At 43.9% G+C, this 72089-nt stretch overlaps 1 protein-coding gene across 1 annotated transcript; it reads right to left on the bottom strand.

The window, feature by feature from the left end:
- Positions 1–18115: 18115 nt before the first annotated feature.
- Positions 18116–65656, bottom strand: LOC138637934 (cytochrome P450 2K1-like). The gene is made up of 5 exons (XM_069726853.1): positions 65621–65656; positions 65038–65179; positions 61770–61954; positions 53405–53546; positions 18116–18824 (listed from the first exon to the last, which is right to left on the bottom strand). The coding sequence occupies exons 1-5, from the start codon at positions 65654–65656 to the stop codon at positions 18646–18648; spliced, it is 684 nt and encodes a 227-aa protein (XP_069582954.1). The 3' UTR covers positions 18116–18645.
- Positions 65657–72089: the final 6433 nt, after the last annotated feature.

Here is a 72089-nt window from a genome sequence, read left to right as displayed (position 1 = left end):
ACAAAATCAAAACGGGAGAAAAAGAGTGACCATCGAGCCTGTCTAGGATTCAACCGTTTGGCAGACTCGAGATAAGTCAAATTCTTGTGATCCGTCAAGACCACCACGCGATGTTTAGCTCCTTCAAGCCAATGTCGCCACTCCTCGAATGCCCACTTCATGGCCAACAACTCCCGATTGCCCACATCACAATTGCGCTCAGCAGGCGAGAATTTTCTAGAAAAGAAGGCACAGGGTTTCATCACCGAGCCATCAGAACTTCTTTGCGACAAAACAGCCCCTGCTCCAATTTCAGAAGCATCAACCTCCACCTGAAAAGGGAGCGAAACATCTGGCTGGCACAACACAGGGGCAGAAGCAAAACGACGCTTCAACTCCTGAAAAGCCTCTACAACCGCAGTGGACCAATTGACCACATCAGCACCTTTCTTGGTCAAATCAGTCAACGGTTTAGCAGTACTGGAAAAGTTAGCGATGAAGCGACGATAAAAATTAGCAAAGCCCAGGAACTTCTGCAAGCTCTTCACAGATGTCGGCTGAGTCCAATCGTAAATGGCCTGAACTTTAACAGGGTCCATCTCGATAGAAGAAGGGGAAAAAATGAAACCCAAAAATGAAACCTTCTGAACTCCAAAGAGACACTTTAACCCCTTCACAAACAAGGAATTCGCACGAAGGACCTGGAACACCATTCTGACCTGCTTCACATGAGACTCCCAATCATCCGAAAAGACCAAAATGTCATCCAAATATACAATCATAAATCTATCCAGGTACTCTCGGAAGATGTCATGCATAAAGGACTGAAACACAGATGGAGCATTAGAAAGCCTGAATGGCATAACCAGGTACTCAAAATGGCCCTCGGGCGTATTAAATGCTGTTTTCCATTCATCACCCTGTTTAATTCGCACAAGATTATACGCCCCTCGAAGATCTATCTTGGTGAACCAACTAGCCCCCTTAATCCGAGCAAACAAATCAGACAGCAGCGGCAAAGGATACTGAAATTTGACTGTGATCTTAAGAAAGCGATAATCAATACAAGGTCTCAAAGAACCATCCTTCTTGGCCACAAAAAAGAACCCTGCTCCCAATGGTGATGACGATGGACGAATATGACCCTTCTCCAAGGATTCCTTTATATAACTCCGCATAGCAGCGTGCTATGGCACAGATAAATTAAACAGACGGCCCTTAGGAAACTTACTACCAGGAATCAAATTAATAGCACAGTCGCAATCCCCATGAGGAGGTAGGGCACCAGATTTGGGCTCTTCAAATACATCCCGGTAATCTGATAAAAACTCAGGGACTTCAGAAGGAGTGGAAGGTGAAATTGAGAGCAATGGAACATCACCATGTACCCCCTGACAACCCCAGCTGGACACAGACATAGATTTCCAATTCAACACTGGATTATGGACCTGTAGCCATGGCAACCCCAACACGACCACATCATGCAGATTATGCAACACCAAAAAGCGAATATCCTCCTGATGTGCAGGAGCCATGCACATGGTCAATTGAGTCCAGTACTGAGGCTTATTCTTGGCCAAAGGCATAGCATCAATTCCTCTCAATGGAATAGGATACTGCAAGGGCTCCAAGAAAAAACCACAGCGCCTGGCAAACTCCACGTCCATCAAATTCAGGGCAGCGCCTGAATCCACATATGCCATTACAGAATAGGACGACAGAGAGCAAATCAGAGTAACGGACAAAAGAAATTTAGACTGTACCGTACCAATGGTGGCAGACCTAGCGAACCGCTTAGTGCGCTTAGGACAATCGGAGATAGCATGAGTGGATTCACCACAGTAAAAACACAGCCCATTCCGACGTCTGTGTTCTTGCCGTTCAGCTCTAGTCAAAGTCCTGTCACATTGCATAGGCTCAGGCCTATGCTCAGAGAATACCGCCAGATGGTGCACAGCTTTGCGCTCACGCATGCGCCGATCGATCTGAATGGCCAAGGACATAGACTCATTCAGACCAGCAGGCATGGGAAATCCCACCATGACATCCTTAAGGGCTTCAGAAAGACCCTTTCTGAAAATTGCTGCCAGGGCACATTCATTCCACTGAGTAAGCACAGACCACTTTCTAAACTTCTGACAGTACACCTCCGCATCATCCTGACCCTGACACAAACCCAGCAAGATTTTCTCTGCCTGATCCACTGAATTTGGTTCATCATAAAGCAATCCAAGCGCCAGAAAAAACGCATCTACATCTCGCAATGCAGGATCTCCTGGCGCAAGGGAAAATGCCCAGTCTTGAGGGTCACCACGCAACAAAGAAATTATGATTTTTACTTGTTGAACGGGGTCACCAGAGGAGCGGGGTTTCAAAGCTAGAAACAGTTTACAATTATTTTTGAAATTCAAGAATCTAGATCTATCCCCAGAAAATAAATCAGGAATAGGAATTCTAGGCTCTAACATAGGATTCTGAACCACAAAATCTTGAATGTTTTGTACCCTTGCTGTGAGATGATCCACACAAGAGGATAGACCCTGAATGTCCATCTCTACACCTGTGTCCTGAACCACCCAAAGGTCTAGGGGAAAAGAAAGACAAAACACAGTGCAAAGAAAAAAAAATGGTCTCAGAAGTCCTCTTATCCCTCTATTGAGATGCATTAATACTTTGGGCCAGCTGTACTGTTGTGACCTGGTGGTTAGGAACACCCGACCTGATAGTTAAACTCATACAGGACGAGCTCTGGGATGTGGGAGCTCTGCTGACCGCAAGCCCTAATCCTATCGCACACACTAAAAATAGCCGTGGAGCGCTCCTGACGCTCCCTAGGCGCCTCGTCACAGCCTCAGAGCTAGCTAGCCCTAGAGATAGAAAATAAAGCCTACCTTGCCTCAGAGAAATTCCCCAAAGGAATAGGCAGCCCCCCACATATAATGACTGTGAGAAAAGATGAAAGTCACAAACGCAGAAATGAAATAGGTTTCAGCAAAGGGAGGCCAGACTTACTAAATAGACAGAGGATAGGAAAGGAATCTTTGCGGTCAGCACAAAAACCTACAAAAGACCACGCAGAGTGTGCAAAAGGGTCCTCCGCACCGACTCACGGTGCGGGGTGCCACTCTGCATCCCAGAGCTTCCAGCTAGCAAGACAAAATCAGGATAACCAGCTGGACAAAGAAACAATGAGCAAAAATAACAATAAGGAACTTAGCTTCTGCAGGAGAAGACAGGTCACCAGGCAGATCCAGGAGCGAACTGAACCAATGCTAAAACATTGACAGCTGGCATGGAGTAACGATCTGAGTGGAGTTAAATAGAGAAGCAAACAGCTTTTTTGACGGATCCTGCAAAATCGGATTAAACGTGTGGCCATCAGGCGCAATCAGGCGCTAATACAACTCTATGAGAAAAAACAGATCTGGCAGAAAAAATAACATCCGGTGGAAAAAAATGGATCTGGCGGAAAAAAACGATCCGGTGCAAAAAAACGGATCCTGCAAATGTTCTCGCAGGTTGCGTTTTACCCATAGACTTGTATTAGCGATGGATCGTGACGGATGGCCAGACATCGCCTCCGTCGTGCAACGGATCCGTCGTGTTTTGGTGGACCGTCGGCACGAAAAAACGTTCAAGTGAAAGTTTTTTTGGTCGTCGCGCCCGCCATTTTCTCCTGCGCATGCGCGGCAGAAACTCCGCCCCCTCCTCCCCGCACTTCAGAATGGGCAGCGGATGTGTTGAAAAACTGCATCCAATGCCCATGTCGTGTACAAATTTCACAACGTGCGTCGGTATGTCGGCCCGACGCATAGTGACGGACCCGTACCGACGCAAGAGTGAAAGAGGCCTTAATGAGCGTTGAATTTAAAAAAAATAAAAATATCTGAAAAAAAACGGCGTGGGCTCCCGCGCAATTTTCTGCGCCAGAGGGGGAAAGCCGACGGCCGGGGCCAATATCTGTAGCCTGCTATGAATACCAGCCCACAGCTGTCTGCGTAGCCTTTACTGGCTATTAAAATAGGGGGACCCCCCCAAAAAAAAAATGACGTGGGGTCCCCCTATATTTTATAGCCAGAAAGGCTACGCAGACAGCTGCAGGCTGATATTCATAGCCTAGAGAGGGGTCATGGATATTGCCTCCCCCCCCCCGGCTACAAATACCAGTCCGCAGCCACCCCAGAAATGGCGCAAGATGCGCCAATTCCGGCACTTAGCCCCTCTCTTCCCACTCCCGAGTAACGGTGGGATATGGGGTAATAAGGGGTTAATGTCACCTTGCTATTGTAAGGTGACATTAAGCCGGGTTAATAACGGAGAGGCATCAATAAGATGCCTATCCATTAGTAATCCAATAGTAAGAAAGGGTTAATAAAACACACATTTGAAAAAAAGTATTTTAATATTCTTCATTTAACCATACTTACCATACTTCAGCGCCTGCAAAAAAAAGTAAAATAATAAACCGTATACTACCTTTCCGCCGTAGTCCAATTAATAACGAGTGTCCCAAGACGATCTTCCCTATAGAACAGTGACATTGGGTGATGTCACTGCTCTATAGTACCCTCAGTGACACACTGATAGGAGACAATGGCTCCTGCAGTGCATCACTGAGGTTACTCTAGTTCACTGGTCTCACTTTATGGCAATTGCTGCGTGGGAAAATGTCTCAGCCAGCAATGCCAATAGTAAGACTAGGGACTATTTTCTCACAGGGGCATAGGAATACCTTGTGAGGAATACATGATGGAAGGATACCTTCCGTCATTGTGTTCCTGGAGCCCCTGTAGAGCGGTCGCATCAGCTGATGCTCCTGCTCTCCACGGGAGAGCGTCGTGGGACACTCGTTTTAATTGGATTTCTGCGGACAGGGAGTATATTGTTTGTTTATTTTAATATTTTTTACAGGTGACAATGGCTTCGGGGAACAAAGTGAAAAGTGATGGTGAGTATGTACTCTATGTTATATGTACTGTATGTCTGTAGTATGTATGTATGTACTGTATGTTGCATGTCATCGCATGGTGCATGTCGCATGGTGCATGTCGTCGCATGGTGCATGTCGTCGCATGGTGCATGTCGTCGCATGGTGCATGTCGTCGCATGGTGCATGTCGTCGCATGGTGCATGTCGTCGCATGGTGCATGTCGCATGGTGCATGTCGCATGTCGTCACATGGCGCATGGTGCATGTCGTCACATGGTGCATGTCATTGCATGGTGCATGTCGCATGTCGTTGTATGGTGCATGTCGCATGTCGTCGCATGGTGCATGTCATTGCATGGTGCATGTCGCCACATGGTGCATGTCAAATCTTGTCGCATGGCGAAATTTGACTGTGATCTTATTAAGAAAGCGATAATCAATACAAGGTCTCAAAGAACCATCCTTCTTGGCCACAAAAAAGAACCCTGCTCCCATTGGTGATGACGACGGACGAATATGAACCTTCTCCAAGGATTCCTTTATATAACTCCACATAGTGGCGTGCTATGGCACAGATAAATTAAACAGACGGCCCTTAGGAAACTTACTACCAGGAATCAAATTAATAGCACAGTCGCAATCCCCATGAGGAGGTAGGGCACCAGATTTGGGCTCTTCAAATACATCCCGGTAATCTGATAAAAACTCAGGGACTTCAGAAGGAGTGGAAGGTGAAATTGAGAGCAATGGAACATCACCATGTACCCCCTGACAACCCCAGCTGGACACAGACATAGATTTCCAATCCAACACTGGATTATGGACCTGTAGCCATGGCAACCCCAAAACGACCACATCATGCAGATTATGCAACACCAAAAAGCGAATATCCTCCTGATGTGCAGGAGCCATGCACATGGTCAATTGAGTCCAGTACTGAGGCTTATTCTTGGCCAAAGGCATAGCATCAATTCCTCTCAATGGAATAGGATACTGCAAGGGCTCCAAGAAAAAACCACAGCGCCTGGCAAACTCCAAGTCCATCAAATTCAGGGCAGCGCCTGAATCCACAAATGCCATTACAGAATAGGACGACAGAGAGCAAATCAGAGTAACGGACAAAAGAAATTTAGACTGTACCGTACCAATGGTGGCAGACCTAGCGAACCGCTTAGTGCGCTTAGGACAATCGGAGATAGCATGAGTGGATTCACCACAGTTAAAACACAGCCCATTCCGACGTCTGTGTTCTTGCCGTTCAGCTCTAGTCAAAGTCCTGTCACATTGCATAGGCTCAGGCCTATGCTCAGAGAATACCGCCAGATGGTGCACAGCTTTGCGCTCACGCATGCGCCGATCGATCTGAATGGCCAAGGACATAGACTCATTCAGACCAGCAGGCGTGGGAAATCCCACCATGACATCCTTAAGGGCTTCAGAAAGACCCTTTCTGAAAATTGCTGCCAGGGCACATTCATTCCACTGAGTAAGCACAGACCACTTTCTAAACTTCTGACAGTACACCTCCGCATCATCCTGACCCTGACACAAACCCAGCAAGATTTTCTCTGCCTGATCCACTGAATTTGGTTCATCATAAAGCAATCCAAGTGCCAGAAAAAACGCATCTACATCTCGCAATGCAGGATCTCCTGGCGCAAGGGAAAATGCCCAGTCTTGAGGGTCACCACGCAACAAAGAAATTATGATTTTTACTTGTTGAACGGGGTCACCAGAGGAGCGGGGTTTCAAAGCTAGAAACAGTTTACAATTATTTTTGAAATTCAAGAATCTAGATCTATCCCCAGAAAATAAATCAGGAATAGGAATTCTAGGCTCTAACATAGGATTCTGAACCACAAAATCTTGAATGTTTTGTTCCCTTGCAGTGAGATGATCCACACAAGAGGATAGACCCTGAATGTCCATCTCTATACCTGTGTCCTGAACCACCCAAAGGTCTAGGGGAAAAGAAAGACAAAACACAGTGCAAAGAAAAAAAATAGTCTCAGAAGTCCTCTTATCCCTCTATTGAGATGCATTAATACTTTGGGCCAGCTGTACTGTTGTGACCTGGTGGTTAGGAACACCCGACCTGATAGTTAAACTCATACAGGACGAGCTCTGGGATGTGGGAGCTCTGCTGACCGCAAGCCCTAATCCTATCGCACACACTAAAAATAGCCGTGGAGCGCTCCTGACGCTCCCTAGGCACCTCGTCACAGCCTCAGAGCTAGCTAGCCCTAGAGATAGAAAATAAAGCCTACCTTGCCTCAGAGAAATTCCCCAAAGGAATAGGCAGCCCCCCACATATAATGACTGTGAGAAAAGATGAAAGTCACAAACGCAGAAATGAAATAGGTTTCAGCAAAGGGAGGCCAGACTTACTAAATAGACAGAGGATAGGAAAGGAATCTTTGCGGTCAGCACAAAAACCTACAAAAGACCACGCAGAGTGTGCAAAAGGGTCCTCCGCACCGACTCACGGTGCAGGGTGCCACTCTGCATCCCAGAGCTTCCAGCTAGCAAGACAAAATCAGGATAACCAGCTGGACAAAGAAACAATGAGCAAAAATAACAATAAGGAACTTAGCTTCTGCAGGAGAAGACAGGTCACCAGGCAGATCCAGGAGCGAACTGAACCAATGCTAAAACATTGACAGCTGGCATGGAGTAACGATCTGAGTGGAGTTAAATAGAGAAGCAAACAGCTTTTTTGACGGATCCTGCAAAATCGGATTAAACGTGTGGCCATCAGGCGCAATCAGGCGCTAATACAACTCTATGAGAAAAAACAGATCTGGCAGAAAAAAAAACATCCGGTGGAAAAAAACGGATCTGGCGGAAAAAAACGATCCGATGCAAAATAACGGATCCTGCAAATGTTCTCGCAGGTTGCGTTTTACCCATAGACTTGTATTAGCGATGGATTGTGACGGATGGCCAGACATCGCCTCCGTCGTGCAACGGATCCATCGTGTTTTGGTGGACCATCGGCACGAAAAAACGTTCAAGTGAAAGTTTTTTTGGTCGTCGCGCCCGCCATTTTCTCCTGCGCATGCGTGGCAGAAACTCCGCCCCCTCCTCCCCGCACTTCAGAATGGGCAGCGGATGTGTTGAAAAACTGCATCCAATGCCCATGTCGTGTACATATTTCACAACGTGCGTCGGTATGTCGGCCCGACGCATAGTGACGGACCCGTACCGACGCAAGAGTGAAAGAGGCCTTAATGAGCGTTGAATTTAAAAAAAATAAAAATATCTGAAAAAAAACGGCGTGGGCTCCCACGCAATTTTCTGCACCAGAGGGGGAAAGCCGACGGCCGGGGCCAATATCTGTAGCCTGCTATGAATACCAGCCCACAGCTGTCTGCGTAGCCTTTACTGGCTATTAAAATAGGGGGACCCCCCCAAAAAAAAAATGACGTGGGGTCCCCCTATATTTTATAGCCAGAAAGGCTACGCAGACAGCTGCAGGCTGATATTCATAGCCTAGAGAGGGGTCATGGATATTGCCTCCCCCCCCGGCTACAAATACCAGTCCGCAGCTGCCCCAGAAATGGCGCAAGATGCGCCAATTCCGGCCCTTAGCCCCTCTCTTCCCACTCCCGAGTAACGGTGGGATATGGGGTAATAAGGGGTTAATGTCACCTTGCTATTGTAAGGTGACATTAAGCCGGGTTAATAACGGAGAGGCATCAATAAGATGCCTATCCATTAGTAATCCAATAGTAAGAAAGGGTTAATAAAACACACATTTGGAAAAAAGTATTTTAATATTCTTCATTTAACCATACTTACCATACTTCAGCGCCTGCAAAAAAAAGTAAAATAATAAACCGTATACTACCTTTCCGCCGTAGTCCAATTAATAACGAGTGTCCCACGACGATCTTCCCTATAGAACAGTGACATTGGGTGATGTCACTGCTCTATAGTACCCTCAGTGACACACTGATAGGAGACAATGGCTCCTGCAGTGCATCACTGAGGTTACTCTAGTTCACTGGTCTCACTTTATGGCAATTGCTGCGTGGGAAAATGTCTCAGCCAGCAATGCCAATAGTGAGACTAGGGACTATTTTCTCACAGGGGCATAGGAATACCTTGTGAGGAATACATGATGGAAGGATACCTTCCGTCATTGTGTTCCTGGAGCCCCTGTAGAGCGGTCGCATCAGCTGATGCTCCTGCTCTCCACGGGAGATCGTCGTGGGACACTCATTTTAATTGGATTTCTGCGGACAGGGAGTATATTGTTTGTTTATTTTTATATTTTTTACAGGTGAAAATGGCTTCGGGGAACAAAGTGAAAAGTGATGGTGAGTATGTACTCTATGTTATATGTACTGTATGTCTGTGGTATGTATGTATGTACTGTATGTTGCATGTCATCGCATGGTGCATGTCGCATGGTGCATGTCGTCGCATGGTGCATGTAGTCGCATGGTGCATGTCGTCGCATGGTGCATGTCATCGCATGGTGCATGTCATTGCATGGAGCATGTCATCGCATGGCGCATGTCGCATGGTGCATGTCGCATGTCGTCACATGGCGCATGGTGCATGTCGTCACATGGTGCATGTCATTGCATGGTGCATGTCGCATGTCGTTGTATGGTGCATGTCGCATGTCGTCGCATGGTGCATGTCGTCGCATGGTGCATGTCGCCACATGGTGCATGTCACATCTTGTCGCATGGCGCATATCGCATGTCGCCGCATGGTGCATGTAGCATGTCGCCGCATGGTGCATGTAGCATGTCGCATGGTGCATGTCGCATGTTGTCGCATGGTGCATGTCGCAAGTCGTCGCATGGTGCATGTCATCGCATGGTGCATGTTGCATATCGTAGCATGTCGCATGTCGTCGCATGGTGCACATCGTCGCATGGTGCATGTCGCATGGTGCATGTCGTCGCATGGTGCATGCCGCATGTCGTCACATGGTGCATGTCGGCGCATGGTGCATGTCGTCGCATGGTGCATGTAGCATGGCGCATGGTGCATGTCGGTGCATGTCGCATGTCGTCACATGGTACATGTTGTTGCATGGTGCATGTCACATGCCTCGCATGGTGCATGTTGCATGCCGTCGCATGGTGCATGTTGCATGGTGCATGTCGCCGCATGGTGCATGTCGTCGCATGGTGCGTGTCGCATGTCGTCGCATGGTGCATGTCATCGCATGGAGGATTTTGGCGCATGTTGCATGGTGCATGTAGTCGCATGGTGCATATGTTGCATGATGTCACATGGTGTGTGTATGTATGTATGTACGTACTGTGTATGTTTTTTTTTTTTTTTACATTCAACACATTAGCCGGATGATGGGACTACTACTGTCCCATCATTGGCTAATGTGTCACTCACTGTCAGTGTAGCAGGCAGAGCCCGATGGGACTTGTAGTCCCATTGGACGATGCCTGCACACACACACACCCCGCAGCGGACCCCAGCGCCGGCACGCACATACCGGCGCCGGCAGGCAGACACCGGCGCTGGTCCACAAACACTGGCGCTGGCCCGCAGATACCGGTGACCGCAGCACAGTCCCGCCCGCCCGCCCGCAGATCCCAACACTGAGCACACACAGCCCCACCCCCCCCACAGCACAGCCCTGCCCGCCCGCAGCACAGCCCTGCAGGCAGCCCCCAGCACCGCCCACAGCCCAGTCACTCTTGATGAGTGACTGCTAACTGTGGGGGCTAGTCACGCCTGCTGCTGACGTCACGTCAATTTCTAGAGTCTGCAAATTGACGTGACATCGACGGAGATGAGCAGCGGCTGCAGCCTGGGGGTCACGTGTTCCAGACTCAACAGCCAGAATAGCGGCGCTCACAGGCGAAAACGGCAACGGAAGGTAATTCATTAGGGGCCCCGGGGGGGTTCATTGGGGGGTTAATTGAAAGTAGTGGACAACCCCTTTAAAGTAGCACAGTGCACTGCCAAAAGCCGTCTTCTAGGCAGCAGGAAGCCGGGCGGCCCGCATCTGCTGCTGAGGAGACAGGCCCGGGGGGCACTTGCCCTTCTGCCACCCGGCCCAGCCCGCCTCTGACTGCATTGTACCACTCCTCCTGTCCTGTATATATACACTGCACAGTAACACTCCTCCTGTCCTGTATATATACACTGCACAGTACCACTCCTTCTGTACTGTATGTACGGTATACACTGCACAGTACCACTCCTCCTGTCTTGTATATATACACTGCATTGTACCACTCCTCCTGTCCTGTATATATACCCTGCACATTACCACTCCTTCTGCCCTGTATGTATACACTGCACAGTACCACTCCTTCTGCCCTGTATATATACACTGCACTGTACCACTCCTCCTGTCCTGTATATATACACTGCACAGTACCACTCCTCCTGTCCTGTATATATACACTGCACAGTACCACTCCTCCTGTCCTGTATATATACACTGCACAGTACCACTCAATCTGTCCTGTATATATACACTGCACAGTACCACTCCTTCTGTACTGTATGTATACACTGCACTGTACCACTCCTCCAGTCCTGTATATATACACGGCACAGTACAACGTCTCCTGTCCTGTATGTATACACTGTACAGTACCACTCCTTCTGTACTCTATATATACACTGCACAGTACCACGTCTCCTGTCCTGTATATAAACACTGCACAGTACCGCGTCTCCTGTCCTGTATATATACACTGCACAGTACCACTCCTCCTGTCTTCTATATATATGCTGCGCAGTACCAGTCTTTCTGTCCTGTATATATACACTGCACAGTAACATATAGTAACATAGTAACATAGTTAGTAAGGCCGAAAAAAGACATTTGTCCATCCAGTTCAGCCTATATTCCATCATAATAAATAAATACCCAGATCTACGTCCTTCTACAGAACCTAATAATTGTATGATACAATATTGTTCTGCTCCAGGAAGACATCCAGTACCACTCCTTCTGTACTGAATATATACACTGCACAGTACCACTCCTCCTGTCCTGTATATATACACTGCACAGTACCACTCCTCCTGTCCTGTATATATACACAGCACAGTACCACTTCTCCTGTATATATATACTGCACAGTACCACTCCTCCTGTCCTGTGTATATACATTGCACAATACCACTCCTTCTGTACTGTATATATACACTGCACAGTATCAAGTCTACTGTCCTGTGTATATACACTGCACCGTACCACTCCTCCTGTCCTGTATATATACACTGCACAGTGCCACTCCTCCTGTCCTGTATATATATGCTGCGCAGTACCACTCCTCCTGTTCTGTATATATAGACTGCACAGTACCACTCCTCCTGTTCTGTATATATACACTGCACAGTACCACTCCTCCTGTTCTGTATATATGCACTGCACAGTACTACTCCTTCTGTACTGTATATATACACTGCACAGTACCACTCCCCCTGTCCTGTATGTATACACTGCACAATACCACTCCGTCTGTCCTGTATATATACACTGCACAGTACCACTCCTTCTGTACTGTATGTATACATTGCAGAGTACCGCTCCTCCTGTCCTGTATATATACATTGCACAGTACCACTCCTTCTGTCCTGTATATACACTGCACAGTACCACTCCGTCTGTACTGTACGTATACATTGCAGAGTACCATTCCTCCTGTTCTGTATATACACTGCACAAAAAAGTAAAGGAACACTAAAATCCCACATCCTAGATATCACTGAATTAATTGTTCCAGTTGCAAATCTTTATTCATTACACAGTGGAATGCATTGAAAAGAATAAAACATAAAAATAGTAACATACATAGTAACATAGTTAGTAAGGCCGAAAAAAGACATTTGTCCATCCAGTTCAGCCTATATTCCATCATAATAAATACCCAGATCTACGCCCTTCTACAGAACCTAATAATTGTATGATACAATATTGTTCTGCTCCAGGAAGACATCCAGGCCTCTCTTGAACCCCTCGACTGAGTTCGCCATCACCACCTCCTCAGGCAAGCAATTCCAGATTCTCACTGCCCTAACAGTAAAGAATCCTCTTCTATGTTGGTGGAAAAACCTTCTCTCCTCCAGACGCAAAGAATGCCCCCTTGTGCCCGTCACCTTCCTTGGTATAAACAGATCCTCAGCGAGATATTTGTATTGTCCCCTTATATACTTATACATGGTTATTAGATCGCCCCTCAGTCGTCTTTTTTCTAGACTAAATAATCCTAATTTCGCTAATCTATCTGGGTATTGTAGTTCTCCCATCCCCTTTATTAATTTTGTTGCCCTCCTTTGTACTCTCTCTAGTTCCATTATATCCTTCCTGAGCACCGGTGCCCAAAACTGGACACAGTACTCCATGTGCGGTCTAACTAGGGATTTGTACAGAGGCAGTATAATGCTCTCATCATGTGTATCCAGACCTCTTTTAATGCACCCCATGATCCTGTTTGCCTTGGCAGCTGCTGCCTGGCACTGGCTGCTCCAGGTAAGTTTATCATTAACTAGGATCCCCAAGTCCTTCTCCCTGTCAGATTTACCCAGTAGTTTCCCGTTCAGTGTGTAATGGTGATATTGATTCCCTCTTCCCATGTGTATAACCTTACATTTATCATTGTTAAACCTCATCTGCCACCTTTCAGCCCAAGTTTCCAACTTATCCAGATCCATCTGTAGCAGAATACTATCTTCTCTTGTATTAACTGCTTTACATAGTTTTGTATCATCTGCAAATATCGATATTTTACTGTGTAAACCTTCTACCAGATCATTAATGAATATGTTGAAGAGAACAGGTCCCAATACTGACCCCTGCGGTACCCCACTGGTCACAGCGACCCAGTTAGAGACTATACCATTTATAATCACCCTCTGCTTTCTATCACTAAGCCAGTTACTAACCCATTTACACACATTTTCCCCCAGACCAAGCATTCTCATTTTGTGTACCAACCTCTTGTGCGGCACGGTATCAAACGCTTTGGAAAAATCGAGATATACCACGTCCAATGACTCACCGTGGTCCAGTCTATAGCTTACCTCTTCATAAAAACTGATTAGATTGGTTTGACAGGAGCGATTTCTCATAAACCCATGCTGATATGGAGTTAAACAGTTATTCTCATTGAGATAATCCAGAATAACATCCCTCAGAAACCCTTCAAATATTTTACCAACAATAGAGGTTAGACTTACTGGCCTATAATTTCCAGGTTCACTTTTAGAGCCCTTTTTGAATATTGGCACCACATTTGCTATGCGCCAATCCTGCGGAACAGACCCTGTCTCTATAGAGTCCCTAAAAATAAGAAATAATGGTTTATCTATTACATTACTTAGTTCTCTTAGTACTCGTGGGTGTATGCCATCCGGACCCGGAGATTTATCTATTTTAATCTTATTTAGCCGGTTTCGCACCTCTTCTTGGGTTAGATTGGTGACACTTAATATAGGGTTTTCATTGTTTCTTGGGATTTCACCTAGCATTTCATTTTCCACCGTGAATACCGTGGAGAAGAAGGTGTTTAATATGTTAGCTTTTTCCTCGTCATCTACAACCATTCTTTCCTCACTATTTTTTAAGGGGCCTACATTTTCAGTTTTTATTCTTTTACTATTGATATAGTTGAAGAACAGTTTGGGATTAGTTTTACTCTCCTTAGCAATGTGCTTCTCTGTTTCCTTTTTGGCAGCTTTAATTAGTTTTTTAGATAAAGTATTTTTCTCCCTATAGTTTTTTAGAGCTTCAATGGTGCCATCCTGCTTTAATAGTGCAAATGCTTTCTTTTTACTGTTAATTGCCTGTCTTACTTCTTTGTTTAGCCACATTGGGTTTTTCCTATTTCTAGTCCTTTTATTCCCACAAGGTATAAACCGCTTACACTGCCTATTTAGGATGTTCTTAAACATTTCCCATTTATTATCTGTATTCTCATTTCTGAGGATATTGTCCCAGTCTACCAGATTAAGGGCATCTCTAAGCTGTTCAAACTTTGCCTTCCTAAAGTTCAATGTTTTTGTGACTCCCTGACAAGTCCCCCTAGTGAAAGACAGGTGAAACTGCACAATATTGTGGTCGCTATTTCCTAAATGCCCAACCACCTGCAGATTTGTTATTCTGTCAGGTCTATTAGATAGTATTAGGTCTAAAAGTGCTGCTCCTCTGGTTGGATTCTGCACCAATTGTGAAAGATAATTTTTCTTGGTTATTAGCAGAAACCTGTTGCCTTTATGGGTTTCACAGATTTCTGTTTACCAGTTAATATCCGGGTAGTTAAAGTCCCCCATAACCAGGACCTCATTATGGGTTGCAGCTTCATCTATCTGCTTTAGAAGTAGACTTTCCATGCTTTCTGTTATATTTGGGGGTTTGTAACAGACCCCAATGAGAATTTTGTTACCATTTTTCCCTCCATGAATTTCAACCCATATGGACTCGACATCCTCATTCCCTTCGCTAATATCCTCCCTTAAAGTGGACTTTAGACAAGACTTTACATAGAGACAAACCCCTCCTCCTCTCCGATTTTTACGATCCTTTCTAAACAGACTGTAACCCTGTAAGTTAACTGCCCAGTCATAGCTTTCATCTAACCATGTCTCGGTTATTCCCACTATGTCAAAGTTACCTGTAGATATTTCTGCTTCTAGTTCTTCCATCTTGTTTGTCAGGCTTCTGGCGTTTGCGAGCATGCAGTTTAGAGGATTTTGTTTTGTTCCAATCTCCTCACTGTGGATTGTTTTAGAAATGTTCTTACCTCCCTTCTGAGTATGTTTTCCTGGGTCGTCTTTGTTCGAGTCTAATGTTTTTCTTCCCGTCCCCTCTTCTTCTAGTTTAACGCCCTCCTGATGAGTGTAGCGAGTCTTCTGGCGAATGTGTGTTTCCCAGGTTTGTTGAGGTGTAGTCCGTCTCTGGCGAGGAGTCCATCATACCAGTAATTCACACCGTGGTCCAGGAATCCAAATCCTTGTTGTCTGCACCATCGTCTTAGCCAGTTGTTTGCATCAAGGATCCTGTTCCATCTCCTGGTGCCATGCCCGTCTACTGGAAGGATAGAAGAAAAAACTACCTGTGCATCCAGTTCCTTTACTTTCTTCCCCAACTCTTCAAAGTCCTTGCAGATTGTCGGTAGGTCCTTCCTTGCCGTGTCATTGGTGCCAACATGTATCAGAAGAAATGGGTGGACGTCCTTGGAGCTGAAGAGCTTTGGTATCCTATCGGTCACATCCTTGATCATCGCACCTGGAAGGCAGCATACTTCTCTTGCAGTTATGTCCGGTCTGCAGATGGCTGCTTCTGTGCCTCTCAGTAGTGAGTCTCCCACCACCACCACTCTTCGTTGCTTCTTGGCTGTACTTTTTGCTGTCACTTGTTGCTGTGTGCCCTTTTCTTTTTTGCTTGCTGGTATTGCTTCATTCTTAGGTGTGCCATCTTCATCCTCTACAAAGATTTGATATCGGTTCTTCAGTTGTGTGGTTGGTGATTTCTCCATGGTCTTCTTGCTTCTTTTGGTCACATGCTTCCACTCATCTGCTTTTGGAGGTTCTCTGACACTTTTTGCACCTTCTGTGACCAGTAGAGATGCTTCTGTTCTGTCTAGAAAGTCTTCATTCTCTTTGATGAGTTTCAAAGTTGCTATTCTTTCTTCCAGACCCCGCACCTTTTCTTCTAAAAGAGCCACTAGTCTACACTTCTGACAGGTGAAATTTAATTCTTCTTCTGGTCGATCTGTGAACATGTAGCACATGCTGCAGCTCACCATGTAAATGATCAATGTAAATCAAAATTAATATCCCATGGAGGTCTGAATTTTGAATGATACTCAAAATCAAACTGGAAAATCAAATAACTTCTGAGGAAATGCCTCAAGACAAGGAAATGATGCTCAGCAGTGTGTGTGGCCACCAAGTCCTGGATAGTCTGAGGTGCAATGTGGCATTGGTGGATGAAACAAGACATGATGTCCCAGATGTGCTTGATTGGATTTAGGTCTGGGGAATGGGCAGGCCAGTCCATAGCATAAATACCTTCATAAAGCAGGAGCTGCTGACACATTTCACATGATCCCTAGCACTGTCATGCATCAGAAGGAACCCAGGGCCCACTACACCAGTGTATTTCCTTACAATGGGTCTGAGGATCTCATCCTAGTACATAATGGCAGTCAGGGTACCTCTGGCTAGCAAATGGAGGGGTGTTTGACCCTCCAAAGAAATGCCTCCTTACAACATTACTGATCCACTGACAAACCGGTCATGCTGGAGGATGTTGCAGGTAGCAGAACATTCTTCACAGCGTCTCCAGACTCTGTCACATGTGCTCAGTGTGAATCTGCTCTCATCCATGAAGAGCACAGATTGGCAATGTCGAATCTGCCAACCTTGGTGTTCTCTGGCAAATGCCAATCACCCTGCACAAGCACAACACCCACTTGTGGATTTGGGGCCCTCATACCATCCTCATGGAGACTGTTTCTGAGCAGACACGTGGATGTTAGTCTCCTGCTTAAGGTTATTTTGCAGGGCTCTGGCAGTGCTCCCCCAGTTGCTCCTTGCACAAAGGAAGATGTAGTGGTCTTGCTTCTGGGTTGTTGCCCTCCTACAGCCCCCTCCACATCTACTGGCCTGTCTCCTGGTGTCAGCTTCATGCTCTGGACACTGTGCTGACACACAGCTATCCTTCTTGCCACAGCACGCATTGGTGTGCCATCTATGAGCTGCACTACCTGTACTACTTCTGTGGGTTCTATACACCGCCTCATACTACTGTACTTTACCTCTAGGGGTGAGAGCAATGACAAAATGCAAAAGTGACCAAAACAAGAGATAAAAGGATGAGAACAAAGAAATGGTCTGTGGTCACCCCAATCCTGGGAACTTTCCAATCGCTGGGGTCTGACCGCTGAGACCCCCATGATCCCGAGAACTGGAGCTCTAAACAGCACCATGTAAATGGACCTGTGGTCGATCATGCGCACCGTGGCGCCATTCACATGTGGCTCTTCAAATAACGCCTTTAAGAAGAGTTTTGAAGGGCACGACAAAGTTAAGCAAAATCCACTGATCGGGTGTGGGGGTAGTGTTATTTATAGTTTGTGGGCTGGAGGGGTTTGGGTTGGCAGGGCTGCTTTTTTGTCCCAGTCCAGCCCTGGAGAAGAGTATTGAAAATCAGTCAGCATAATGTTAAGGTATGCTCTTTAAATTGAGTTAATTCTAGTGATCAAGCACGCAATTTTTTATTTTGAGATTTAGACAAAAAGGCGGGAATACGTTTGAAAATTAATAATCAAAACACCGTCCATACAAATGATGAAAATTATGACCTTTGTTGTTAAAATATGAATAATTTCAGTCCTGTAAATATACAACACCAGACAAGCAGTAAGAATCTTGCATTTCAGAAAAATTATGATAATTCGCAAGCATCAGATACAAGTATGTAAAATGATAGTTAGAATCATTTGTGAAATTTACTGTATACTAAATCATCAGGTGGCTATAAGTACATTTTATTTCCATTTAAAATAATACAGTGTTTTTTTCCACAGATCTTTAAAATTATATCAATGATGTTGCTTATTTCTTGATTACAACAATTACTTTAGCTTCAATGCCCCGCTCTGCTGTGATTTGTGGTTCCCAGTGGCTGGAGCCCCCCAATTAATAATTTATCACTTAATCTGTGGATTGATGATAACTTGTTTTCACAGGAGAACATTTTAAGGTTTTTTAGTGTAAGTGACAAAGTGTTCACACACGAGGAATAGCACACATCTTATAGGGCATTGGACTGGCTGTGAATCCAACTGCAGGAGTCAGGTCTAGTGTCTCCCCAGGAGGAGCCTTAAATGTGAAGTTCTGCAGCAGTCTCGTGAAGAACAGGTACAGCTCCATTTTAGCCAAGCTTTCTCCAGCGCAGCTTCTCTTACCTACAGCAATGGAATATATGGAAAAGGATAAAAAGTTTATATTGTTCCATGGCTAAAGCAAAAGATATTATATCAATTCAAATAGGCTGTAAATTGTAAGTTGTTTATTCGTTTTGAGAAGTAATGTAAAAAACACGTCACTCTTATAATAAATGGTTATTGGTGCTCAAGTAGGCTGTCTAGGGTTTACAAATACTAGTTATAAACTTGCCACTCAAGTAGTGAAAAAAGAAACTTCCATTTATTTTGCATCCAGACAACAATGTTGCTATTGATCATTTTCAGTCCGCCACTGGACCGGTCCAGAGGAAATTGAGGCCAGTTCCGACTGGAGCACCAGGAGCCACAAGGCGACCAGATCCCAGGTAGGCAGTGTCATGGCATAGGACATGGCTCATGTCCTGATCTCTCAGGGTTAATATTGCTGGCCTCTCTTTGGATCTGGGAGGGGTAATTATACACACTCCAGACTAGGATTCCCTGTCAGCTATACTTTTGTTTAGTTTGTGTGCCTGACCCCTTGAGTGTGTGCTCAGTTTGCATTTACTTGCTTTGCTCTCCGTGCCTTACTCTGTTTGTTTGTTCTGCTGGTTTTCCGAACCTTTGGCTCCCTTTCTGACTATTCCTCTGCCTACCCATTGGTTACTTCATTATCTCCTGGTTTTGATCTTGGTACGTTTAACTACTCTCCAGTCTACATCGTCTCCTCTGCACTCCGGCGTCTGACGCTGCCCTTGACCACCTCCTTCCCTGTCATGTGGTTAAGATCCTGTTTGCTACCCAGTGAGTTTCCCGCCGCTCTGCTCTCAACTCCATTGCTGCAGTGCGCAGCTCTCCCCACAGCCGTAATACCTGGGAGTTGTGACAGGCAGCTCCCAATGGTCATCAATGTTTCTTCAAAATACCTAGACACCCATCAACTAACATTACTTCGGAAGGAGTTATCCTTTTGCCCAGCATAGAAATTCAATTTTTTTGAACTCAGCATGGACCTGCAGAGGTTCTTTCAAAACCTCCGGCTGTTGGTCCATTTCTCCAAGAAGGCAACCATTACACAACTAGTAGGTCGGGACACTCCAGCCTTACTTGAATTTAAAGGATTGGGACTTCGAGCACATAGTTCATGCATGCCCCCAAAAGATAATCCACCAGTAGAAACTTCTGTTTCCCTGGTGGAGAGGGATGTCAATATTTTCATCCGGGATGTTAGCCAGGGGAAACTCCATTACCACACGAACCTAACAATACCAAAGAGGTTAGATCTGGATAAATTATCTTGTGACAAATTCCTAATCATAAAACTGGCAGACAAGGGTGGGGCGATAGTGGCAATGCACAGGAAAGACCATTTAGAAGTAGTTTATAGACAACTTAATGACACAGAGCTCTATAGAATTATTCCACATAACCCTATAAATTCAATAGCCAATAAGATGAAACCAATCCTGGATTACCACACACAAGAGGGTACCATTGACAAAAAACTTAGGGAATTCCTTATATAATCAGATCCCATTCCACCAATATTTTATGTTTTACCTAAAATAGATAAGAAGCTTCATAAACCACCGGGGTGCCCAATAGTGTCTTCAACGGACTCTTGTCACTACTTGCCATGGTGTTGATTTTAAAAAGATTTTAACACCATTGGTTAAACAAACCAAATCTTTTCTTCAATACCAATGAGTTTATAAGACTAATAAATTCATTGGGCACCCTTTCCCCTTTTCACAGCTTACCACCTGGGATGTAAACAGTCTATATTCATCCATCACACATGAGAAGAGGATGAGAGCTACAGATTGACTACTGATTGGAGCAGGCATTGACATGAAGATCATATATATTCCACCCTCATACAGGACAGGGGATCACTAATAAAGTATTCTTTACATGTGAATCCACATATGTGGTTTATCTAATTAAGTGTCCATGTGACCTTGCTTACGTAGGTTAAAAACACAGGTGCTAAGGGATTTAATATTTCAACATAAATCTAATATTAGAGGCAAGAAAGGTCACCTTCCCCTTGCACACCATTTCCACGAGAAAGGTCACAATATAGCACAGATCAGGTTCCAAGTTTTGGAACAGATCGACCCAAACAGAAGAGGTCAAAACAGGATGTTAGGACTTGCGGAACACACCAAATAATAATATTAGAGAATATGAGGTGCGTTCGCAGTCCGGGGTCCATCGTGCAGAGATGACACCTGCTGCTGGGTAATGGCGGATGGACGCTTGCCCACACGTGGGTTAGACCTCAACCAGTGTAAATGAAAGCAAACTCTGTTGCTTCACAAGAGTCGCTATAAATACGCTGCACCCTGTTAGCAGTCACAGGGTGCAGCTGAGTAGTGTATCAGAGGGTGGTTTCGTCAAACTCAATCTGACAGATGCCCCGCCCCTATCAAAGTGTATCAAAGTGTGTAACCCCGCCCCGCCTCCTGTCAGCCAGCTGTCCCCTGTGTCTGGCTGACTTCGCCTTTTGATATAGTTTGATATTGTTAATTTGATCCAATGATTATTATCCCAGTAATTGTTTTTATATTAGATTGTCATATTATTTGCAGCTGTTTGTGCGGTTGCATCTGTAAGCTGTATTGTTTCTGCCGACAAACCATAATGCTCAGCATATACACACACAGTTTCTCAATTTCAACATCACGCCTACATTATATGAGAGTGCACTCAATATTATGAAAAATGACAGTCATTGTATGAGTTTTAAAAGCCTTAATTAAAGCATGTATCAGACACAATACACTATATGTGAATTACAGCACGATATACAATAACATTCAGCAGGGCTGTGTGTAAGAAAAATACGATCCTTAATAATTAAAATGCTATCCCAATGCCTGTTACAGGGGCTGCTCAGGGGCGCTGACACTACACATTTAGAATGAATCAGTGTCAGCATAATTTTCCAGCGTGTCCAGGGGCTGTGTTAGTTGTGATAGCCAGCTACGTGTCCCGGTGTGATTAACAGATAAAATAGCCAGGCCCGGTGTGGTTAACTGATAAAATAGCCACAAGCACATGTGCACAAAGATAAAAAATACATTCTAGCTTAGTTAGCTAACAGCATGATAGCTTAGTTAGCTAACAGCATAATGCTGACAAGTGCATCTTTGCTGAATCTGATAACGACGGTCTGAACAACGGTTTAAGCTTGAAAATTTTGATGACATAAAATCTGATACGATTCTATCATTATTCTGCAAGTCAGAAGTGAAGCACTGTAAAACCTTCTTGAATGATAACCCTCGCGCTAAATGGTGTAATACATATATGCAATAATGGCCACATACACTACTATACAAATCCTGGATTTGCGCATTCTGGTAACAATAAGAGTCACAATTCTTGTTCAGGAATGTCACAAAATCGCGTGGAAAGATAATATTGTCCGCACGAAAGCCGTAACTATCAAAAAATATGCCCGTCTTATCATCGCAGAGTACGATTAATACCCAGTGGCGTCCAGCTTGATTCGACGGGTCTGTATTTACGATATATGCCGCGGGTCTCTGAGTCACTCTTTCTGCCGGAAGCAAATCACACGGAAACACACCTGCGAATATGCTCTCTGTATAATTATCGGCCCTCACTACCGCTGTAAGCTGCAGACTGTCCATCATTACTTAATTAAAATCGTACAAGATCTCTCGCCTATTATTAATTTCCAGAATGGTGTGGTTGACTGCAAAAACAATCATATTTATCGTGTGGGGTGTCGCTAGCGCAAAGCGGGCTTCAGCACGCAGGTTACCTGTTTTAATGAGCGAGAAATGGCCTTCAGGCTCTTGATCAGGTGATAAATCAAAAGCAAATAGCGTGAATCCAGCCATAAATTCTTCACGATCTATCGCCATGGCACAATCAGCCTTTTGCTTGCCATATACTCTCTGATGGCTAAATCATCATTAAAATTAGGATTATAAAGTCTTGCGGGTATCTGCTGGCCATCCAGATATAATGCCGCGTGGTTGACATGGTAGTGGTAAAAGTCCAGTGGGTTTTTTGTATAAGAACCGCTGAAGGCCTCATTATCTACAAACCCCAATATAACAGTTTTTGGTATCTGTCCTAGGAAGAGGTTCTCGTGGTTCGTGATCCCTGTCCCTGCGGCGATGCTGTACGCTTTCAGGCATGTTCGGTCAATAGCGTACTTGACTGTTGAGGATAGGAGGGCCTGGCTGTGACCGATTCGGAGAGCCAGAGATACCTGCACTCTTTTCACATAGAGAGCCGCCTGCGAGATTTGCACCTTCAGCGGCTCGGCTTCTGCGAACATGAGGCAGAAAGTATCCTTATTTCTTGATAGCTTAACCTTAAGGTCAAGGCCATTCAATATTAACTTTGGTTGGTTAAATATATCCCCAAAAATGGGCCCCAAGAGGTCGACCGGCTTTGAGCGAGAAGCTGCACTGGCTCTTTTGATAAACCCAGCATTTGCGCCATCCAAGCGCCTGTCATTATGATGGCCCGCAGTGTCTTTATAGAACACACCGGCTGTAAATTGTGATGACAGCGTCTGCGAGCTGTAATTTAAAAGGGTCTCTATGTACGCTCTGTAACTGTAGAGATTGTCCGATTGTGAGATAAGCCGGTCTCCCAGAGTAATATCAACCTGGTTAAAAAGAGTGGCTAGAGGGTAGTTTATGAGCGCCACACGCGCACCATCGGCGATGGCCGTATTATCTTGCTTCACGATGCGACAGCTTATGTACAGCAGCATGTTGTTCAGATCATAATAATAATCGCCGCTCCCAGATATGTAAAATTCCAATGGTCCATTGTCTGACAAAGCCGCAACCGGCTGTACTTCTACAAATAGAGATTTCTCTATACTTGTTTGTGTCGGGGGTACGTCAAAAATATCCAGTTCAGATTTTGTGCACTCTACAGAGGCGTCATGCAGGAAAGCCATGATAACTGATTAGAAGATGTCGTCCACAGAGCGTCTTACTCGTTCCTGACGGGTGCATCTCTTGGATGTAGTTTTATTCATGAGCATCGGCGGTAAAGGCGGGCAAGCGCGCCTCTTTCTTTTTTGTGCTTTTTTAGCGACATAAATTACCCCAGATCCGTCTTGCTGAGGTGGTGTATTTATCCTTTTCATAAGGGCCGTTGAGGCTGTCGTGACGGCGTCCGCCGCGATGTTCCGGACCGCTGTCTTAATGTGCGGTTTTACTAATTCTAGGCCTTTTCTGAAAAGCAGCACAGCGCGACGAAATAAGCCTTTAAATATCCCGGCCAGGCCAGAGCCATACATGTACTCGCTCCCGCGGAACCCCTCTAGCCCGTGCCCCGACTGAGCAGTATAGTAGCGGGCATAAACAGCGGGATCTCCATACACCCTTTGAGACACCATTTTATCGTGTCAATACTGTCGAGGTCTAAAATGTAATCGCACTATACACTTTCCGTATCTGAATTTAACCGGCGTACCCTGGTCCGACATGACTGTAACGTTTATGGAGTCAAAGTGTTGTTTGCACAGCGGTATGTAATCGGGCCGCGAGTAGTGCACCGTGACAATATCATTATCATCGCCGCTAACTTCTACGATTCGTAACAGTTGAACGTAACTGTCCCCTACAAGCTGATGCTGAATTATATCAGTGTATACAAAAAGCGAATAAAAACCAGCCTTTGAATCGGGGTAAAAGCGGCGATTCCACGGCATTAATGCAACGGGGGAGTCATCGACGGTCTGTAGTCCGAAAATAAATTTTAGCTTAGTACCCAGAGCAAACTGTATAGGGGCTGGGTCGGGCAGGATCACCTCTCGGTGTAGCTCATCATATCGTATTCTGTAGGCAGGCATGGATAAATTCAGCGCTTCTATTCGGGCATTGACCGCGCCAACCAGCTTATGAATGGTCGAGTAAAATCCTGATTTTATGTGATAATGTTCTAACGGCGCATCGTGTTTAGCCGCGTAGAAGTTCCCTTCAAAAGCCTCAAACGTGTTCCACGTATGGGGGTACTGTATTTCCGTTAACGCCACTTCATAAGCGGCTGAAAGATGAACGGCCCTCGCTAACTTGGTATTGTAGTTCGATATGGTGTTTTCGGGGTAGATTTTTATTGAGGAATTGCTGGGTAATGTGACGAAAAACGAACCAGCTTCCATGGTTATACATCTGTCAACTCCAAAGCTGGGATCCAACTATTGAATTTTTCGGGGTACCCCAGCCATTTGACAAAGCAGTGACTCACACCCCTGACACGTTTTTTTCTCAAAATCTTTTCTACTCTGTAGACATGATTCTCATCCATAAGTATTTTTTGCAGCTCTTCCTTATAAAATGACCCCTCTACAGCCTCGCCGGCTAAATCACTGATTTTATAAAGAGGTTTATGAAATTTATTGGAGATGGCGGTAATTAAAAAAATCTCTTCGCTGTACGATTTTTTATAGCCCTTACAGAAGGGCCCTTTATGGCGGGAAATTCTGATATGATCCCCAACCTTTAAAGATGGTTTAATAGGCTTATTAGTAATAGTAGAACTGTAAATATTTCGCCAGATTTGCAGCGTGTTTTTCTCTGTCACAGCCGCGGGACAACAGCGTATGGTAGAATGATAAGTATGATTGTAGCTATGCAACAAATTTGGTAAAATATCAATATACCTAAAGGTATTATGCTGCATAAGATAGCGCCACATATGGGCTTTTAACGTGCGATTAAAGCGCTCTACCATAGCGGCCTTTACATCATTGTTGGTAAAAAAGTGGTGAATATTATGCATATTACATAGTTGCTTGAGTGGTGAATTTATAAATTCTTTGCCGCGATCCGTCTGCAATTTCTTCGGTATGCGCTTATCATTTTGAAATATTAATTCGAACGATCTGGCGACACTCGCACCGATCTTGTTTGATAAGGCCCCGCACCATGCGTATCTCGATAGAGTATCAATCACCATCAGGATGTATTTGACATTATCATTTTCCCTTGAATAGTCAATTAAACTTACGAGATCCGCCTGCCACTTCGCATCAATGTCCGAGACGTAAATTTTATTTGTCAAAAAGCGTTTTCTAGCAGGCTTGTGTAGCGTGTAGGCGTCTTGCTTATTCAGCCACGCAATCACAGCAGATTTCTTTATTCTGCGCTGTCGTGTCTCTCTAAATAATTTGTCAATTCCGCAGAACAACCCGGGTGCTTTAGGGCTAAAATATTGTCTCTCTAATATGTGGTCATACGAATTAGACGCCATGATTGATTAAAATGATTGTGTGTCGATAAGCAATAACCGCCTGCTTCTTTCAGAAATTCAATTGTATAAAATTTCCGGTTTTAATCCGACTATATCATGCTTGAGTTAATACAAGCAATAATTGTCTGTATGGGTGTGTTCTGGGTGTTAACAGAAGGTGTGTGGCGGGGCGTAACTGGGTGTGTTTCTGGGTGTTAACAGTTGGCTTGTTTTCTGGCAGTCAGAATAAATACAGCTGCTTGTACCAATGCACAATACCACAAATACAGCAGAAGTCAGACCAGACTTACCGAAGAGCTATTCTAAATGTAAGTATATGCAGAGTGGCGCATTATTCTATTTTGTCTTATTATTCGCAACTGCTTAATTATATTTAACTATGCATCTCTAAAACCATATTTAACCCTGCTGTTCTGTTCGGTCTGGGGAGACCTATTTTGAACTTTGGTATTTTTTGGGGTGTTCAAGATGCGGTTCTGAAACTTGTGGTTGATTGACTTAAATGAGGATGGGTCGGTCGGCCACGGGTTTCAGAGCCGCATCTTGAATATTTTAAAGAATATTGAAGTTCAAAGTCGGTCATTTTTGACCAACAGAACAGCAGGGTTAAAGTTGTTATCTGTTTTAATAATTTAACCGTATATTTATTATGACATAATTTGTGTAATACAATAGTTAATAGCTGTTAATACATCATAACTAGCGTATTCAGCGCTTGAGGTATTTAACCGCGTATAAAGACTTATTACATATGTTTTGCATGACATAGACACATTTATACAGTAGGTACAAATTTAGTTGCACTGTATATTAAAGTTTAACTGTATAACCGTATTTACGGTGTAAAATTAATATAGAAAGACTTATCCGTATTACCTATGTTTTGGTTAGTATAAACATATTTATGCAGCAGGCTCAAATGTATTTGTTACGGTATATAAAATGTGTTTGTCTGCGGTGTAAAATTAATATAGATAGCACAAAAAAAATTTACACAGATAATTTATTTTAGATGGAATCCCAAAATTTTTTGGCTTTTTCTGACCTAGTTGAGGATTCGCTATTAGGTATGTTTCAAGCTTAATATAAATACAACTGTTAGTGTGCCATTCTAAGTAATGGCTGTTTTGTATATTATTTTTATATTGCTTTATTCTTTCTTGTTTAAGATGAATTTATCAGGAACATCCCCGATGATTTTTTAAACAGCTTCAGCGTACCTGCTATGGAGTGTAATACACCTGGAGCTGCGTATAGTAACACTAATGAAGCTGACGCAGCTGTATGGGATTTGACGCAAGAAATCATAGGTGCGTTGTGTGTCTGTGTGTGTGTGTATATATATATCTTTTAAGTATTTAGACGTGTAAATATATATTAATTCTTTACAGATGTCGACCTGAATATCTTTTAAGTATTTAGATGTGTAAATATATATCAATTCTTTACAGATGTCGACCTGTTTCCAGAACCAATTACCGCGGAACACAATCAGATGTCCACTGAAGACCTGTTGTACCAGACCCCCACACCGAGAAACAGCCCTGTTTCTAGAGCCCCTAAAAAACCGCGAGGGCCTGCGAGCAAGAAAGCAAAAGGTATCAATCGTATGTAAACGTGTTTTTTTGCACAGCCGCTCTGAGAAAATCCCCAATCGCCTCTACTAAGTCCTATATCTTTATTTATAGCTTGTAAAGTTAAGCCTAGGAGAATTATATACACAAAAGAGAATATACCGCAGCTAATGAAGGACCTCACAGAAGCTCCAGAATCCGCCACGGCAATCATTCACCACACATCGCTAGCCCGTAAGTGTATATTTTGATATACATGCACAGTCTCTGTACAATCAATGATACACGTGCTTCACCAATGAGATTCCAGTCCCACACATAACTGAAGTGTCAAATGTAGGGGTAATGGTGTGCACTCGAGTCTGGGACACGGAGGTGCTGGTAAAACGGACCGTGTGGTCCAGGTCAGTCAAATATAGAAATATACCGCACACTCAATTCAGGTATGTTGCAAAAAAAAAGGAAGGTTTTGTTCCAAATTTATTCAAATATAGAATACAAAAAATTGCCACATTGAAAACGATAGAGAGAACCCAACGTTTCGACCCTCCCGGGTCTTATAGACCCTTTTTTTTCCCCTAACACTATAACCACAGCGCCTGGACACTCCCTCTTCTGGGCAGGCTGCCCTTCCTATCTTCTAGCACGAACCGTGCATGTGCGACTCTGACCGCGCTTTTTCCGCTCTCAGCGCCCCCACCCTCGGCCCGTTCCCATCTGATACCTAGAGCAGGATGTTATACGCCCTGTAGTATACTCCCCCCTTTGGGCAGGTTTGCCCATACGAGCGCCTTGTGCTAACTGCGCACGCGCGATATACAGCGCGCCATTTCCGGTCCGGGACTTCCGGTACGGCGGTATTTTAGGCAGTACCGCTTCCTATCTCCACACATTCCTACAGCAGGGCGCGGGAGCGCCGCTGATGCATGAGGTTAACAGCTCCTACAGGTACGGGTATTCCCTACAGCTAGCCGTTTTTTAACCACCTGCCCTGCATTCTATATGTTGGTTTAACACCCTAACTGATGGACCTTTCCACAGTGAGACGGCCTTCCCTGTCAGGCTCCACACACCTGGGACACAGAGACTTTATCTGGCCCTATACAAAGGTATTTATTTGGAGCTTCCTCCTCCCTCCCTCTCCTTTACTATCCCTCCCTTTTACATTATGGACACATTATATGGACCCGACACTTAGACAACAGACCTATTTTTCTTTTATTACCACATTCTGTGACATACCCCATGGGACCTTTCCTTTTGGTTCCTAGCTTATCTCTAACGGGACCACCTATATGGGAACTCCTACTTCATACATTCTCCTTAGTTTTACACACTTATGACCCCTCAGGGTTGCCTTTTTTTCCTAAATACCAACATGATTTTCTGCATACATATTGTAAACCCTTATAGTCTAATACAGATCTTATCATAATGACAGGTCTTACCTGGAAGGGATCGCTTAGTTTGCCTCTACTACTGCCACTGTTGTATATAGCTATAACAAGAATCTGAGGTAACTTAAATGACTATTACTTTAATATGTGTATATCTCACCTTATCCAACATTTCTAAAGATGCTGATTCCCGTCGCTTCCTATTGCCAGTCCCACATGATCTCTGGCTGCCTGTTTCTTTATATCTTTTATATTTCTTTTGGTGTTATTTTGTTATTTTGCTTTTGTTAACTTGCGCTATTTTTTATTTTCATTTTGTCACCTATGTATATAATGTTACTGTTTTTCAGACAAATTGTTTATACTGTTGTTTTTCTACTTTCCTAGCAACCCCATGAATAAGACCCGGGAGGGTCGAAACGTTGGGTTCTCTCTATCGTTTTCAATGTGGCAATTTTTTGTATTCTATATTTGAATAAATTTGGAACAAAACCTTCCTTTTTTTTGCAACATACCTGAATTGAGTGTGCGGTATATTTCTATATTTGACTGACCTGGACCACACGGTCCGTTTTACCAGCACCTCCGTGTCCCAGACTCGAGTGCACACCATTACCCCGACATTTGTGTCTTGACTGCTTGGTGTAGCACCAGTCCACCAGATGACATCCGACGTCTTTGCATACGACGCTGCAACCAGCTCCAGCATCCTATCACAAGTCACGAACTCGAGTGAGTTCTTGAAAACCCCCTCACATGAACTCAGAACGAGGGACTACGAGAAGGAGCGACGGAAGTTAGTTTCTTATGAGCTACACAGCATCACGTTAGCAGAATATCACAAACAGGGCAAGATCCCGAGGGGTCTGAGGTGCAACCTACGCCCTACTCTTTTTTCGGAAAACCCTGATTTTTGCGATAAGTACAAGAGAATACTAAACAAATGTTCTATGGACATTATTATTTTGACCATTGAATTCCTGCAGAAAGCAATCGTGGAAACAAAAGACAGCATTCGAGCCATAGAAACCCAACTATCATCAACTTTAGCCTCAACCGACTGGACCAACCTCAAAGAAAAAACAGATAGAATCCTTGCTGAACACCAGAAATTTCTAGAGGACAAGAAACGTCAGAAGTTCCAACGTGACAACGACGACTACACCCAAAATAGGGTATACAGATGGAGCGATACTGCCGGCAACAACTCCTGGCGCCGTCCATACCAACGCAAAACAGGCTCCTTCAGTGCGGAAAGCGATTCATCAACCGGTTCAAACAGATCACGTTTTTTACCGAAAGGCCGCAGGGGAGGATACCAGCGTATCGACCAACAAGAAGATCGAGGAGGAAAAATGACAACTCGGTCGCAGGTAAGACACCTAATCTAGTCATTAACATTTCAGGTTATACGCTCTCCCCTGCGGAACTCAACGTATTACAGAAAGGACTATCATTCTGCCCCACTCCCATCTGGGACAGCTTCCAGCTGGAGAGGGATTTACAACGACTTTATCGTCTGGTGAGACTAAAGACTCACTTCGGGACTCTGGCGGGAAATTCCGAGAACAGAGTGTCTCCTAACGGGGACGTCTCTGTTGCGGAAATCCCCCTTACATCACTAGGGTTGAGGAACCCTAGTTCCTTCAACCCACCGCAGACGTTCCATGCCGTCAAAACATTTATTTCTTTTGTAGACAAGGATGTTAAAGACCTATCACACCAGTATCAGCTGGGCCTTTTCCCTACACGCACAAATTTATCATCGTCAGAAAAACAGGCCCTTGTTTCCCTACAAAACAATAAATCTATTATCATTAAGCCAGCAGACAAGGGTGGGGCGATCGTCGTCATGGATCACACACTATACTCAAATGAGATAAGACGCCAATTATCCGACACAGAGACCTACAGCACCATTCCTAGAGACCCCACCCCAGAGATCCGTAAAAAGATCCAGTCTATCATCAATATCTACCTTGACAATGGCACAATAGACCAACAAACGGCTAAGTTCCTCTCCAATCCCCATCCAATAACCCCAGTATTTTATGTCCTTCCTAAAATACATAAATCCCTCACGAATCCCCCCGGTCGCCCTATAGTGGCCTCAACGGATTCTATCCTCTCACCCCTGGCGGTCTTCTTAGAGAAAATCCTTACACCTTTGATCAAGTCTACCAAATCCTTTGTATTAGACACAGGCCATTTCCTTAGTTTAATTAAACAATGCGACACCGTACCTCCTGATAGCCTGTTAGTCACCATGGACGTTAATAGTCTTTACACGTCTATCACCCATGAGAAGGGCATCACAGCGTCCAAACTACTGCTGGAGAACTCTGACAGACCCACCAACTCCATACATTTTTGTATGGATTTGCTTAAACTAGCCCTTTATGAAAATTTCTTCCTCTATGAGGACACGTATTATGTACAGCGCCAAGGGACCGCGATGGGCTCTAACGTCGCACCGGCATATGCAAACGCGTACATGAATTCGTTCGAAGAAACTTTTGTTTACACAGACGACAGATACAAACAGTACGTTAACAACTATCTTCGTTACATAGACGATATCTTCTTCATTTGGACTGGACCAGTTGATGTATTACAGACATTCCACCAGACCCTGAATTCTGTCTATCCTGAACTCCAATTCACTATGCAGTATGACACCAATAGGATTTCTTTTCTGGATACTCTAATACTGAAAAACAATGAGGGCCACCTCTCGTCTGATTTATATTCCAAACCTACGGACTGTAATAGTCTCTTGCACTATTCCAGCAGCCACCCAAAGGCCACTCGTAACAGCCTTCCCCGCTCCCAGTTTACTAGGGTAGCCAGGATTGTCTTTGACCCAGCCCTACTCCCCACACGTCTAGACACTATGTCTGAAAAATTTAGGGAGAGTGAGTACCCCCAGCGCCTCCTTGATCAAGAAAAATCAAGGGTTCTTCAACCGCAATCACCAGCCCCGAGAAATTCGGCCAACGACAGGATACCCTTTGTCCACACCTTCCACCCGTTTATGCCAAAAATAGAAACAGTCATCAACAAACACTAATCCCTCCTAGCAAGAGCATATCCCCAAATAACAAGCTTCACAGCACCACCCCTGATGTGCAATGGAAGGGCCCCTAACATCAAGGATAAATTAGTTCGAGCGGATATCGGTAGCACACGCCCCACCTTAAATCAAAGTGTACTGGCTCCACGCCGCCAAGGGACATTCCCCTGCCTTAGCTGCGCCTCCTGCTCAAATGTAATTAAGTCCGACTGTGTAACACATCCCAGAACAGGCAAAACATATCCTATCCGGGGATATCATACATGCAATTCTAACTTTGTCATTTATGTTATAAAATGCCCATGCGGCCTTCTATACGTGGGAGAAACAACTCAACACATAAAGGACCGTATAGCGAGCCACAAATCCACCATACGCTGTAATAAAACCTGGCTCCCCATCCCCGAACACTTCACCAAAATGAGACATACTGTGGCCCAACTTAAATACCAAGTAATTGAACAGGTCCGCAGACCCAGAAGAGGTGGTAACCATGTCAAACAACTGAAACTCAGGGAAACTTTTTGGATTCATAAACTTGGGACCTTAACCCCAAAAGGTCTTAATAGGGAAATAGATTGGTTGTTATAACTTTACTTCAATTTCTCCCTTTTCTCTTCCAGACACGTTGAGTTCCCTACACTATAGGTGAGTTCTCCATTTTGCCCCCCCCTTTTTTTACTTTTGCTTTTTGTTTTTTATTTTTGCAATTATTTATTTATTTTTGCATCTTTTTTTATTTTTTTATCTTCCATTTTCTTTATTACCATTTTTTGAGTTTCTAGCTTCTTCCGTTTATTATTTTTACCCGCCTCATGCTATTTTTTAATATTCATAATTTTTCTATTTTGACCATACTTAATGTTGTCCACTTATCTCCAGACTCTATATTGCCCACAGCGCAGTTGGTTTTCTTTTAATACCAGCGTTCATATAGACCCTTTTTTTTCCCCTAACGCTATAACCACAGCGCCTGGACACTCCCTCTTCTGGGCAGGCTGCCCTTCCTATCTTCTAGCACGAACCGCGCATGCGCGACTCTGACCGCGCTTTTTCCGCTCTCAGCGCAACCCACCCTCGGCCCGTTCCCATCTGATACCTAGAGCAGGATGTTATACGCCCTGTAGTATACTCCCCCCTTTGGGCAGGTTTGCCCATACGAGCGCCTTGTGCTAACTGCGCACGCGCGATATACAGCGCGCCATTTCCGGTCCGGGACTTCCGGTACGGCGGTATTTTAGGCAGTACCGCTTCCTATCTCCACACATTCCTACAGCAGGGCGCGGGAGCGCCGCTGATGCATGAGGTTAACAGCTCCTACAGGTACGGGTATTCCCTACAGCTAGCCGTTTTTTAACCACCTGCCCTGCATTCTATATGTTGGTTTAACACCCTAACTGATGGACCTTTCCACAGTGAGACGGCCTTCCCTGTCAGGCTCCACACACCTGGGACACAGAGACTTTATCTGGCCCTATACAAAGGTATTTATTTGGAGCTTCCTCCTCCCTCCCTCTCCTTTACTATCCCTCCCTTTTACATTATGGACACATTATATGGACCCGACACTTAGACAACAGACCTATTTTTCTTTTATTACCACATTCTGTGACATACCCCATGGGACCTTTCCTTTTGGTTCCTAGCTTATCTCTAACGGGACCACCTATATGGGAACTCCTACTTCATACATTCTCCTTAGTTTTACACACTTATGACCCCTCAGGGTTGCCTTTTTTTCCTAAATACCAACATGATTTTCTGCATACATATTGTAAACCCTTATAGTCTAATACAGATCTTATCATAATGACAGGTCTTACCTGGAAGGGATCGCTTAGTTTGCCTCTACTACTGCCACTGTTGTATATAGCTATAACAAGAATCTGAGGTAACTTAAATGACTATTACTTTAATATGTGTATATCTCACCTTATCCAACATTTCTAAAGATGCTGATTCCCGTCGCTTCCTATTGCCAGTCCCACATGATCTCTGGCTGCCTGTTTCTTTATATCTTTTATATTTCTTTTGGTGTTATTTTGTTATTTTGCTTTAGTTAACTTGCGCTATTTTTTATTTTCATTTTGTCACCTATGTATATAATGTTACTGTTTTTCAGACAAATTGTTTATACTGTTGTTTTTCTACTTTCCTAGCAACCCCATGAATAAGACCCGGGAGGGTCGAAACGTTGGGTTCTCTCTATCGTTTTCAATGTGGCAATTTTTTGTATTCTATATTTGAATAAATTTGGAACAAAACCTTCCTTTTTTTTGCAACATACCTGAATTGAGTGTGCGGTATATTTCTATATTTGGCCACACATAACTGAAACATGTATAATCTTTCCAGCAGGTAAGCGCAGCGCCAGGCAGCGGTCACGCACATATCTGACACATGTATAATCTTTCCTGCAGCTAAACGCAAAGTCATGAGAAAACCCCACCAGCACCACTACAGCCGCTACAGATCTCCGAGAATGGCGCAGCACCAGTGTGGACGGCAATACAGTCGGCTAATGGACCTGTTAGAACACCACTAGTATCACCGATCTGTGTGGTGCAGGGCGCAGGAAACCCTGTACCGGTGGGCCAGCATGAAATACGCCATTCAAGTGCCAGCCAGTCATCGACCAGCCGTGTGAATGACCCGGCGCTACTATATCCAGAAGTGGTAGAGGCACCATGAAAACATAAGCGAAAAACAAAGCATATTACAGAGCCAGCAAGCACATCTAGCGCCGTGGGTGCCGCAGCTCCACTGGCTGGTGAAGCGCTTGATCGCGCGATTGATCAGCTAGCTGATGGTAAGCAATCATCCATAGAACCGCTCATTATGTGTATGGCCCACACTATGCAGCCGCCAGCGGCATGTCTAACTGTACCTGCTAATTCTTCTGGGGCCCGGACCCTCAGGAGCCTCTAATTTGGGTGGCATATCTCATGTCTGTGTATCTAACTCTGTTAATGTTAAGAAACGGTTAAAGAGGTCGCTACCAGCGGATGTTAAGGTGTGTAAAAAGCCACGGATTCAGGCGGCATCTACAAATCTGCTGCATGAATCCATCGGCTAGGGCCCCGCTGAAATGCCTGTGTTTCAGGAACAGTTCAGCCGCTACTTACGCTACAAACTCTGGGTCCCCAAAATAATGTTTTTTTGTAATACTTTTGAAAAATTATTATCAATACAAATCCCAACACATGCTAATAAGGTCGAACTATACGCACTCCGGAACCTGCAACTGGATGGCGAGATAACAACTACAGCAACCTCATTATGACTGAATATGGTCGGCTACGGCATGCATAAACTGCCTAAACCCACACTACCCAGGCATACTAGGGCTAGAGTTATAAAGAGGACTCTAAAATTGTTGGTCAGCGCTAAACAAGTGCTATGCGCTAGGAGGCATCGCGGTGGCATGTGTCCTGCAGTACCTCTACAGACACCACAGCCGTCGTCACAAGAGTCAGAACAGCATTCACACAGCCGAGACAGCTCTGCAGATGCCACGCCTGCATCTACACAAAATTCACAAGCCTCAGACGCTGTCGCTGATGGTAATGTGCGGAGCCCCGACCATACAGTATTTTTGCAACACATCCATCATCATCAAAGGGCCCTCCGCAATTTCAACGGCCATATACATACAGATCATTTTAGATTTGTAAATTTGGAGCGTGTACAATCATTTGAAGAGGGCGTGAATATTGTTCATGAAGGCATTCAGGCATTACTGGATAGAATCATCAGGGACATTGAACCTGGCGACTTTGTACAGTTAAGGTTTGATGCTAGCGATACTTTAGACCCTATTTTCACTACAAAACAAACCCGTGAAGATTTTAATTCTGAATCTTTTTTAAATGCTGTTGCCCGCACACTTCAAAGTGACGCTGAATGCATATCATCCAATTCGCTAAAGCTAGTCGTCACCATCATTAAAAACCGACGCGGTGGTGTAAAACAAAAAAGGCGCTTGAAATCTATAGCAAGCAGTCAGATCATTAAAAAAAAGAGGCAATGGCTGTATGATTTTAACAATTACACGACAAATCTGTGTTTGGCGGCTAGTGTGTGCGCCCTGATGGACTACACGGATGTCGCTGATGCTGTTTTACTGAGCCGCTCTAAAAACATACACACAGCGCTGGGCATCCCTGATGGGCAATTAGTGAGTTTTAGTGACATCCCGGCATTTGAAAAATATTTGGGGGTCACCATTAAAGTACTGTACTATAGTCAGGGTGATTAACGTTACTTTCAGAGCGACAATACAGCTAATGGTAATACAGTATTCATATTGTTCCATGATAATCACTACTACGGTATCAAAAATATGAAGGGATTTATCGGGGCTGATTACTTTTGTGAGCTCTGCAATTCAGTGTTTCACCACAAAAACAATCATTCCTGCCAGTATTTTTGTAAAGCCTGTCAGAGAGAGAATTGTGTAGAAAGCAGTGCCGACCAGCAGCCCAGATGTCCTGTTTGCAGAGTTTATTGCCGCTCGAGCGAGTGCTTAGATTATCATAAACAATTGGGTGTAGGCAACCCAGCATTCTGCAGACTTAAAACATTTTGTGATAAATGCAACCGTTTTGTTTTCAGAAATAGCGAGACTGAGCATAAATGTAATGGTTTGCACTGTCCTGTATGTCGCAGACGTATAAATAAGTTTGATGCTCATCTTTGTTACATGCGGAGGTATGTAGCACAGGATGAGTCAGATTGTTATATCTTTTATGATTTTGAATGTATGCAAGAGACAGGCACGCACATCCTGAATTACATTTATGCTACAACGCTGTATGGCCCCCCCTTCTGGGAGTTTGAGGGTGATACCTGTACACATGACTTTGTACAGTTCTTTACAAGCGGTAAATTTTCAGATCATACATTTATTGCCCACAATGGTGGAAGATACGACGCATACTTTATTGTTAAAGGGACACTGTCACCTGAATTTGGAGGGAACAATCTTCAGCCATGGAGGCGGGGTTTTTGTGTTTTTGATTCACCCTTTCCTTACCCGCTGGCTGCATGCTGGCTGCAATATTGGATTGAAGTTCATTCTCTGTCCTCCGTAGTACATGCCTGCACAAGGTGCAAGATTGCCTTGCGCAGGCGTGTACTATGGAGGACAGAGAATGAACTTCAATCCAATATTGCAGCCAGCATGCAGCCAGCGGGTAAGGAAATGGTGAATCAAACACACAAAAACCCCGCCTCCATGGCTGAAGATTGTTCCCTCCAAATTCAGGTGACAGTGTCCCTTTAAGGAACTGATTTCTGAAAAACTACAAGTACAGTTGATAACCCAAGGTGGCCGTCTCTTGTGTGTGACGCTACCCGATTTGTCTATAAGGTTCATAGACTCTCTAAATTTTATCCCCATGAAACTCAGTAAATTACCACAGGCCATGGGCTTTTCTGGCGGCAAAGGACATTTTCCACACTTTTTCAATACCAGAGAAAACCAAAACTATGTAGGTCCCATACCTGATGTAAAATATTATGGGGTGGAGTACATGTCACCTGGTGAGAAGGTAGAGTTCCTGGAATGGTATGAGACACAGGTAAATACAACTTTTGACTTCAAGGCCAAACTAAAATCTTATTGCAAACAAGATGTTGAAATTTTGAGACACTCCTGCGAGATCTATAGAGAGCGTATTATGCAGATGACACAGAAAAATGTTAAAAAATACTGTAAGCGTAAAAAGCAACGGATTGTAGTGAGCAGATGTGTTGATCCTTTTCAGCTCATCACCCTGGCCTCGGTGTGTATGACAATGTACAGGTTTAATTTTCTTCTAAAAAAGACAATCGCCATTTTACCTGGTGATAATTATCACAAGGCAAAAAAGCGCTACTCGACACCCGTTATACAATGGCTCATGTATGTAGCCCACTCTGAGAACATCGACATACAGCACGCTTTGAGAGGTGGTGAAAACCAAGTCGGGAAATATTTTCTAGATGGTTATGCCTATGTTAGCGGCCAACACATAGCCTTTGAATTTCAAGGGTGTTTATACCACGGTTGTTCCGTGTGCTATAATGAAAATGACACAAATAAGGTCACAAACACGGCCTACGGACAATTATATTATACCTTTTTAGCTAAAAAGCGTTACTTACAGTGCTGCGGGTACACAGTAAGAGTGATGTGGGAGCATGCGTGGAATGAAATGGTTGAAAATGATTCTAACCTTCAAGCATTTCTCCGCCAGATGGAATTCCCCGTTCCTTTAGACCCCCGTGATGCGCTTTATGGTGGCCGAACTAACGCCATTAAGCTCTATCACCATCTGGAAGAAGGGGAGACTTTACATTACTATGATTTCACCAGTCTGTACCCCTTTGTAAACAAAACTAAAACATACCCTGTAGGCCATCCAGACATCATCTATGACAATTTTGGATTAATTAAAAAACACTTTGGCATTGTTAAAGTCAAGGTCTGCCCACCGAGAAATTTATTTTTTCCAGTTCTGCCGGTAAAACTCAACAAAAAATTAATGTTTCCCCTTTGCTACACATGCGCTGCAAATTCCCAGGCCGATATTTGTGCCCATAGTGATGAACAACGTGCACTGACAGGCACCTGGTGCACTATAGAGCTCGAGATGGCTATAGAAAAAGGGTATCGGATTGCGCACATCTATGAAATATGGCATTTTCCTAAAACCACTGATCTGTTTGCTCCCTACATTAGAATTACATCTTAGGGATAAGCAGGAAGACAGTGGTTATCCTAGCTGGTGTACTGATGACACCAAGAAACGGCAGTACATTGACTCTTTTCTTGAAAAAGAAGGTGTCCAATTATGGCCTGAAAATATAGCTGTCAATCCTGCTAAGAGACAGATCTCCAAGCTTTTCTTAAATTCTTTATGGGGAAAGTTTGCTCAGAGATCTAATCTATCATGTACCAGCATTGTTAGGGATCCAGATGAGCTTTTTAAGTATTTGTTCCTGCCTTACTATGACATTTCGATGTTGCATTTCCTTGATGATGACACTGCAACCGTTAACTGGAAATATGCAAAAGGCCACCACACACTCAACAAAAACACAAACATTTTTATAGCGTGTTTTACAACAGCGTATGCTCGGTTAGAGCTCTATTCGCTGCTGGACCGGCTGCAGGAGAGGTGCCTTTATCACGACACAGATTCAGTTATTTTTGTACAGAGAGATGGTGAGTGGCAGCTGCCTTTAGGCGATTACCTGGGGGAACTGACCAGTGAAATACCCGATGGTACACACATCACAGAATTTGTATCCTCGGGCCCCAAAACTTACAGATACAAACTCAACACCGGTAAAACTGTCTTAAAAGTTAAGGGGATAACACTAAATGTTGGTAACTCTCAATCTATTAATTTCAACAGTCTGAAAGATCTAGTTCTGGACTACCCGCGCAATTCTGCCACAGAAACTCAGAAACGTATTGTCGTACAGCAGCCGGCCATTGTGTGAAATAAAAAGTACTGGGATATTGAAACAAGGCCATTTCGCAAAACACAAAAGTGCGTTTATACAAAGCGTCGACTATTAGACGATTTTACAACATTACCTTTTGGGTATTAGCCGCGTATTTTGATGGATACACGTCTGCTGCACCCATTCTCATGCATTCTAGCAGGCCCGTCTAATTCTGGAAAGAGCTATTTTGTAAAACAGCTGCTATATAATATTAAAGCTAATTTTTCTCAGAAACCTGATAATATTGTTTGGTTTATTCATGTTGGCAAAAACTATATGATGAAATCTCTCTCTCTTTTCCCCACACCAGATTTGTGGAGGGTCTGCCGAATACATTCGTAGATGACGAATTATTCCCACCGGAGAAGGTGAATTTGGCTATTGTTGATGATCTCATGGAGAGTGCTAGTGAAAATTGTGAGATAGAAAAAGCCTTTACCAATTATGTGCACCACAGAAATCTCAGCATTTTCTACCAGGTACAAAACATATTTTGTCAGGGTAAGAAAAGCCGTACGATAAATTTAAACACAAAGTACATGGTGCTTTTTAATAACCCCCGAGATAAATTACAAATTTTAACTCTAGCTCGTCAGATGTATCCCAGAAAAACACGTTTTTTCCTAGAAGCTTTTGAGGATGCCACGCTGGACCCTTACGGGTATTTGCTTGTAGATTTGAGAGCTAATACCTCTGAGGATCTTCGCTTAAGGACTGGGTTGTTTCCACCAGCGTTGCCCGCTGTCTATGTTCAAAAGAAAAACACTTCTAAAAAGTGAATTTTACCTGGTATCAGACATTCTATGCTGTAATGTAAAGATGTCTGAGAGGCTCCGGCGTAACTGGGCGCTCTTGAAAACCCTGGTGAAAGCATCCCCCGCTGTCAGAAAGTCTATTTTTCGCAATGTAAGCAGTGATTTAATTACAGCCATAGGCGAAATTGCTTTAAACATCTTAAATGACTGGATTCAGCTGAAAGAGCGCCAAAAAGGTATATTAAAGAAGTGGCGTAAAGCTATAAGAACCCTGAGTGACAGATCTCAGCCCATAAAGAAAAAGAAGCGCCTGCTAAAAAAGCAGGCCGGCGGGTTTATCGACCCTCTTTTAGCTTTTGCAATTCCAATAATAACAAGCCTGTTCGCCGGAAGATAATGGAACATACAGAGAAAATGTATCTAGTGCCCAAACAAGGAGCTAGACAAACTAAGACCAGGTACTACAGATAACATACGCGACAGTGTTATTCGCCGCCTTGATGGTGAAATTGGCGACATTTTACAACGTCGTGACATTCCCGATGATGTGAAAATTAAAATGTATAGCTCTGTGCTACAACGCTACTTGGTACATACGCGGCACAGCTCAAAAGAAGTAACGGCTTTAAATCTCGTTAGCACTCCTGATCCTGGTCTGCAACTATTGCCAAATACCGACTCTGATAAAAATCAAGAGATCGCTGAAATTGTCAGCCATATAACCCAAAGATATAAAAAGAATGCTGAATTTTTACTAAACAGGTTGCTGCAGAATAAAAATGTTACAGCCTGGAATAATAAAGCTGAATTTATTTTCAAAGGATCCGTAATACCAGGGTCTAACTTACTGGATTTGGTACGTAGTACAACGCAGAGCCATGCTCTGAACAGTAGAAATTTACCTCCGGGTTGGGATTCATTTATGCAGGCTATGGCCGTGCTAAATATACCATCTACAGTTGTGGGTAATCCCGCTACTAGGCAGCTTTTAGATTAATTAAAAATTTCCAGCAGTGAGACCACGCTGTATCTACACCACAGAAGCTAGCTCCGTCGTCCCGTACAATTCAATCTTTACATTCACCGTCATTAGGCACCACACGCGGAACTCTGCTGCCTAAAAAAAGGTCTCTACCGATGCTACAAACTATGTGGCTCAGGATGTAAAGAATGTACTGGATAAATGCTGTACCCGCCTTGTAACGCTATATTAATTATTTTGTAAGAAGTGTAATGATGTATGTTCATTGTACTATTTAATGTTTTTACTTTTTATATTCTGTAAGAATTTTTATATTATTGAAATGTCTTTGAGATGTATTTATTTTGCAACAATAAAATCTTTTTAAACTTTTACAATATTGTGTCTTTGCTTTTATAAACGTATAAAACACACCGCTTCATACTTGCGGGTGTTGTAACATGGGTCAGAGAATGGTGTTATAAACCACATGTAAAAAAAAAATGAGAATCACAGTGTCAAATAAATACACGACTAGGATAAAAAATATATAAAATAAAGATGCACTTGTCAGCATTATGCTGTTAGCTAACTAAGCTATCATGCTGTTAGCTAACTAAGCTAGAATGTATTTTTTATCTTTGTGCACATGTGCTTGTGGCAACTATTTTATCAGTTAACCACACTGGGCGTGGCTATTTTATCTGTTAATCACACCGGGACACATAGCTGGCTATCACAACTAACACAGCCCCTGGACACGCTGGAAAATTATGCTGACACTGATTCATTGTCAGCGCCCCTGAGCAGCCCCTGTAACAGGCATTGGGATAGCATTTTAATTATTAAGGATCGTATTTTTATTACACACAGCCCTGCTGAATGTTATTGTATATCGTGCTGTAATTCACATATAGTGTATTGTGTCTGATACATGCTTTAATAAAGGCTTTTAAAACTCATACAATGACTGTCATTTTTCATAATATTGAGTGCACTCTCATATAATGTAGGCATGATGTTGAAATTGAGAAACTGTGTGTGTATATGCTAAACATTATGGTTTGTCGGCAGAAAGAATACAGCTTACAGACGCAACCGCACAAACAGCTGCAAATAATATGACAATCTAATATAAAAACAATTACTGGGATAATAATCATTGGATCAAATTAACAATATCAAACTATATCAAAAGGGGAAGTCAGCCAGAGACAGGGGACAGCTGGCTGACAGGACGCAGGGCGGGGTTACACACTTTGATACACTTTGATAGGGGGCACCTGTCAGATTGAGTTTGACGAAACCACCCTCTGATACACTACTCAGCTGAAAGACACTGGTGGGATCCTTATGAATGACCCCCACTAAACTGGTGATTGGACTTGCTCTGACCCTCAGTGGCTTTTGAGCCCGCGCCTGAGGACGCCCTGAGTCAGATGCTGAGTACAAGCGGGAATTCCCACCCTACACTGAACGGCTATGAGGAAAGCGCTCTAATTGCGCACGGTGCCGTACAGGCGGGCACTGCGAATAGACGCTATAACGTGCACTAAGTGTGCAGGTAGCACTGTCAGGCGCTAGGTAGCTTCCACCATTCACGAGCAGTCATCAACACAAGGAATGGGAATGATTAAGGAGCTTTCATCCATCGACAGACATTCATCTACACACACATGTTATCAAGTTTATACTAGTGCATGGCCGGGCGGCCTTGAGAACCTTTTATAGCTGTAGCTCTCAAGGACCTTCCTAGTGGTCCAATAGGAGCTGCTACAGGACCTGAGCGTGTGACCCCCGACCTCAAATGGGAGGTTGTCCTGTGGGCATGCTCAGTATGGAAAAAGCAGGACCTGAAACGCCTGCTCGCTGCTGATCAGTACTCGCTACTAAAGCAGAGCCTGGAAAGGCAGCAGTAACCAAGCGCACAGTATCAGCTTGAGCCAGACGTTGGGACCAACGTCTCCGCTGAGAAGGCTCCACTGTGGCAGGAGGAGAATGGGAGACAGCAGCGGACATGGTTCAAGATTCCCCCTTGTGCAGTGCCGGGAACTCGACTCCTAACATTACCCCCCATCCTAGGGCTTCCCAGTCCATGGGCCTCAAAGCCCGAATGTGCTCAACAGGCTCCCAGGTCCTGTCCTCTGAGCCATGACCCTTTCAATCCACCAAATAGAATTTTTTGCCACGTACCACCTTACACCCATAATAGCATTCACCTCGTAATCGTGCGTAATTGTGCATGTCCCGGCAGATGATTTGGAAAACTGGGACATGTGAACGGGTTTTAGGAGGGACACATGAAAAGTGTCGGTGATACCTAGGCGTGGAGGAAGGGCCAACCGATAGACCACAGGGTTGACTTGTTCCAGGATCTTGAAGGGGCCTATGTAGCGAGGAGTAAACTTAGTGGACTCAACTCGCAGCCTGATGTTACGGGCGGAGAGCCACACTAAGTCACCAGGAGCAATGGTCGGAGCAGGGCGCCGATGTGCATCGGCAAAAACCCTCATTCTCTCCTTGGAGGCCGGAAGGTATCCTGTGTGCGGTCCCAAATGTCACGTGCCTCCACCGCACAGTCTGCCTCCCTAGAATCGATGGATGGCATGGGCAAAAGGACACGCAGATGCTGGCCGTTGTTAAGGAGGAATGGGGTCTGCCCGGTGGAGTCGGATACGGCGTTGTTCAATGCAAACTCCTCCCATGGTAGCAAGGATGCCCAGTCATCCTGCCTGGTGGAGACAAAATGTCGCAGGTATGCGACCAGAGTCTGATTGGTCCTCTCTACCAACCCATTCGTCTCGGGGTGGTATGCAGAAGAGAGATTCAGCTCAATGCTGAGTAAACGACAGAGCTCTCTCCAGAAGCGAGATGCAAACTGGGGAACCTGGTCACTGACAATTTTGTCTGGCATACCCTGCAGGCGCAACACATGTTTAATGAACAGCACCGCCAAGACCCGTGCAGAAGGTATCTGTGGAAGCAGCACCAAGTGCACCATTTTAGAAAAATGATCGGTGACTACCCAGATAACAGTGCAGCTATGAGACTTGGGTAAGCCCACCACGAAGTCCATCCCGACCATCTCCCAGGACCTGTCTGCCACCGGCAAGGTAACCCAGCAGGCCGTTGCCGAGGAGACCGATTCTTGGCGAAGGAGACACACGCTGAATATAGTCCCCGAGGTCACGGAGCATATGCAGCCCCTAGTACGTCCTTGCCAGAAGCTCAAATGTCCTCTTGGTCCCAAAATGTCCTCCCACCCTGGACGAGTGAGCCCAAGAGAGAACCTCCGGTCGCAAGATACATGGTACAAAAGTCTTGCCCTAAGGCACAGACTCTAGCGAAACCGTAGCCAGAATTCTCAGGCTCTCTGAAGGGACAATAAGCCGATGCTCCTCCTCCTCTGATGACACAAAGGAGTGAGAGAGAGTGTCGGCCCGAGTGTTCTTCTCCCTGGAGAGAAAATGGAGGGTAAAGTGGAACCGGGAGAAGAACAGGGACCATCTGGCCTGGCAAGAGTTTAGCCGCTGGGATGTTTGTAAATACACCCAATTTTTGTGGGTGGTGTATACTTGGAAGTGGTAGCAAACCCCCTTCAGAAGATGTCTTCACTCCGAAAACGCCAACTTCATGGCTAGCAGCTCCCTGTCCCCGATGGAATAATTCCTCTCCGCCGGTGTGAAGGTCTTGGAGAAGAAGAAGAAAGGATGCTTCCGACCTTGAGCATCCTTCTGGAAGAGGACTGCTCCAGCACCGACAGATGAGGTATCCACCTCCATTATAAATGGTTTATCTAGATCGAGGCGATGTAAAGAGGGAGCGCCAGCGAAGTGTGACTTGATAGAGAGGAAGGCCTTGGAGACCTCCTCCAACCACAATTTGGGATTAGCTCCCTTCTTGGTGAGGGCAACCAGGGGAGTTACCAAAGTTGAGAAGTGGGGACTGAACTGGCAATAATAGTTGATGAACCCTATAAAGAGCTGCACCGTTTTGAGAGATTGGGTTTCCTGCCAGTCCATCACAGCCTGTAGCTTGGCAGTATCCCTAGCCAATCCTTGGGCAGAGATGATATAGCCCAGGAAAGGCAAAGACTCCTAAACATATTTCTCCAACTTGGCATAGAGGGAGTTTTCCCATAGGAGGTTGAAGACTTTGCAAACCTCTCTCCGGTGGGAGTCTATATCTGGAGAGTAGATGAGAATATCATCCAGATAGACTACAACCGAGGTGGAGAGCATATCCTGAAAGATATCATTTACAAAGTCTTGGAAAACAGCTGGGGCATTCCAAGCCCGAAGAGCATCACCAAGTGTTAATAGTGCCCATGCCTGGTGTTAAAATCTGTCTTCCATTCGTCCCCCTCACGCATGCGAATCGGGTTGTAAGCACCCCGCAGAGAATGCTTAGTAAATACCCTCCCTCCCCGCAACCTATCGAAGAGCTCAGATATCAGGGGCAGAGGATTTTTATTCTTAACGGTGATGGAATGAAGACCCCTGTAATCTATGCATGGACGTAGTTCTCCGTTCTTATGTACAAAGAAGGACATCGCCCCTGCAGGTGACACTGACTAGCTAATGAATCCTCTTGCCAGATTCTCCTTAATGTACTGAGACATTGCCTCCCTTTTTGGGGAGAGATAAACATAGATTCAACCCCGGGGAGGCTCAGCACCAGGCAAGAGGTCAATAGGACAGTCATAAGAGCGGTGAGGCGGAAGGGTCTCCGCAGCCCTATTGGAAAACACGTCCGCATATGGCCAATAGTGCTTGGGGAGAGAGGAAAGATCTGCGGGTACTTCAGTTGTAGCAACCTGAACGCATTCCCTCAGACATCTACCATCAGATGATTCACTCCATCTCAGAATTCTCCCTCAGGACCATTCTATATGAGGGGAGTGGTAGGGTAGCCATGGTATCCCCAACAGGACCTCATCAATTCCCTCGGGAATGACTAGAAGGGAGATAATCTCCTGATGAGATGGAGATATGGATAAAGTAAATGGGATGGTTAGATGTGTTATCTGTGAGGGCAGTGTTGATCCATTTACCACTCGTACGGTCACAGGTTTTGGCGAGCATCACCAAGGGTTTTGCGTGTCGCTGGGCGAAGGTAGATGACATAAAATTGCCCTCTGCCCAGGAATCCACGCAAAGCTCTACCCTAAGAGTGGATGGGCCTATGGTAATTGTCCCCTTGAAGGACAGTTTGGAGTAAAATGTCACCATGTCTAACATACAGTCATGGCCAAAAGTATTAACACCCCTGCAATTCTGTCAGATAATACTCAGCTTCTCCCTGAAAATGATTGCAATCACAAATTCTTTGCTATTATTATCTTCATTTATTTTGTCTTAAATGAAAAAACACAAAAGAGAATGAAGCAAAAAGCAAAACATTGACCATTTCACACAAAACTCCAAAAATGGGCCAGAAAAAAGTATTGGCACCCTCAGCCTAATACTTGGTTGCACAACCTTTAGCCAAAATAACTGCGACCAACCGCTTCCGGTAACCATCAATGAGTTTCTTACAATGCTCTGCTGGAATTTTTGACCATTCTTCTTTGGCAAACTGCTCCAGGTCCCTGATATTTGAAGGGTGCCTTCTCCAAGCTGCCATTTTTAGATCTCTCCACAGGTGTTCTATGGGATTCAGGTCTGGACTCATTGCTGGCCACCTTAGAAGTCTCCAGTGCTTGCTCTCAAACCATTTTCTAGTGCTTTTTGAAGTGTGTTTTGGGTCATTGTCCTGCTGCAAGACCCATGACCTCTGAGGGAGACCCAGCTTTCTCACACTGGGCCCTACATTATGCTGCAAAATTTGGTGGTAGTCTTCAGACTTCATAATGCCATGCACACGGTCAAGCAGTCCAGTGCCAGAGGCAGCAAAGCAACCCCAAAACATCAGGGAACCTCCGCCATGTTTGACTGTAGGGACCGTGTTCTTTTTTTTGAATGGCTCTTTTTTTATTCTGTAAACTCTATGTTGATGCCTTTGCCCAAAAAGCTCTACTTTTGTCTCATCTGACCAGAGAACATTCTTCCAAAACGTTTTAGGCTTTTTCAGGTAAGTTTTGGCAAACTCCAGCCTGGCTTTTTTTATGTCTCAGGGTAAGAAGTGGGGTCTTCCTGGGTCTCCTACCATACAGTCCCTTTTCATTCAGACACCGACGGATAGTACGGGTTGACACTGTTGTGCCCTCGGACTGCAGGGCAGCTTGAACTTGTTTGGATGTTAGTCGAGGTTCTTTATCCAACATCCGCACAATCTTGCATTGAAATCTCTTGTCAATTTTTTCTTTTCCGTCCACATCTAGGGAGGTTAGCCACAGTGCCATGGGCTTTACACTTCTTGATGACACTGCGCACGGTAGACACAGGAACATTCAGGTCTTTGGAGATGGACTTGTAGCCTTGAGATTGCTCATGCTTCCTCACAATTTGGTTTCTCAAGTCCTCAGACAGTTCTTTGGTCTTCTTTCTTTTCTCCATGCTCAATGTGGTACACACAAGGACACAGGACAGAGGTTGAGTCAACTTTAATCCATGTCAACCGGCTGCAAGTGTGATTTACTTATTGCCAACACCTGTTAGGTGCCACAGGTAAGTTACAGGTGCTGTTAATTACACAAATTAGAGAAGCATCACATGATTTTTCGAACAGTGCCAATACTTTTGTCCATCCCCTTTTTTATGTTTGGTGTGGAATTATATCCAATTTGGCTTTAAGACAATTCTTTTTGTGTTTTTTCATTTAAGACAAATTAAATGAAGATAATAATACCAAATAATTTGTGATTGCAATCATTTTCAGGAAGAAACTGAGTATAATCTGATGGAATTGCAGGGGTGTTAATACTTTTGGCCATGACTGTACCTCCTCCTACAACTACTAGACGCTGACGTTTTCCCGACCAATGGGAACATCTGGAAGCAAGATGTCCTGACAGCCAGCAAACATGACAGACCTTGAGTGCACGAGTGGTCAGGGACTTGGATCCTGCTCGTGACACTTCCATGGCCTCATGTGACTCGGACGCCTGAACCGGAGATTCCAGAGGTTTGGCGAAGGTGGGAGCCAGCTGAAAGCTCTGCCTACACTAGGCTCGCTCCAATTTTCTTTCGTTAAAATGAAGATCTATGCAAGTTGATTCAGCTATTAGCTCCTCCATTGTGGTGGGAATCTCCCTGGTGGCCAAAGCGTCCTTTGCATGGTCAGCCAGCCCCCTCCAAAATACAGGGATGAGGGCTTTATCTGGCCACTCCAGCTCAGATGCTAAAGTCCGGAAGTGGTCGGCAAAATGGCTGACCATGGAAGAGCCCTGAGTCAATGCCAACAGTTGGAGCACCGTATCATGGGTGACTTGAGGTCCTAAAAAGACCTGTTTCAGAGTGCTTAGAAACAGCGGAGCACTCTGCACCACATGATCATCGCGCTCCCACAGCGGTGTAGCCCACTCCAACGCCCTGTCCGACAGGAGGGATATAATGAAGCCCACCTTTGCCCGCTCTGTGGGAAAACGTGCAGCCAAGAGCTCGAGGTGTATAGCATACTGGCTCACGAATCCCCTACATGACTTTCTATCACCAGAGTATTTATCTGGCAGTGGGAGGCAGGATAAGGTCGGAACAAGGGTGGCAGTGGACAAACTTGCTACAGGCATGCTAGCAGTCTGCACAGCTACTGCGGTAACATCCACAGCTGAGGTTGTACGCTTGAGAGCCGCCAACCTGCCCTCCAGCTGCTGGATGTACAGCTGCAGTAGCTGTTCATCCGTCATTATTAGCCAGACCCTGGTGCTAGTATAATGTTAGGACTGGCGGAACTCACCAAATAATAATATTAGAGAATATGAGGTGCGTTTGCAGTCCGGGGTCCACCGTGCAGAGATGACAAGTGCTGCTGAGCAATGGCAGATGAACGCTTGTTCACACGTGGGTTAGAACTCTGTTGCTTCACAGAGTTGCTATAAATATGCTGCACCCTGTTAGCAGTCACAGGGTGCAGCTGAAAGACAATAGTGGGATCCCTATGAATCACCCCCACTAAACTGGTGATTGAACTCGCTCTGAGCCTTGGTGGCTTTTGAGCCCGCGCTGTAGAACGCCCTGAGTTAGATGCTGAGTCCAAGTGAGAATTCCCACCCTACACTGACTGGCTGACAGGAAAGCGCACTAATTGTGCATGGTGCCGTACAGGCGGTAACTGCGAATAGACGCTTTAATGTGTGCTAAGTGTGCAGATAGCACTGTCGGGTGGTAGGTAGGCTCTACCATTCATGAGCAGTCACCAACACAAGGAATGGGAATGATTAAGGAGCGTTCATCCATCGACAGACATTCATCTACACACACACGTTATCAAGTTTACACTAGCACATCGCTGGGCGGCCATGCAAACCTTTTATAGCTGTAGCTCTCACCGACCTTCCTAGTGGTCCAATAGGAGCTGCTACAGGACCTGAGCATTTAACCCCTGGCCTCCAATGAATGGTCATCCTGTGGACATGCTCAGTATGGGAAAAGCAAGACTTAGTCCCTGAAACACCTGCTCGCTGCTGATCAGTGCTCGCTACAAAGGCAGAGCCTGGAAAGGCAATAGTAACCAAGTGCACAGTATCAGCTTGAGCCAGATGCTGGGACTGACGTCGCCGGTGAGCAGGCTCCACTGCGGCTGGAGGAGAATGGGAGATAGCAGCAGACATGGTTTGAGATTCCCCCTGTGCAGCAGTGGGAACTTGACTCCTAACACAGTATAAGGATCCTCAAAAGGAGAGTAGCGTATTGAATATTCACTTTGGAGCCGAAAGGACTCAATTTTGGATGTTTCCTTAATTCATGATAAGTTTTAATAATGTAATGTAAATAATAATTTTTTTCTCTCTCGAATAATATTTTTCTTCTCTCTCCAACAGAATAGCTAATTTCTCACTTCTGTGACCTACCGGGCATGCCTGTTTATATATGGTAGAGTATATACTTTACACTAATTTGAATACTACTCCATAATCCTCCATTAAGTAATAATATGTTTTAATCTCATCCACATAACTGCTTTCCCAAAAATTATTTAATAGTATGAGTTATTTGGACAGCAATGTTAATATTATAGAAATCTTAGGGAATTGGAAGTAAATGGAGCGGTTTATCCCACCAAAGATATCTTCTATGCCCCATTACACCTGGAATATGCCATTCTTCCTTGTATTACAAGTAAATAAACGCAGATATCCACTGAGCATGCACGTCCGGGACACACACGAACACATGACCGCAATGACACGGCTCCAACACGTGACACTGCTCCAACACGTGACGTATAGCTTGCCGTGACTTAACCCGGAATCACCTACCGTGCACAGCGTTCATCCACAGCGGCGGTGAATGCACACCGCAGACACGCAAACCACAAAACACAGGTAAAAAACAAGGAAGAGAAGGCTCCCGCCGCACTCTTCAATATGAACATTATTTTTGACAGTGGATAACCTGCCTTATATATCTAGCTTACTTCTATAGCAACGTTGGTCGGAAGCAACGGACGCGCTGTCTTCATATATACCACTCCAAAAAATCCAGGTAAGATGTGGGTGAAATATGGAGGCTTAAGTATCCACTCCATAGATATGATATGCCTTCCTTTATGACCACTGCATTGTGGGATTATGTCATACAGCAGTAGAGACATATGTACAGTTCAGAGCAAAAGTTTGGACACACCTTCTCATTTAAAGATTTTTCTGTATTTTCATGACTATGAAAATTGTAAATTCACACTGACGGCATCAACATTATGAATTAACACATGTGGAATTATAAACTTAACAAAAAAGTGTGAAACAACTGAAAATATGTCTTATATTCTAGGCTCTTCAAAGTAGCCACCTTTTGCTTTGATGACTGCTTTGCACATTCTTGGCATTCTCTTGATGAGCTTCAGGAGGTTGTCTTGAACGCGTTCCCAGAGATGCTCAGCACTTGTTGGCCCTTTTGCCTTCACTCTGCGGTCCAGCTCACCCCAAACAATCTCGATTGGGTTCTAGTCTGGTGACTGTGGAGGCCAGGTCATCTGACATAGCACCCCATCACTCTCCTTCTTGGTCAAATAGCCCTTACACAGCCTGGACATGTGTTTTGGGTCATTGTCCTGTTGAAAAATAAATGATGGTCAAACTAAACGCAAACCGAATGGAAAAGCATGCCGTTGCAAGATGCTGTGGTAGCCATGCTGGTTCAGTATGCCTTCAATTTTGAATAAATCCCCAACAGTGTCACCAGCAAAGCACCCCCACACCATCTCCATGCTTCACGGTGGGAACCAGGCATGTAGAGTCCATCCGTTCACCTTTTCTGCATCTCACAAAGACCCGTGTCTTTCAACCAAAGATGTCAGATTTAGACTCATCAGACCAAAGGACAGATTTCGACTGGTCTAATGTCCATTCCATGCGTTCTTTAGCCCAAACAAGTCTCTTCTGCTTGTTGCCTGTCCTTAGCAGTGGTTTCCTAGCAGCTATTTTACCATGAAGGCGCGCTGCACAAAGTCTCCACTTAACAGTTGTTGTAGAGATGTGTCTGCTGCTAGAACTCTGTGTGGCACTGACCTGGTCTCTAATCTGAGCTGCTGTTAACCTGCCATTTCTGAGGCTGGTGACTCGGATAAACTTATCCTCAGAAGCAGAGGTGACTCTTGGTCTTCCTTTCTTGGGGCGGTCTTCATGTGAGCCAGTTTCTTTTGTAGTGCTTGATGGTTTTTGCCACTGCACTTGGGGACACTTTCAAAGTTTTAACAATTTTTGGGACTGACTAACCTTCATTTCTTAAAGTAATGATGGCCACTCGTTTTTCTTTACTTAGCTGATTTTTTTCTTGCAATAATACAAATTCTAACAGTCTATTCACTATGACTATCACCTGTGTATCCACCAGACTACTGCTCAACACAACTGATGGTCCCAACCCCATTTATAAGGCAAGAAATTCCACTTATTAAACCTGAGAGGGCACACCTGTGAAGTGAAAACCATTTCCGATGACTACCTCTTGAAGCTCATTAAAGAGAATGCCAAGAGCAAGGTGGCTACTTTGAAGATCCCAGAATATAAGACATATTTTCAGTTATTTCACACTTTTTTGTTAAGTATATAATTCCACATGTGTTAATTCATAGCTTTGATGCCGTCAGTGTGAATGTACAATTTTCATACTCATAAAAATACAGAAAAATCTTTAAATGAGACAGTGTCCAAACATTTGGTCTGTACTGTATATAATCATAGGTAACCTTGTGGCTTCTGAATTACTCTTACATTGACACAAAAGTACCTTTATGAGATCGCTTATTGTTTCACTGAGGGAATTTATCTAATGCACATATAATCTTTTATTTCTCAGGCATTTAATCCATAGTCACCCTAGAAGCGTTTCTAGTGTATCTTCATTCTTTGAACCAGGTGCCCAAGGACCTCCTTTCTTAGCAGTACCACTATGGAAGCACACATATCCTTTTATAGTTGTGGAGACCTGTTTCCTCACGTTTTTCACGCTTTTTATCACTGTTCCTTTTTTCCCTTAAATGTTACAATATACATATGAATATCTCCTGTAAACTCTGGTGTCTCACACAGCATGATGCTCTCGCTGAGATATGTTTTCCGTGGCCATTGTCATACTCTAATTGCTTACTCTTTTGACATAAAATAATCATGTGCTGCCTAAACCTTCTTAGCATTAGCATTATACAACATATAATATTATTTTATGGTTTTTTTTTTCACTTTATGTGTGTACTAGTACCAAATTAAAGATTATTCTGATGAAGGTCCAATGGCGGACTGAAAACGTTCAATAGCAACATTTTTGTCTGGATGCAAAAAAATTTGAACTGTTTTTTCACAAATTGGGTGCCAAGTTTATGCCCAATCTGAGAAGTGTCAACTCAACATTTAGATATGGAGGCACAACCATCGTGGTCTCACACAGATTCCCCAAAAGGAAGAAACTGCCCCATTTGAATTCTCACATTCAGAAATGTTCTTATTTGCTCTCATCTCTCCTCTAAAGTGATAAAAGAATAACTCACCGGCTGAAAAAGGTATGAACGCTTCTTTCCTCACAAAATTTCCACTGGAATCCAAAAAGTGTTCTGGGTAGAACTCGTCGGCTCTTACAAAGTGATTCTTATCATAAAGTATGGAGGTCAGCAGTGGGATCACCTGGATTCCCTGAAAGGTTCAACATTTATATAAGTCATATTTAATTAGGAACCTCCCTCATTAGGCTTTATTCATCTGCGAGCAGCATAATGTAGGCAGAGACCTTAAATCCAAATATCCACTTAGTTTACTGGGTTCAGAGGTTCTGACATAATCAGAGATAAGTGTGAAGCAAAGCTGAGAAAGCTGCCCTCACCCCCACCACAGCTAACCCCACCTCCACCATGCTCAGTATTTACATTGCCTACTGTATGTGATCTTATCACAGGAAGGGGCGGAGTCAGGCCAGTGCTCACACTACCAGCTAATCACAGCAATGATAATGTCCCGGTGATAAAACCTTCCCTGTGAGTAAACAACAGCACACTGCCTGATAAGTGACACATCACTGAAAACTGTTTTTACCAGATTACCTGGCAAAAACCTGCTGAGAGATTCCCTTTAAGGCTGGTACTGCATAGTAAAAAAAAAAAATAAATGAAAATAAATGTTTTGTTTTTTTCATTAACCCCTTTACCCCCAAGGGTGGTTTGCACGTCAATGACCAGGCCAATTTTTACAATTCTGACCACTGTCCCTTTATGAGGTTATAACTCCGAAACGCTTCAATGGATCCTGGTGATTCTGACATTGTTTTCTCGTGACATATTGTACTTCATGATAGTGGTAAAATATCTTTGATAGTACCTGCGTTTATTTGTGAAAAAAATGGAAATTTGGCGAAAATTTTGAAAATTTCGCAATTTTTAAACTTTGAATTTTTATGCAATTAAATCACAGAGATATGTCACACAAAATACTTAATAAGTAACATTTCCCACATGTCTCCTTTACATCAGCATAATTTTGGAACCAAATTTTTTTTTGTTAGGGAGTTATAAGGGTTAAAAGTTGACCAGCAATTTCTCATTTTTACAACACCATTTTTTTTAGGGACCACGTCTCATTTGAAGTCATTTTGAGGGGTCTAAATGATAGAAAATGCCCAAGTGTGACACCATTCTAAAAACTACACCCCTCAAGGTGCTCAAAACCACATTCAAGAAGTTTATTAACCCTTCAGGTGTTTAATATGAATTTTTGGAATGTTTAAATAAAAATGAACATTTAACTTTTTTACACAAAAAATTTACTTCAGCTCCAATTTGTTTTATTTTACCAAGGGTAACAGGAGAAAATGGACCCCAAAAGTTGTTGTCCAATTTGTCCTGAGTACGCTGATACCCCATATGTGGCAGTAAACCACTGTTTGGGCGCATGGGAGAGCTCGGAAGGGAAGGAGCGCCGTTTGACTTTTCAATGCAAAATTGACAGGAATTGAGATGGGACGCCATGTTGCGTTTGGAGAGCCACTGATGTGCCTAAACATTGAAACCCCCCACAAGTGACACCATTTTGGAAAGTAGACCCCCTAAGGAACTTATCTGGATGTGTGGTGAGCACTTTGACCCACCAAGTGCTTCACAGAAGTTTATAATGCAGAACCGTAAAAATAAAAAATCATATTTTTTCACAAAAATTATATTTTTGCCCCCAATTTTTTATTTTTCCAAGGGTAAGAGAAGAAATTGGACCTCAAAAGTTGTTGTCCAATTTGTCCTGAGTACGCTGATACCCCATATGTGGCAGTAAACCACTGTTTGGGCGCATGGGAGAGCTCGGAAGGGAAGGAGCGCCGTTTGACTTTTCAATGCAAAATTGACAGGAATTGAGATGGGATGTCATGTTGCGTTTGGAGAGCCACTGATGTGCCTAAACATTGAAACCCCCCACAAGTGACACCATTTTGGAAAGTAGACCCCCTAAGGAACTTATCTGGATGTGTGGTGAGCACTTTGAACCACCAAGGGCTTCACAGAAGTTTATAATGCAAAGCCATAATAATAAAACAACATTTTTTCCCACAAAAATTATTTTTTAGCCCCCAGTTTTGTATTTTCCCTAGGGTAACAGGAGAAATTGGACCCCAAAAGTTGTTGTCCAATTTGTCCTGAGTACGCTGATACCCCATATGTGAGGGGGAACCACCGTTTGGGCACATGGGAGTGCTCGGAAGGGAAGGAGCGCCATTTGGAATGCAGACTTAGATGGAATGGTCTGCAGGCGTCACATTGCGTTTGCAGAGCCCCTAATGTACCTAAACAGTAGAAACCCCCCACAAGTGACACCATTTTGGAAAGTAGACCCCCTAAGGAACTCATGTTGATGTGTTGTGAGAGCTTTGAACCCCCAAGTATTTCACTACAGTTTATAACACAGAGCCGTGCAAATAAAAAATATTTTTTTTTCCACAAAAATTATATTTTAGCCCCCAGTTTTGTATTTTTCCAAGGTTAGCAGGAGAAATTGGACCCTAAATGTTGTTGTCCAATTTGTCCTGAGTACGCTGATACCTGATATGTGGGGGGGGGGAACCACCGTTTGGGCGCATGGGAGGGCTCGGAAGGGAAGGAGCATCATTTGGAATGCAGACTTAGATGGATTGGTCTGCAGGCGTCACATTGCGTTTGCAGAGCCCCTAATGTACCTAAACAGTAGAAACCCCCCACAAGTGACCCCATATTGGAAACTAGACCCCTCAATGAACTTATGTAGATGTGTTGTGAGAACTTTGAACCCCCAAGTGTTTCACTACAGTTTATAACGCAGAGCCGTGAAAATAAAAAATCTTTTTGTTTTCCCACAAAAATTATTTTTAGCCCCCAGTTTTGTATTTTCCCAAGGGTAACAGGAGAAATTGGTCCACAAAAGTTGTTGTCCAATTTGTCCTGAGTACGCTGATACCCCATATGTGAGGGTAAACCCCTGTTTTGGCACACGGGAGAGCTCGGAAGGGAAGGAGCACTGTTTTACTTTTTCAACGCAGAATTGGCTGGAATTGAGATCGGACGCCATGTCGTGTTTGGAGAGCCCCTGATGTGCCGAAACAGTGGAAACCCCCCAATTATAACTGAAACCCTAATCTAAACACACCCCTAACCCTAATTCCAACGGTAACCCTAACCACACCTCTAACCCTGACACACCCCTAACCCTAATCCCAACCCTATTCCCAACTGTAAATGTAATCTAAACCCTAACCCTAACTTTAGCCCCAACCCTAACTGTAGCCCCAACCCTAACCCTAGCCCTAACCCTAACCCTAGCCCTAACCCTAGCCCTAACCCTAGCCCTAACCCTAACCCTAGCCCTAACCCTAACTCTAGCCCTAACCCTAGCCCTAACCCTAGCCCTAACCCTAGCCCTAGCCCTAATCCTAGCCCTAACCCTAGCCCTAGCCCTAACCCTAGCCCTAACCCTAGCCCTAACCCTAGCCCTAACCCTAGCCCTAACCCTAGCCCTAACCCTAGCCCTAACCCTAGCCCTAATGGGAAAATGGAAATAAATACATTTTTTTTTATTTTTCCCTAACTAAGGGGGTGATGAAGGGGGGTTTGATTTACTTTTATAGCGAGTTTTTTAGCGGATTTTTATGATTGGCAGCCGTCACACACTGAAAGACGCTTTTTATTGCAAAAAATATTTTTTGCAATACCACATTTTGATAGCTATAATTTTTCCATATTTTGGTCCACAGAGTCATGTGAGGTCTTGTTTTTTGCGGGACAAGTTGACGTTTTTACTGAAAACATTTTCGGGCACGTGACATTTTTTGATCGCTTTTTATTCCGATTTTTGTGAGGAAGAATGACCAAAAACCAGCTATTCATGAATTTCTATTGGGGGAGGCGTTTATACCGTTCCGCGTTTGGTAAAATTGATAAATCAGTTTTATTCTTCGGGTCAGTACGATTACAGCGATACCTCATTTATATCATTTTTTTATGGTTTGGCGCTTTTATACGATAAAAACTATTTTACAGAAAAAATAATTATTTTTGCATCGCTTTATTCTCAGGACTATAACTTTTTTATTTTTTTGCTGATGATGCTGTATGGCGGCTCGTTTTTTGCGGGACAATATGACGCTTTCAGTGGTACCATGGTTATTTATATCTGTCTTTTTGATCGCGTGTTATTCCACTTTTTGTTCGGCGGTGTGATAATAAAGCGTTGTTATTTGCCTCATTGTTTTTTTTTTTTCTTACGGTGTTTACTGAAGGGGTTAACTAGTGGGACAGTTTTATAGGTCGGGTCGTTACGGACGCGGCGATACTAAATATGTGTACTTTTATTGGGTTTTTTTTTATTTAGATGAAGAAATGTATTTATGGGAATAATATATATATATTTTTTTTCATTATATTGGAATATTTTTTTTTATTTTTTTTTTACACATTTGGAAATTTTTTTTTTACTTTTTTACTTTCTCCCAGGGGGGGACATCACAGATCAGTGATCTGACAGTTTGCACAGCACTCTGTCAGATCACCGATCTGAGAGCAGTGCAGGCTGCTTCACAGTGCCTGCTCTGAGCAGGCTTCTGTGAAGCCACCTCCCTCCCTGCAGGACCCGGATCCGCGGCCATCTTGGATCCGGGGCTGGAGGAAGCAGGGAGGGAGGTGAGACCCTCGCAGCAACGCGATCACATCACTTTGCTGCGGGGGGCTCAGGGAAGCCCGCAGGGAGCCCCCTCCCTGCGCGGTGCTTCCCTGCACCGCCGGCACATCGCGATCATGTTTGATCGCGGTGTGCCAGGGGTTAATGTGCCGGGGGCGGTCCGTGACCGCTCCTGGCACATAGTGCCGGATGTCAGCTGCGATAAGCAGCTGACACCCGGCCGCGATCGGCCGCGCTCCCCCCGTGAGCGCGGCCGATCGGCTATGACGTACTATCCCGTCCAGGGTCAGATAAGCCCAGGGCACCTCGACGGGATAGTACGTCTAAGGTCACAGAGGGGTTAAATAAAGTATTTTCATGTTCTCAAACAGTAAGCAATAAAAAAAAACATATATGCAACTGATGCAACCAAAATGGACTGCAAAGTGCAATCTAAACCACACAGCACTTGGCCTAAGAATAACATAATAAAGGGAAAAAATGGGGGTCAGTTTGTATTGAAATAATGAAATGCCAATAGAACTTATTTCCCCCCATATGTCAACGTCAAAAGAAAAATGAAAAAGTTATGGGCCTTATCTCAAATGAGAAATATTTATTATGAAAAAGTAATAAAACAAAACCTCTACATATTTGGCATTACCATTACAGAATAGTTAACCCCTTAACGTCCATGGAGGGACACAGTTCATCCATGGAGGCCTCACCCGGTTTGGTGTGGGCTCCGGCGATGAGCCTGCACCTTTTCCAGGACATGACAGCTGATCTGATCGTCTGACATGTGCCCGGAACAGCTGTGGGTGAAATTGCGATTCTCCTGCGGCTGTTAACATGTTAAATGCTGCTGTCCAACTCTGACAGTAGCATTTACCATGAACGCGCAGGGAGCGTGTCCTTTCCTCCTCACATCAGCGTCCGTGTCACATAACAGCATGTCACCGACAGGTTGTCATGACAACCCGGGGTCAGGAGAAGACCCCTGCGGGTGTCATTGTTGGATCGCTATGAGCACCACCTAGTGGTCGGCGCTAGTAGCAAGTGAGCATTTCTGCTACATAGAGCCGGTCTTCAGCCCTGCTCTATATAGAAGAGGCGATCGGACAACTGCAGCTTCTAGTCTCCCATGGAGACCTTTGAAGCATGGAAAAAGTAAAAAAAAAATTTTATAAAAATATTTAAAAAAAAATCTAAAAGTTCAAATCACCCTCCTTTCGCCCTATTCAAAATAAAACAATAAAAAAAAAATCTAATATACACAAGTTTGGTATCACCTGATCTAACAATATAAAAAAAATAATTACCGTATATACTCGAGTATAAGCCGAGATTTTCAGCCCAAATTTTTGGGCTGAAAGTGCCCCTCTCGGCTTATACTCGAGTCACGGTCGGCGGTGGGGTCGGCGGGTGAGGGGGAGAGAGGTCTGAGGCATACTTACCTGCTTTCGGGGCTCCTGCCGCTGTCCCTGCAGTCCCACGGTCTTCGGGTGCCGCAGCTCTTCCCCTGTTCAGCGGTCACCGTTACCGCTCATTAAAGTAATGAATATGGACTCCACTCCCATAAGGGTGGAGCCGCATATTCATTTCTCTAATGAGCGGTAACTGGGTCCGCTGATAGAGGAAGAGGCTGCGGCACCCGGAGACCAGCTGTCCGGGGGAAGGAGCCAGGGATGCCGGGAGCAGGTAAGTATTACATATTGACCTGTCCGCATTTCATCCGCCGGGTGCCGCTCAGTCTTCCTGTCCTCTGGCTCTGACTGTTCAGGTCAGAGGGCGCGATGACGTACTAGTGTGCGCGCCGCCCTCTGCCTGATCAGTCAGTGTGGAGAGACAGGATGCTGAGGAGCTGCAAGCAAGAGAGGTGAGTATGTCATTCTTTTTTTTATTGCAGCAGCATTCTATATGCCACAGCTTTCTGTGGCACATCTATGGGGCAATAATGAACGGTGTAGAGCAATCTATATGGCACAGCTTTCTATTGCACATCTATGGGGCAATAATGAACGGTGCAGAGCAATCTATATGGCACAGCTTTCTATGGCACATCTATGGGGCAATAATGAACGGTGCAGAGCATTCTATATGGGGCACAGCTTTCTATGGCACATCTATGGGGCAATAATGAATGGTGCAGAGCATTATATATATATAATTTTACTTTTATTGGTATCTATTTTTATTTATACTCGAGTCAATAAGTTTTCCCAGTTTTTTGTGGCAAAATTAGGGGGGACGGCTTATACTCGGGTCGACTTATACTCAAGTATATACGGTAATCATATTGGCATCACAGACTTGGCCCTATCCTGGATCTCATCATACCTAACAGACCGGACATTCAGCGTCTCCCACTCACACACCACCTCCTCACCTCGCGCCCTATCTGTCAGAGTCCCACAAGGTTCAGTTCTAGGGCACCTGCTCTTCTCCATTTACACTTTTGGCCTGGGACAGCTCATTGAATCTCACAGTTTTCAGTATCACCTCTATGCTGATGACACACAGATCTACATCTCTGGACCAGATATCACCTCCCTACTAACCAGAATCCTTCAATGTCTGTCCACTATTTCATCCTTCTTCTCTGCTAGATTTCTGACACTTAACATGGACAAAACAGAATTCATCATCTTTCGACAATCTCACGCGACCCCCCAACAAACCTATCCATTACAGTAAATGGCTGCCCACTCTCCCCAGTCCCACAAGCTCACTGCCTCGGGGTAATCCTTGACGCTGATCTTTCCTTCAAACCACATATCCAAGCCCTTTCCACTTCCTGCCGACTTCAACTCAAAAATATTTCACAAATCTGTACATTCCTCAACCAAGAATCTGCAAAAACCCTAGTCCATGCCCTCATCATCTCTTGCCTTGACTACTGCAACCTCCTGCTCTGTGGCCTCCCCTCTCTCACCCCTCCAATCTATTCTAAACTCTGCTGCCCGACTAATCCACCTGTCTCCCCGCTATTCCCTGGCCTCTCCCCTCTGTCAATCCCTTCACTGGCTCCCCATTGGCCAGATACTCCACTACAAAACCCTAACCATGACATACAAAGCCATCCACAACCTGCCTCCTCCATACATCTGTGACCTCGTCTCCCGATACTTACCTGCACGCAACCTCCGATCCTCACAAGATCTCCTTCTCTACTCCCCTCTTATCTCCTCTTCCCACAATCGCATACAAGATTTCTCTCACGCATCACCCATACTCTGGAACCCTCTACCACAACACATCAGACTCGCCTACCATCGAAACCTTCAAAAAGAACCTGAAGACCCACCTCTTCCGGCAAGCCTACAACCTGCAGCAATCAACGATCGACCAAACCGCTGCATGACCAGCTCTACCCTCGCCTACTATATCCTCACCCATCCCTTGTAGATTGTGAGCCTTTTTATCCAATACTTATCGCTATATAAAAAATAGGCACATGGTGGTTTCAAAATAAAAAAACAAAACATCATCTTGGACCATTGTCGTTCGTCTGCACCATTGCCCATGCCCCAAATCTCCTCCTTCCATTTCTGTCTGATTGCTTCACAAAATACTCCATCCATACTGGTTAAAACATAACACGACATCGCCGACTGGAAGAGGAAGCAAGGAGACTGGCTGGAGAAACTGCCTGCTAAGTGATTATCTATGCCAAAGTAAAAATAAATTGTGGAGACCACTTAAATTTGGTGTTATAAACAAATACGGTTCAATATTTCTTTTCTTACTTACTTTTGGAAGGAGATATCCTCTGAAGTTTACATCCTGAGTAGTAGCGTGGGACAGATTGGCAGGAAGAATGTTGCCAAATCTTGGAATCTCATGGATGACGGCATCAGTATACGGCATCTCTTTACGATGAATGACCTGGGGCTCATTTGATCCAATAACTTTATCGATCTCACTTTGGACCTTTTCTGTTTCCAACACAAATATATAAAACTATATGTAAAAAAAAGGATATTTGATGAGAACTTTCATCTGTAAAAATGATAAGATTTCAGCCAGATTTCCACTATGGCATTTGATATCATCGTGGTTGTTATGATATTGGAGGTTACATAACTTTAATTTCCCCTCTGTAGTAAAAATTATTTCCATATTCTTCTGTAGAGAAATTTTGAGATTGCAATTTTACCTAAGCCAAAAGTTATTTTTGACCCCTAGGAGGTGTATTGGGAATTTGTGCTCTCTAAGATAAGCATCACTATTACAAAATCTCTTCTTTCTTCTGGTGGGAATCTGTAGTATGGTGGTTAGTAGTCCAAAATAATATACTATCAATTTACATGATGGATGCCTCGGCTGATCCTCATTAATGCTCTGCCTAGCCTCTTCTTCTTAACTATTCACCGAAGCTTTCAATGCCGAGAAGGCCCCTAATGTCATGACGCACACCATGAGGTTGTAACATCAATATGTGCATCTTCTAAAGTTCTGACTTTTCCTAAGGTGGCACATCATGACTACACAATGTGTGTTGGGATGTCAGAGGCTTAATTGGAGCCGGAAGAGGACAGATCCCTGGCATCATGTTACAAAGGAAAAAAAGGTCAGATGTAGATAGACAGCAGCTGTAGTGGAGGGTCACATGAGCAAAGGGCGAATATTACTATTTTTTATGGTATGATTGTTATCATCTGGGGTCTTATGGCGCCCCAAATATTAAGCAATATTTGATTTGCATTGAAAAACTTCAATGTGAATTAAATTTCCTGTCTAAATTCAAGCGAACTGCCAAATTCAAATCAATACTACAAATACAACCCCTGGCTAAAATTGTGGAATCACCGGCCTTGGAGGATGTTCAATCAATTATTTAATTTTGTAGTAAAAAAGCAAATCACAGACATGGCACAAAACTAAAGTCAATACAAATGGCAACTTTCTGGCTTTAAGAAACACTAAAAGAATTCAAGCACTAAAAATGTGGTAATCAGTAATGGTTACTTTTTTTAACCAAGCATAGGGGAAAAATTATGGAATCACTCAATTCTGAGGAAAAAATGATGGAATCACTCTGTAAATTTTCATACCCTAAAATAACACCTGCATCAAATTAGATCTGCTCTTTAGTCTGCATAAAAAGTAGTGATCACACCTTGGAGACCTGTTGCATCAAGTGGACTGACATAAATCATGGCTCCAACACGAGAGATGTCCATTGAAACAAAGGAGAGGATTATCAAACTCTTAAAAGAGGGTAAATCATCACACAATGTTGCAAAAGATGTTGGTTGTTCACAGACAGCTGTTTCTGAAATCTGGACCAAATACAAACAACAAGGGAAGGTTGTTAAAGGCAAACATACTGGTAGACCAAGGAAGACATCAAAGCGTCAAAACCGAAAACTTAAAGCAATATGTCTCCAAAACAGAAAATGCACAACAAAACAAATGAGGAACGAATGGGTGGAAACTGGAGCCAACGTCTGTGACTGAACCGTAAGAAACCGCCTAAAGGAAATGGGATTTCCATACAGAAAAGCTAAACGAAAGCCATCATTAACACCTAAACAGAAAAAAACAAGGTTACAGTGGGCTAAGGAAAAGCAATGGTGGACTGTGGATGACTGGATGAAAGTCATATTCAGTGATGAATCGCAAATCTGCATTGGGCAAGGTGATGATGCTGGACCTTTTGTTTGGTGCCTTCCAATGAGATTTATAAAGATGACTGCCTGAAGAGAACATGCAAATTTCCACAGTCATTGATGATATGGGGCTGCATGTCAGGTAAAGGCACTGGGGAGATGGCTGTCATTACCTCTTCAATAAATGCACAAGTTTATGTTGATATTTTGGACACTTTTCTTATCCCATCAATTGAAAGGTTGTTTGGGGATGATGAAATCATTTTTCAAGATGATAATGCATCCTGCCATAGAGCAAAAACTGTGAAAACATTCCTTGAAAAAAGACACATAAGGTCAATGTCATGGCCTTCAAATAGTCCGGATCTCAATCCAATTGAAAATCTTTGGTGGAAGTTGAAGAAAATGGTTCATGACAAGGCTCCAATCTGCAAAGCTGATCTGGGGACAGCAATCAGAGAAAGTTAGAGCCAGATTGATGAAGAGTCCTGTGTGACCCTCATTAAGTCCAGGCCTCAGAGACTGCAAGCTGTTATAAAAGCCAGAACTGGTGCAACAATATACTAGTAATGTGTTGGAGTGTTTTTTGTTTGTTTTTCATGATTTCATAATTTTTTCCTCAGAATTGAGTGACTCCATAATTTTTCCCCTATGCTTGGTTAAAAAAAGTAACCATTACTGATTACCACATTTTTTGTTCTTGATTTCTTTTCGTGTTTCTTAAAGCCAGAAAGTTAACATTTGAAATGACTTTTGTTTTGTGCCATGTCTGTGATCTGCTTTTTTTTCTTCAAAATTAAACAACTGAATGAACAACCTCCAATGCTGATGATTCCATAATTTTTGCCAGGGGTTGTATACCATTAACAACAGGAGATAAGGAAGTCTCCTCCCTCTTTATTTGTCATAGATTATGCCCAATACATTCTCTCAGAGAAGTCTAAAGACTGTTTCATGACTCTGGTTTCTTATGTCTGATGTTTTTATTATTTATTTAAAAGCCTTCAGCTCCATCTAGGGCCATAGCTACTTGTTGGATGAATGATCTGTAGGAAGTTTGATCTTGTGCAAGCATAGATAGGTCCACTGTTATATTGATAGTATCAAGCCATCGAAATGCTCGACTTCCTCTTCATCTTGTTCCTTATATTTTTACAAGCATGATGTCCTTCTTCAGTAATTACTCTCTTCATGATGTGTCCAAGTAGGCAAGGCATATCTAGCTGGTGTAAAATAAATGTCTGACCTGCTGATCGCAGTTTAAGGTATATGGCTGCCAGAATAATCATCCACAGAAAATAAATACAGATAATGAGAAAAGAATGTTTATCACTGTCTGATTTTAATAGGTAAAAGCAAAATGAAGTAAAAATGATACATTTCCATACAAAAAGTGGGTCCCTTACTTTGTATTTCTGGATACTTCATCATTAGTAGAAGGCCCCACCTCAGGGTGGTTGAGGATGTATCCATGCCAGCTTCAAAGAGATCTGACACCAGGGCTGTTAGGTTTTCATCGGTGAAGTATAATTTAGGATTTGGCTTTTCCTAAGGTAGAAAATGCATCAAAAACATGTTCTTTGAGAAGCCTCTTTGAACTGCTGCTCTAGCAAGAATCCAAACTCAAGCATTAGCTTCAAACACGGAGCATGGAGGAGGGGAGTAGAGAAACTAACAATAGGAGAGTGTTTGTAAATATTGTTTGCACATGGATTTTTGCCAAAGCCGCAGATCAGAGCAGCTTCTAAAGAGCATGAACTTGGTAGTTAAAACAGCACTTTTAGCATTGTATAATAGCATTAGCATTATAACAGTGTGATAAAATGTCTGTGTATGTGACAGTTTTCTGACTATTTCTACAATATATTTAATCATATGTGCTGGACATATCCATATGCTCCCATTCACTAGATAGATAAATAGATAGATAGATAGATAGATAGATAGATCTATATATCCATATATCTATCTATCTAGTTATGATCAAACCTTTTGAAATTCAAATTTGCCATCTTTGCCAAACATTTCCCAAAAATTTGATTTTCAAGCCAATTGAATGGGTGTAAAAAGAGAAAGAGATAGAAAAAAATATAGAAAGAGAGCAAAGAGAAAGAGAGGCAGAGTAAAAAGGAGGGATAGAGGAAAATTTAACAGAAGCTTTTGCTTTGCAAAAGTTAAAAGAAATGTGTGGATACTTGAATACATCAATCAATTACTCTCTGACGCCACGTTTCATATCTCTGTGTCGATATTGATACAACTGATACAACTAAGGGCAAGTGCAGACGACGGTATTATCTCTCATCCTAGAGAGTTTGGCCGATTATGTGAATCACATTCTGATCAGAGTTTTAACACTAGAACTACTGGACTCGTGACCTCGACTAGAACTACTGAATGTAGTCATTCTGACTACTGACTTGTTTTAGCTTATTTCTAGAGATTCGTTTGTGGTTATTTATTAATAATTATATATTTTTTTAATGTATGATTATTGTGAGATCCAACAGTAATGCTTTGGAATGTATAGCAGTACTGGACATATATACAATATATATTCATATAACACAGCATACAATGAGAATCACCAGTAACATATCCCTGCTGTTCTGTTCGCTACCACTATACAAATATAATGTTCGTTCATTTTTGACTGGACCTATAAACGTCTTAATGTTTTAGTGAATTTATACGTTTTTTTCGCAGAATTATACTGCATGTGAACATGGTTGATTATAAACAAAGAAAAATGAAAAAAAAAAGCACGTAAATTTTATCGTTTTGCGTCATTAACCATTACATTGCATTATTGCTATATTCATGCATATTGCCCATTTGCAGATAATAATAATAATAATAATAATAATTTTATTTATATAGCGCCAAAACATTCCGCAGCGCTTTACAATTTATAGAGGGGACTTGTACAGACAATAGACATTACAGCATAACAGAAATCACAGTTCAGAATAGATACCAAGAGGAGTGAGGGCCCTGCTCGCAAGCTTACAAACTATGAGGAAAAGGGGAGACACGAGAGGTGGATGGTAACAATTGCTTTAGTTATTCGGACCGGCCATAGTGTAAGGCTCAGGTGTTCATGTAAAGCTGCATGAACCAGTTATCTGCCTAAGTATGTAGCAGTACAGACACAGAGGGCTCTTAACTGCATGAAGTGTATGAGAACATGATCCAATGAACCTGATTATGTTTTTTTTTTTTTTATGATAGGCCACACAGGGATAGTTAGGTTAATACATTGAGGTGGTAGGCCAGTCTGAACAAATGAGTTTTTAGGGTACGCTTAAAACTGTGGGGATTGGGGATTAATCGTATTAACCTAGGTAGTGTATTAGAAAGAATTGGCACAGCACGTGTAAAATCTTGGAGACGGGAGTGGGAGGTTCTGATTATTGAGGATGCTAACCTGAGGTCATTAGCGGAGCGGAGGGCACGGGTAGGGTGGTAGACTGAGACCAGAGAGGAGATGTAGGGTGGTGCTGAGCCATGGAGTGCTTTGTGGATGAGGGTAATAGTTTTGTACTGGATTCTGGAGTGGATGGGTAGCCAGTGTAATGACTGGCACAAGGTAGAGGCATCAGTGTAACGATTGGTGAGGAATATGATCCTGGCTGCAGCATTCAGGACAGATTGGAGAGGGGAGAGTTTGGTGAGAGGGAGGCCGATTAGTAGAGAGTTACAATAGTCCAGACGAGAATGAATAAGTGAAACCGTAAGAGTTTTTGCAGAGTCGAAAGTAAGAAAAGGGCGAATTCTAGAAATGTTTTTGAGATGCAGATAAGAAGAGCGAGCCAGTGATCGGATGCGGGGGGTGAATAAAAGCTCAGAATCAAGTATGACCCCAAGGCAGCGGGCATGTTGCTTTGGAGTAATGGTGGAACCGCACACGTAGATGGCAATGTCAGGCAAAGGTAGGTTAGTAGAGGGAGAGAACATGAGGAGTTCAGTTTTTGACAGGTTCAGTTTCAAATAGAGGGAGGATATGATGTTAGAGACAGCGGTAAGACAATCACTGGTGTTTTCTAAAAAGGTCGGCATGATAACAGGAGAAGAGGTGTATAATTGGGTGTCGTCAGCATAGAGATGGTAGTGGAACCCAAATCTACTGATTGTTTGTCCAATTGGGGCAGTATACAAAGAGAAGAGGAGGGGGCCTAGGACTGAACCTTGAGGAACCCCAACAGTAAGGGGAAGGTGAGAGGAGGAACCAGCAAAAGATACAGTGAAGGAGCGGTCAGAGAGATAGGAGGAGAACCAGGAGAGAACGGTGTCCTTGAGGCCGATGGAGCGGAGCATAGCAAGGAAGATCTGATGATCCACAGTGTCGAATGCTGCGGAGAGATTCAAGAGAATTAGCATGGAGTAGTGACTAGTGTTGAGCGATACCGTCCGATACTTGAAAGTATCGGTATCGGATAGTATCGGCCGATACCCGAAAAATATCGGATATCGCCGATACCGATATCCGATACCAATACAAGTCAATGGGACATCAAGTATCGGAATGTATCCTCATGGATCCCAGGGTCTGAAGGAGAGGAAACTCTCCTTCAGGCCCTGGGATCCATATTAAAGTGTAAAATAAAGAATTAAAATAAAAAATATTGTTATATTCACCTCTCCGGCGGCCCCTGGACATCAGCGGGAGGATCCGGCGTCCGGCACGGCTTCTTTCTTCAAAATGCGCGCCTTCAGGACCTGTGGAATGACGTCCCGGCTTCTGATTGGTCGCGTGCCGCCCATGTGACCGCCACGCGACCAATCAGAAGCCGCGACGTCATTCCTCAGGTCCTAAAAGGCGCTCATTCTAGGACTTTAGCTGAGGAATGACGTCGCGGCTTCTGATTGGTCGCGTGGCGGACACATGGGCGGCACGCGACCAATCAGAAGCCGGGACGTCATACCACAGGTCCTAAAGGCGCGCATTTTGAAGAAAGAAGCCGTGCCGGACGCCGGTTCCTCGCGCAGATGTCCAGGGGCCGCCGGAGAGGTGAATATAACAATATTTTTTATTTTAATTCTTTATTTTACACTTCCGATACCGATACCCGATATCACAAAAATATCGGATCTCGGTATCGGAATTCCGATACCGCAAGTATCGGCCGATACCCGATACTTGCGGTATCGGAATGCTCAACACTAGTAGTGACCATTAGATTTAGCTGTTAGTAGGTCATTAGAGACTTTAGTGAGGGCAGTTTCAGTAGAGTGTAAAGAGCGGAAACCAGATTGAAGAGGGTCGAGAAGAGAGTTATCTGAGAGATAGCGGGTAAGACGGGAGTGGACCAGGCGTTTGAGGAGTTTGGAGTTGAAGGGAAGATTAGAGACAGGGCTATAATTAGTGGCACAGTTTTGATCGAGGGATGGTTTTTTAAGTAATGGATGTATGATGGCATGCTTAAATGAGGAAGGAAAAATACCGGAAGTGAGAGAAAGGTTGAATATATTTGTTAGGTGAGAGGTGCCAGCCGGGGAAAGGGACTGGAGGAGATGTGATGGAATGGGGTCACTGGTGCAAGTGGTTGGGCAAGAAGATGCAAGGAGCCTGATTATTTCTTCTTCTGTAACTGGTTCAAAGTTGGAGAGTGAACTAGATGCAGTGGGGGAGGGAGGACAGGGGGAGGGAGGAAGGGCATGGTATGAAGAGATTGGGAGATTATTTCCTGTCGAATGTGGTCAATTTTTTCTTTGAAGTAATTGGCCAAATCGTCAGCGTGGAGATCCGTGGTTGGGGCCTGCACTCTTGAGTTGAGTAGGGACTGGAACATGTCAAAGAAACGTTTAGAATGATTGGACAGGGAGGTGATCAGGGTGTTGAAATAGGTTTGTTTGGAGAGGTGAAGGGCAGAGTTGTTTTTAGCATGAACTTATAATGAATGAAATCTTTGGGTAGATTAGATTTTCTCCACAGACGTTCTGTGCACCTGGAACACCACTGCAGGAAACGTGTTTGCAGCGTGTGCCACGGTGGTCGCCGTCTGTGCCAAGTTCTTCTATGTATAGGAGGTGCAGCTTCATCCAGGGCACTTTGCAGGGTTTCATTCTAATGCTTCAGAGCTGAATCAGGGCATGAGATGGAGGAGATTGGGGCCAATGAGGATTGCAAGGTCTTCATAAGTTTCTGGGTGTTAATGGCCTGAATGTTTCTATAAGTGTGAAAAGTGGGGGTGACCTGAGCGGGATGGCAGTCCTTGATAGAGAATGAAAGAAGGTTGTGGTCAGAGAGCGGGAGAGGGGAGTGTGTGAAATCGTCCACTGAGCAGACGGGAGAAGACCAAGTCAAGGGAGTTTCCATCTTCATGTGTTGGAGAGTTAGTATGCTGCGAGAGGCTGAAAGAGGTGGTTAGAGATAAAAGGTGAGAAGCAGATGGGGAGAGGCCAGAAGCAATGGGGATATTGAAATCACCCATGATGAGGGTGGGGGTGTCACAAGAGAGAAAGTGGGGAAGCCAGGTGGCAAAGTGATCCAGGAACTGATGAGAGGGGCCGGGAGGACGATACACCACCGCCACTCTCATGGAGAAGGGGATGTAGAATCTGACAGCATGGATCTCAAATAAAGGGAAGACAAGTGAGGGTACTTGGGGGATAACTTGGAAGGTACATTTGGGTGAAAGGAGCAGACCGACGCCTCCACCTGCTCTGTTGTCCGATCTTGGGGTATGAGAAAAGTGTAGTCCACCATATGAAAGAGCAGCAGCAGCGGTGGTGTCTGACTGCTGGATCCAGGTTTCAGTAAGAGCCAGGAGGTTAAAAGAATTAGAAAGGAAGAAATCATGGATGAAGGAGAGTTTATTACACACAGAGCGAGAATTCCAAAGGTCACAATTCAAAGAGACAGAAGGCATGCATGGAATATTAATAAGGTTAGCGGGGTTTCTGAGTGTAGCATTTGGGAGGTTTGACTGGCTATAACAGTCAGTGCGGGAAGCTGAAGGCGAGGGACGTGACAGACACCTGAATGTAAGTATGTAGTGTTTTTTTTTTACGTTTACAATGGTAACCAGGGTAAACATCAGGTTACTAAGTGCGGCCCTGTGCTTAGTAACCCGATGTTTACCCTGGTTATCCGGGGACTTCGGCATCGTCGTTTGCTGGAGAGCTGTCTGTGTGACAGCTCTACAGCGACCACACAAGGACTTTCCAACGATCACGGCCAGGTCGTATCGCTGGTCGTGATCGTTGGAAAGTTGCTGAGTGTGACGGTACCTTTAGAAACAAGCTATTTTCAGTTCAGCATTACATAGTAATAGAACCAGGTATCACAAGGAAAATGTGAAAAGTTGACATCTGAATTGAACTACATCTATATGAACATCAGGGTAAATAAGATACAGTGAAAAAATTATGCACAAAACTTTACAGCAACATTTAGTGACAAAAGGACAGAAAAATATAGTGGTTAGTCAAAATGACTACCTTTAGTAGTTAAAGGTAAATTTTGAAAAAAGTGTGGTCATAGTGTGATCCGATGTGTGTGTGTGATCCAATTCTCTTGGATGAGGAGAACATGGAGATAAAAAGTTCTCCATCTTGTCCATTCTGTCAGTCCATGGAAATCGGACTGCACTCGGATGTCATTCAAGTGTGGTCCTTTGCTTTCCATGGACTCATTGACTTGCCTGGTGAACTGTGATCTGAATATTGGATCAAACTCGAGCTTTCTTCAAATTTTTGCTTGGATCGGTACTGTCTGAGAATGAAATTGGACATGGGCACTGTTAAATAGACTAATATACATTGGTTCGAGTGCGATCCAAAGTATTGTCAGATCATGCTCAAATCAATAATATGGTCGTCTGCTTGTTTTTCATCTCTAGTGTCTTTTTCTGTCCCTAGGCTGGAAGAGCTGGGCACTCTGACCAGCAAACATCTACTCTGTAAATGCAGAAAATAGCACTCTTCTTTTATACTGGCCGTCTTAGTCTCCCATGATTGGATGTGCTACAGAATATTTTGGGATAGCTACAGAACAAAAAGGGAATCTCCATAATGTTAGCACAACCTTTTTGTTAATATTTCTGTTTTTTTCCAGGTAAGACCCTATTGCGCTTCTCTGCTCCCTTGCACCTAAACATATTAAAATGGCGCTAGGCATTTTTCATTTTTGGCTGCATATAATTATTATTATTATTATCATTATAATTATTTTACCACCATTCCAAGGAGCTTTACATGTGAAAAGGGGTATACATCAAAAAAGTACAATAATCTTGAACAAAGTTAGTCAAGAACTAGTAATAGTGGAGAGAGAACCCTCCCCAGAGAGGGCTCACAGTCTACAAGGGATGAGTGAGGATTAGTGTTGAGCATTCCGATACCGCAAGTATCGGGTATCGGCCGATATTTGCGGTATCGGAATTCCGATACCGAATTCCGATACTTCCCGCGTATCGGATACCGGAATCGGAAGTTCCCAGAATTCAAATTGAAC

Source organism: Ranitomeya imitator, chromosome 5 (genome assembly GCF_032444005.1).
Source record: "Ranitomeya imitator isolate aRanImi1 chromosome 5, aRanImi1.pri, whole genome shotgun sequence".
Taxonomy (NCBI): Eukaryota; Metazoa; Chordata; class Amphibia; order Anura; family Dendrobatidae; genus Ranitomeya; species Ranitomeya imitator.
Note: the sequence above shows the minus strand (reverse complement) of the source record. Positions and strands in the feature narration are given on the sequence as shown.

Excerpts from the sequence above, each read along its gene's own strand:
- LOC138637934 (XM_069726853.1), bottom strand. The coding sequence starts at position 65,656 with ATGTTTGGCAAAGATGGCAAATTTGAATTTCAAAAG. Across the intron at positions 65,180-65,620 it reads GCAAATTTGAATTTCAAAAG|GAAAAGCCAAATCCTAAATT; the intron begins GTTTGATCATAA and ends TTTCTACCTTAG. Across the intron at positions 18,825-53,404 it reads GTTCATACCTTTTTCAGCCG|GTAAGAGAAGCTGCGCTGGA; the intron begins GTGAGTTATTCT and ends CCATTGCTGTAG.